General features: G+C 31.4%; 7 protein-coding genes across 9 annotated transcripts; 3 read left to right on the top strand and 4 right to left on the bottom strand.

Annotated features, from left to right (window-relative positions):
• The first annotated feature begins 4,710 nt into the window (after window positions 1-4,710).
• LOC126686644 (receptor-like protein kinase BRI1-like 3) lies at window positions 4,711-9,402 on the top strand. Its single transcript, XM_050380786.1, has 2 exons — window positions 4,711-5,257; window positions 5,397-9,402. Exon 2 carries the CDS (start codon window positions 5,547-5,549, stop codon window positions 9,192-9,194), a length of 3,648 nt encoding a protein of 1,215 aa, XP_050236743.1. The 5' UTR covers window positions 4,711-5,257; window positions 5,397-5,546; the 3' UTR covers window positions 9,195-9,402.
• Window positions 9,403-9,504: 102 nt separating this feature from the next.
• LOC126686646 (uncharacterized) lies at window positions 9,505-11,129 on the top strand. Its single transcript, XM_050380788.2, has 2 exons — window positions 9,505-10,179; window positions 10,359-11,129. Exons 1-2 carry the CDS (start codon window positions 10,119-10,121, stop codon window positions 10,964-10,966), a joined length of 669 nt encoding a protein of 222 aa, XP_050236745.1. The 5' UTR covers window positions 9,505-10,118; the 3' UTR covers window positions 10,967-11,129.
• A 378-nt stretch (window positions 11,130-11,507) lies between these two features.
• Window positions 11,508-12,665, bottom strand: LOC126686645 (E3 ubiquitin-protein ligase SINA-like 10). The gene has a single exon (XM_056106146.1). It carries the CDS (start codon window positions 12,212-12,214, stop codon window positions 11,576-11,578), a length of 639 nt encoding a protein of 212 aa, XP_055962121.1. The 5' UTR covers window positions 12,215-12,665; the 3' UTR covers window positions 11,508-11,575.
• A 33-nt stretch (window positions 12,666-12,698) lies between these two features.
• On the bottom strand, window positions 12,699-14,360 carry LOC126686647 (uncharacterized). Its single transcript, XM_050380789.2, has 2 exons — window positions 13,358-14,360; window positions 12,699-13,253 (listed from the first exon to the last, which is right to left on the bottom strand). Exons 1-2 carry the CDS (start codon window positions 13,469-13,471, stop codon window positions 12,840-12,842), a joined length of 528 nt encoding a protein of 175 aa, XP_050236746.1. The 5' UTR covers window positions 13,472-14,360; the 3' UTR covers window positions 12,699-12,839.
• A 7-nt stretch (window positions 14,361-14,367) lies between these two features.
• LOC126687495 (uncharacterized) lies at window positions 14,368-18,751 on the bottom strand. Its single transcript, XM_050382056.2, has 3 exons — window positions 17,957-18,751; window positions 15,458-17,598; window positions 14,368-15,270 (listed from the first exon to the last, which is right to left on the bottom strand). The coding sequence occupies exons 1-3, from the start codon at window positions 18,096-18,098 to the stop codon at window positions 14,368-14,370; spliced, it is 3,186 nt and encodes a 1,061-aa protein (XP_050238013.1). The 5' UTR covers window positions 18,099-18,751.
• Window positions 18,752-28,102: 9,351 nt separating this feature from the next.
• Window positions 28,103-32,813, top strand: LOC126687304 (probable WRKY transcription factor 2). Of its 3 annotated transcripts, none has more exons than XM_050381822.2 (6): window positions 28,103-28,469; window positions 29,228-29,744; window positions 30,377-30,565; window positions 30,783-31,576; window positions 31,670-31,831; window positions 32,116-32,813. In XM_050381822.2, the coding sequence occupies exons 2-6, from the start codon at window positions 29,292-29,294 to the stop codon at window positions 32,672-32,674; spliced, it is 2,157 nt and encodes a 718-aa protein (XP_050237779.1). In that variant the 5' UTR covers window positions 28,103-28,469; window positions 29,228-29,291; the 3' UTR covers window positions 32,675-32,813. The 3 variants fall into 3 exon arrangements, with proteins under 3 accessions (XP_050237779.1, XP_050237780.1, XP_050237781.1); XM_050381823.2 differs by lacking the exon at window positions 28,103-28,469 and adding an exon at window positions 28,509-28,603; XM_050381824.2 differs by lacking the exon at window positions 28,103-28,469 and adding an exon at window positions 28,704-28,809.
• Window positions 32,814-38,248: 5,435 nt separating this feature from the next.
• LOC126687322 (chloride channel protein CLC-f) lies at window positions 38,249-45,811 on the bottom strand. Its single transcript, XM_050381856.2, has 9 exons — window positions 45,194-45,811; window positions 44,651-45,053; window positions 42,979-43,173; window positions 41,972-42,426; window positions 41,744-41,848; window positions 40,645-40,875; window positions 40,327-40,536; window positions 39,743-39,975; window positions 38,249-38,668 (listed from the first exon to the last, which is right to left on the bottom strand). Exons 1-9 carry the CDS (start codon window positions 45,608-45,610, stop codon window positions 38,602-38,604), a joined length of 2,316 nt encoding a protein of 771 aa, XP_050237813.1. The 5' UTR covers window positions 45,611-45,811; the 3' UTR covers window positions 38,249-38,601.
• Between the last annotated feature and the right edge of the window lie 26,278 nt (window positions 45,812-72,089).

Genomic DNA, 72,089 nt, shown 5'->3' with positions numbered 1-72,089 from the left:
TCTAACAAATTTTCAAATAAAAAATTGTATGAATTGGGAGCCATCACTTCCCCATTATATCCAACGCTAAGATTCCTTCATTGTTGTCATTTTGTTTCAAAATTCAACCTTGAATTGCAATTTTTTTATGGTTTTCTTTCAAAATCATGATGTAAGATTTATAATTTAATTTAAATGCATTGACCTAAATAAAATGCATTGCTCGCAATTAATTGTTTTTGGGTCTATCCTACCTAACTACACAAATTTGTGGTTAGGTCTTCCATTTCTTTCACACAATTAGAAAATCCAAACAATAACCAACAAATCTTGGGTTGTCTTCATTTTAGTCTTTGGTAGTCATATATAGTGTTTATTTATTCGTTTTTGCGTACAAGTCTAATGAAAATTTTAAAAATATATTGGAATTTATTATCATATTCTTTTATTGTAATAAGGTTAGAAATTAATTTTTTTTATATCAAATGACATTATTTCTGTTACATTATTATATTCCAGTTATCTTAAAATTTTAAGTAGTTTAAGACAAATATTAATATTAATATTTAATTTATTAAGACAAAATAGATTATTTTAAAAAACATTATTACATTTTTACTTAATTAAAATAATAATAATTATTTTTTATTATTTTAATGCATTCAAGTCTAATAAAGATATACACAAAATAATTAATTATTTAAATAAAAGTGAATCTCTATAATTTAAAAAAATAGAAATATATAAAAGCTACTAGAGACATAAATTTGATGTATAAATAAAAGTACAAAATAAATTACATGCACTTAAAGCTTGATATTGTTTAGAGCTTTAATTATATAATTTATTTCATGTACATTTTGTTGTTTATAAATTGTAAAATTGGTTAATATTACTGTTTTTTCGGGAATCATATTTAGAAAATAAATATCTTTGATAGGCTAGATATCAAATTGTTTTTCCTAAACAATTGAATTTTATAATAATTAAGTAGGTTACTTTACTGATGTGATTGCATAAAAATACAGAAATCATGAGATGTAAGAGTTTAGATTTTTAATTTTATGAGCTTTATTCTATTTAACAACTATATAATTAGTTTAACTAAAATGAGTATGGATATTAATGTTTAAAGGCATCTCTAATGATATTTTTATAGTAAAAAGATATTTATATAAAATAAATAAACATCTTAAATATAAAGAATATTTTTTTTAGTTTGAATATAATGAACTCTTTAATTTATAATTTTATTTACATTTTATTAAGTATTAATTGATTAGTTTTTTTAAAAAATTATGCTATAAAAGCATTATGTTATAATAAAGTATATATTAATTTTAAAATAATTGTGTTTCTCCAAGATAAAAGGTAGATTATGTTGAATAAAATTGAAGTTTCTCCCAATAAAATAAATGCTACAAAAGAAAGACAAAGTAATCCTGACACTTGATATGCTTTAAGAAAAAAAAAACCAACATAAAATAACAGGGGAAATTATTTCAAGAACAATAATCGAGATGAACTTATTTGTTATTTACACCTGAAAAACTTATATTTTTCGGAAAAAACTTACATACTTTCTTTCATTTCATAGTATATTTCAATTTATTATTTGACTCATGAAGAACTTGAATTTAAAATTCGAACAAACATATTTTTTTAAATAATTTAACATTTAACGCATGAAAACCAAAATAAAATTAAAAAGACATATTTATACAAAATACATTTTATATCGAAGCAGAATTATTAGACTAAAAAACAAGAAATGAATGTTAATAAACATTAATATGGGCAGAGAGAATTTGGTTTTCCGATTAAAACTGACAAACCACATTTTCCCAACCTACAAAATCAAAATAGAAAATAATTTTTTAGAGAGAGAAAAAAATCAAAAAAGTTAAAGAGAAAAAAATTATATTAATATTTTGACTATTATTTTATTAATAAATTATGAAACATTAAGTGAAATTTCATTCATTATAATTTTACTCTGTACTTCAAATTATCTTATAAGGAATTTATTATATTTTTAATTGTATATTTTAACACTTATTTGTTAAATATTAAGTGTGATAGAAATTCCAGAATTTGATAGATATGAATAATAGAATGTAGAACATATAAGTGAAATCAATTATCTAACTTATTATTTTAAAATTTTGGATTTGATATAGCACCCAGCCTACGATTATGTAATTTATTACGGGATTAATGAGTGTATTTTCAAGCACAACCCTCCATTTGTATATGTAGTACGAATTGAAAAGACCAATTAACAATACAAATAAATATTCATAAAAAAAAACAATACAAATAAAAAAAAACTGTCATCATGGGGACAATTTACATTGCATTTGCTATTCCAATGGAGAAAGCAAGTCACTCAAGGAAGCAAAAGTAAAGCTTAAGGAAAATGAGGCTTTTATTTAGTTTCTTTACAAAAACAATATGCATATTATATTATTAAAAGATCAATCCAATTGATGATGAATTTGTCTCCTTTACATAATATATAGTATTATGTACAAGAAAATAATGATAATAAATTTATATAATGACAAAAAAGTGAAAGTCTAAATTGCCTCACCAGCACTCCATGCCTCAACAACTTTCTTTGGGACTATAGATAAGTGCAAGGGTGATACTCTACAACAACTATATTTTTTATGATTCATATTTTTCTAAAAAATAGAGATTATTTTCACAAAAATTGTTTATATAGAACATTTATAAATAAGAATGTACATTCGGTTTGAATCGAAGAAAATTGAAATTTTATTATTTATTTTAGAAATTGAGTAAAAAGTTCAAAACATCAAATATTTCAAATCAAACTAATCGTTTCAATTGATTTCTTTAGTTACAATTATTTTGGTTCACTTTGTTTTAAATTATAACTAAATTTATTTTGTCTAAAATCGAACTGAACAAAAAATAATCAAATTTTTATTTATAATATTAAATTGAATTGAATTAAATTTACCAGTTCAATTCGATTATTTAGTTAGATTTGATTTTTTTCATACCCGTAGAAGATAATAATTAACATTTTAGCTACTTGTTAAGTTTGAGTCTTGTCAAGATGATCTTTTGACATTCACATCGATTATCCAATCTAAATCTTAATTCCTCCGTTCTAAAAAAATTGAAATTGTATTAGTTTGATATAGGAATTCTTAAATAATTCCAAATGCCGACCTTAATATATTTGAAAGAACGTACTAGTATTTGGTGACTAAATAAATTGTACTAGTACTACCAAACAAAATTAAAGATAAAGCAAAATCATAGAAGAATGCATTAAAAGGCTAGTTGTTAGGCAATTAAATGGAATAATTGCCTTAAAGTAATAAAGAAATTAAAATAATGTATTGTGGTTTGTGCTTATGTATCCAAATTCACCAAAATATTTGCATAAATTTTGGCATATATTTTATAAGCTCAGTTTGTGTCTTGTGCAAATGTTGGGTTAAAGAGTTACAGTATTATTTGATGTACGCACAATTTAGTAACTCAAGAACAAGAAATTGTTCTTGTCACCCTTTCGAGTCCAACTCCCACTTTTAATTTCATCTAAGGAGAAATTGGAATTATAGTGACTTTGCTATACATTTAGAATCATTTTGATCTCACTAAATTTTAATTTTTCTTTTATTATATTAAATAATTACTAAATTAAAAAAAAATTTAAATTATTAGATAAACTTTCAATAATAATTAATTCATAATTTTTATATGTGATTTTCTATTAAAATAATTTGGTAATATCTAACTCGTTCTTGTATTTAAATGTCTATTACAATTGAATATGATAGAAATTATTTTCCGTTTTTCTTATAAAAATTATGACATTATATTAAATTAATATTTCATCTAAAATTTAATCTGCTGGAAATTTTTTAAGAACAATTATATAATTTCTAATAAAATTAAAATAGTTTTTCTATTTTTTTTAAACCAGTGATATCAACATAGTTAATCAATATCCATTTTATAGTCTAGATATTAATTTATCCCTTCAACGTGTAAGTAATGAGCAATTAACACATGCATTATTTTTAATAAATAAATCAGTCATGAACTTGTTAATTATGAACAATTATCTCTATTTTGGCAAATTAGCGTACAAATTAAGAGAAAAATTGTTAATTGTGAAAACAATTAATTTACAAGGTGAGAAAATAAATTATTAAAACAAGACTAATTGCTCATACTTAGTAAGTTTATAACTGATTTGTCCATTTATTTATTAATTATCAATTACTGATAAGTTGAGGAGGTAAATTGCTATTGAGTAATGCTATATAACCCTCATTTTTAACTCATCTTCTTTAACTCACCTTACGTGTCATCAAAAGAGTGGATGAATCAAAAGTTGGTATTTAAAATATACACTTTTGGAGATGGATTAGACGAATTAAATGCTGTCACGTAAATAGGGACAATGAAAGTGGTATAATATGGTGGGTTAAATAGCATTTTTCCATTGCTATTTAAGTGCGATTTTTAGCACCCTTACTTTTACTAAGAAGTGCTAATTAATGAATTTTCAAAATTAAGTGTGAAAATAGAAATTTAACAAAAAAAAGGTATGAGAGTAGAGTTCAAACAAGACAAAAGAAGCTACCACCCATAAAAGAGCCAAAAGGCAAGTTTATAGAAGAAAGAGATAGAAATTAGAAAATAAAAAACAGAAATAATAGTAGTAGTATAAAAGAATCAAATCCAAAGTTTGACTGGACCCAAAATTTAAGAAAAAAGAAAATACAGATTTCTGCAAATTTCTTCCTCAATTCCCTCTTAATTCTTTATCATTTTTCTATTTCATCTCACTTTTTCCCTTAGTTTATGCCATTTTTTTCTCCTTCTTCTTCTTCTTCACATTCCTTACCCTTTTACCTAAACCACTTCTTCTCCTCTCAAACTCACTGCCACTGCAAAAAGTAACCAACTTTCAGTCAGACCAAGTCATTTCCTTAACTGGGTCCAACTCCACTCTCAAATTTGTTTTATTACATAAATTCTGTAAGTTTTTTTTTCTTCTTCTGTTCTTTGATGTTCATGAGCCGACAATTCTGCAGCAGTAGCAGCAGAATCATAAGTCATAAGTCATAACTCATAAGTCATAACCCACCACCACCTCGTATATCAGCTTTCTCTCTCTAACTAATTTTCTCTCTCTAGAACTTTATAACGGATTTCTGAGATAAATTCTTGGACTTACACTCCAACTTGTTTACAACTGCCTATTACATCATTTGTATAACACCAGGTATTGTCTTTATTTTCTTTTTCTTTCTTGCCCATGATTTCTTGGATCACTTTTGTTGTTTCTTGGTCTTTTTTTTTGTTCTGCCACTTTTCTTAACTTTGTTGGGTTTTTTCTTATTGTTTTTTTCCATAAATTTCAGATTTTGAAGCAAGAAAAATGGCTAGAATCTTGGAGAAATGATACCCAGATGGAGTTTTGATTGGTAACAGATCTAAAACTGATATGGAGTAGTAGAGCAGAAGAAAAAGACTCTGGCTTTACTCATACTCATAACAATGGATGAACCAAGATGATGATGGTATTATCAGAAAAGTACAGCAAGATCATGGGAACTTTCAGCTTTGGTTATTACTATTACATATTGTTTCTGCTGCTAATTACACCATTACATGCTAGACAATTGAGTAGCAGCAGCAATGATGAAGTTGTGAGGCTATTAGCTTTCAAGAAATCCTCTGTTCAATCTGATCCACATAACTTATTAGCAAACTGGACTTCAAATTCAGCTTCTCCATGTTCTTGGTTTGGTGTCACTTGTTTTGATAATCAAGTAACCTCTCTTAATCTCAGCAACTCTGCCCTAGTTGGTAGTCTCCACCTTCCTGACCTGACTGTTTTGCCATCTTTAAAGCATATTAGTTTAAGAGGCAATTTGTTCTCTGCTGGTGATCTTTCTGTATCTTCTAATATTCCTTGTGTTCTTGAGACTGTTGACCTTTCATCTAACAATATCTCTGTCCCTCTTACAGTAAAGTCTTTTATTTCTTCTTGTAATCATCTGACTTTTGTTAATCTGTCTCATAATTCAATTCCTGGTGGTGTTCTTCAGTTTGGTGGTTCTTTGTTGCAGCTTGATCTTTCTGTTAATCTTATTTCTGATTCTGCTTTGTTAGTTCATTCTCTTTCTAGCTGTCAGAATTTGAATTACTTCAATATTTCTGATAATAAGTTGTCAGGAAAACTTGATGTTACTCCTGTATCTTGTAAGAATCTGTCAGTTTTAGACCTTTCTTATAATTCTCTATCTGGGGATATACCACTGAACTTTGTTGCAGCTTCTCTCAAGCATCTGGATCTCTCCCATAATAACTTGTCTGGTAGTTTCTCTAGTATGGATTTTGGTGACTGTAAGAACCTGAGTTTTCTTGGATTTTCGGCGAATAGGCTTTCTGGAAATGTTTTTCCTAGTAGTATGGGCAACTGTCAGGTTTTGGAGACGCTTGATCTCTCCCGTAATGAGTTGCAATTAAAGATCCCTGGTGCTATGTTGGGAAGTTTCAGGAATTTGAGGCAGCTTTCGTTAGCGGGTAATCAGTTGTTCGGTGAGATTCCACCCGAGTTAGGACAGGCCTGTGGAACTCTTCAAGAATTGGATCTATCAGGAAACAGACTCACTGGTGGCTTCCCGGTGAGTTTTTTGTCATGCTCTTATTCTTTGCAGAGCCTAAACCTTGGGAACAATCTGCTTTCAGGAGATTTTCTTACTACTGTTGTCAGTAAGATGCAGAATCTGAAATTTCTGTATGCACCATTCAACAACATAAGTGGTCCTGTCCCTTTGTCTCTGACAAACTGTACTAAGCTTCAAGTGCTGGACCTTAGTTCTAATCACTTCACAGGGAATGTTCCTTCTGAGTTCTGCTTGACGTCAAACCCGTCTGCTCTGCAGAAGTTGCTTCTAGCTAACAACTACTTGTCAGGGAAGGTTCCCTCAGAGCTTGGAAGCTGCAAAAACCTAAGGAGAATTGATTTTAGCTTCAACAATCTGGATGGCCCGATTCCTACCGAGATTTGGACCTTGCCGGATCTTTCTGATATGGTTATGTGGGCCAACAACCTCACCGGAGAAATTCCAGAAGGCATTTGTACAAAAGGAGGAAATCTTGAGACTTTGATTCTCAACAATAATCTCCTCACTGGTAGTCTTCCACAGTCACTTGGCAGTTGCACCAATATGATTTGGATCTCACTTTCAAGCAACCAGCTTACTGGAGAAATCCCTCATAGTATCGGAAATCTTGATAACCTAGCTATACTTCAAATGGGTAACAATTCACTCTCTGGAAAAATTCCATCCGCGCTTGGTAAGTGCAGAAGCCTCATCTGGCTTGATTTGAACAGCAATGACCTTTCTGGCTCGCTACCACCTGAGCTTGCAGATCAAACTGGTTTAATAGTTCCTGGAATTGTGTCAGGAAAGCAGTTTGCTTTTGTAAGAAATGAGGGCGGGACTTCTTGCAGAGGAGCCGGAGGACTTGTTGAATTTGAGGGGATTCGACCTGAGAGGCTTGAAAATTTCCCAATGGTCCACTCATGTCCAACAACCAGAATATATTCTGGCAAGACTGTTTACACATTTACCAGCAATGGTAGCTTGATATACCTTGATCTCTCTTACAATTCGATATCAGGAACCATCCCAGAAAATTTTGGTTTGATGAACTATGTGCAGGTTCTGAACTTGGGGCACAACAAGTTAACGGGAATTATTCCCGACAGTTTTGGAGGTTTGAAAGCAATTGGAGTTCTTGATCTCTCTCACAATCATCTCGAAGGATTTATCCCGTCGTCATTAGGGAGTCTCTCATTTCTAAGTGATATGGATGTGTCGAATAACAATCTTTCCGGTATCATCCCTTCTGGCGGTCAGCTTACTACTTTTCCAGCATCGAGATATGAAAACAATTCCGGCCTTTGTGGGGTACCATTGTCACCTTGTGGGTCAGGGGGCCGTCCCCCGAGCTCTTATCATCATGGAACAAAGCAGTCTATAGCAGCAGGTATGGTCATCGGCATCACATTTTTCCTCTTGTGCATATCAGGCCTCACATTAGCATTATACCGAGTTAAGAAGTCTCAGCAAAAGGAGGAACAGAGAGAGAAGTATATCGAAAGCCTTCCGACTTCAGGAAGCAGCAGCTGGAAACTTTCGGGTGTTCATCAGCCTCTTAGCATTAACATTGCCACATTTGAGAAACCTCTTCGTAAGCTGACCTTTGCCCATCTGCTCGAGGCAACCAATGGTTTTAGTGCTGACAGCTTGATAGGGTCCGGAGGGTTTGGAGAGGTCTACAAGGCGCAACTAAAAGATGGATGCGTTGTTGCAATTAAGAAACTTATTCATGTTACAGGTCAAGGAGACAGAGAATTTATGGCGGAAATGGAAACTATCGGAAAAATCAAGCACCGGAATCTGGTTCCGTTACTGGGCTACTGTAAAGTTGGAGACGAGAGGCTGCTTGTATACGAGTACATGAAATGGGGAAGTCTAGAGTCTGTACTTCATGGCAGATCCAAAGGACTTGACTGGGTAGCAAGAAAGAAGATTGCCATAGGATCAGCGAGAGGTCTTGCATTCCTTCATCACAGCTGCATACCGCATATTATCCACCGCGACATGAAGTCCAGCAATGTTCTTCTAGATGAAAATTTTGAGGCCCGGGTGTCTGATTTTGGCATGGCGAGATTGGTAAATGCTCTGGACACACATCTCAGTGTAAGTACACTCGCAGGAACTCCAGGTTATGTTCCGCCCGAGTATTATCAGAGCTTCAGGTGCACAACAAAAGGCGACGTTTACAGCTATGGTGTCATACTTCTTGAACTCCTGTCGGGCAAGAAGCCGATAGACCCATCTGTGTTTGGTGATGACAATAACCTTGTTGGATGGGCAAAGCAGCTTCATAGAGAAAAGAGAAACAACGAGATACTGGATCCGGAGTTAACAATGCAGAAATCTTGTGATGCTGAATTGCATCAGTATCTGAGAATCGCTTTTGAATGCCTCGACGATAGGCCTTACAAGAGACCGACCATGGTACAGGTAATGGCCATGTTCAAAGAGCTTCAGATGGACTCCGAAAACGATATCCTAGACGGTTTGTCACTTAAAGATGCATTTATTGATGAATTCAGAGAGAAAGAATCTAGTTCATGATAATCAAATTTTGATTGGAGTAGCTAGAAGATTTTGTTTTTCCGGGGGCAACTTGCATTTGCCTCTGCCACGGATAGTATACCGGATTTTTTCCTTCACAATGTAAATATTATAGAACACTCAACTAGACAGAACCTTGCAGGAAATGTGAAGAGAACAAAGCAATGCACTCTTGCTCAACAATTGGTAACTTACATTTTCGCTTTCATTTCACTATCATGTCTGTTACTTGAGGCTTAAAACTTTGTTTCGATTCCATTACCTACTTTCATAGCCTGTCACAGTTTTGCTAACCCATGTTTCGATATTTATTCGACAAAAAGAAATTCAATTACTGCCGTTGATAGGAGTTTGGCTAATAATCACCCACGGACCCTGACTTTAGGGGTACCTTACGCTAAACCCCCTGATAAAAAAAAACGATCAGTAAACCCCCTATTCTTTGTGACGGCTGCACGTAAACCCCCTGAGCCCATTTCTCGCCGATATTTTGGCAAAATGATGACGTGGCACGATATATTCACTGACGGCTCTGCAAGTCACTCTGCATGCATGTCAGACATGTGTAAGAATGTGTAAGGCTGTGTAAGGTTGTGTCGGTTGACTTTTTTCAAAAAAAAAAAAAAAAAAAAAAAATCATTTTTACCGCTCGGTTAAAAATCACTTTCTCTCTCTAACATTTTTAACTTTTCCCTCTGTTCCCCCTCATTCTCTTTAATTGTCATATTTTCAAATATTTCATCCTGTCTTCGTCTTGTTCCTTTTTTTTTCGTTCCTTACCCTAGGTCTACTACTCCTGCACTCTTATCGCCGTCCATCGTCTTCATCTTCTTCTCTTCCATCTTGTGTGTTATTTCGCCCCTATTCAGTTCTTCGTTTTTCTTCGTTTAAATATTTTTCGAGGTCTCTGTTCTTTAACAGAAAATGGGATCCACAGAAATGAAAAAAATGGGAAAAGAAGACAGAAAAGGGAAGAAACGAAAAGGTATGTGTGTTTTTTTTCGCCGGAAGAAATTTTTTTTGAGTTGTGTTTGGTTCGTTGGTGATTGTTTTTGAATTTTATTGGTATTTTATTTCTTGTTCGTCATTGCCTGTTGTTTTGGTTTGGTTTTCACTGGTTCATTAATTAAAAATTGGTCTTTGTTTATTTGTTGGTTTGAGCAGCTTGTACTGAAGATTGTCTTTTTGAGGTCTTTGAAATTATTCTGAACTACAATGGACAGTTTGAAGACTTTGGTTATTTTAATGAGGATTTGGCTGTTAGAAAATTTCATATTGAGGATATAGGATTAAATAGTCTAGATAAGTGGTTACTTGAATTGAAGGTTGAGGGATTGTTAATGTATTATTGGAGGCGGGCTGGCATGTATACTGAAGAATTAATTCCCATGGAAAATGATGACCATGTCATGGACATGGCACTGGCTGGGACACAAGATGGTAGTGTTGATGTGTATGTTAGGAAGTTAAGCTGTGTTGACGTGTGCAACCTAAGGCCTGTATTTGGACACACATTATTTGAGTTGAAAGAACTTGAAGATGGGGATGATGCATTGGAGCAACAGGGTGTTGGTGAGGCTGAACCGGTGGGGGTGCTGCAGATTGAAGGTCCTGTGGAAGCAGTGGAGGTGCCGCAGATTGAAGGTCCCGGTGAACCAGTGGAGGTCCTGCATATTGAAGGTCAAGAAAAAGGTGAACCACTGGATTTGCTGCAAATTGAAGCAGTTGAAGAACCCTCGGAGGAGCAGCAGCAGATTGGTGGGTCAGACTGAAGGCCGAGACACTAGATTGACCTATTTTTGGGCCATATGAAACAACATTTGTAACCTTTTAGGTTAATATGTATGTTGCATTTTATATTATTAGTGACAATTTGGATTTTAGATCAAAATGAATGTTGATTACAAACTTGGAATGTATTGTTTGCTTATGTTATTGCTGTTTTGTTTTTAATATTGGTTGTTATTGTTATTGAAATTGAGTAAAGTTTGTAGTTATCGTCGTTCGGTTCGTTTGAAACGACCTACATGTTCCATGAAACTGATAATTACATATGGACCCTATACTTTTATTTTATAATCCGCCATGGACCCTCATGTATTCTTACTGATCATCTGTGGACCCTTCAATAAATACGCACTTTTGAAATTTATTAAAACAACATTAACCCCTATCAATAATGAAAATTAGTCAACCATAAAGATACAACATATATCAATCAACCATTATATAAACAAATTTCCAAAATAAAACAACTACGAATTACAACTATAATATTCGTCAACGATACTACAATATTCATCAAGCAAAAAAATAAAACCTATACTAGAATATTCCAAATTACAACAGAAAACCAGAAAACATGTTGACTAAGGGCAGCGTTAAACATCATCTGCAGAACCAAGCTCCAACGATCGATATACCGAAATTTCCATCTTGATCAACCCGTCAGCAAAAAACTCTTGGTCGCTACTATCAAGAAGGAATCCTGTCAATGAACGGTAATACTTGTTGGTGTCTTGAAAATTCTTGGTAGAAGAATGAAACCTGTGCACTGACGATTCATCAAACTTCACTTCGATGTCATAAGGGCAGCTTCCGTTTGACAATGGGCCGAGACAAAACACTGTTATAATATTCCCATAAGAGCACTTCGTGTTGTTCAGAACAAACACAACGTCTGATTGTTCTTCTTGGAGAAGCAAACCCCTATCATGCATGTCCACAGAAACTGCAAATTTACGTCCAAAGTTAAATAGTGTGAGAATATCTTGATGCAACTCTTTGCAGTGAGCATAAATGGTTTCGGACGAGCCCTTCACATTGCACTCTGGAATCGGGCATGAACACTCTATAAAAGAGCAGTATTTCTCGTGATCTGTCTTCTCGTCGTAATTGAAGCTTTCTTGGCAACCATATACTCTGTTCTGGCAGTAAACCGTTAAAGACTCCACGACTGCTTCCATTATCCGACAGCGCATCGGTCCGATTGGCAAAGTGCAAGCATGACATTTACCCATCTTTACAGAGCAGGAGTTGCATGTTGCATGTCCATTCTGACACTGAAGAAAAGGAAAAGTTAGAAAATTAAGAATAACCTAAAGTGAATAAATATATAAATGATGTGGGGTCAAACCTGAATAATGGGAGGGCGTAGAGGTTCACAGCATACGGCACAGTCCATGAGTTCAAGATCAAACGAACGGACTCTATTTTCAGGCATTGCTGCGTTGTTTTGAAGATGAAGGCGAAAGTGGATCACTTTAAGTATGAATGATAAGTGTCTTTGTGTGTGTTAGTAAGTAAGCATGATTACATATTTAAAGAAGTTGGATAGATGTCTTTTCATATTCTTCACTTAAGCGGTGTGTTGTTTCCCAAGTGAGTGGATGTCATTAATGACGATTTTGGTTAATGAAAGGGTTCTTCTGAAGCCCCTTAAACAACATTAATGCTGATAAGACAAGTCAGTATGTATAATTAGCGATATTGGGCTGTAAAACATCATTAATAATTACTCTAGCATATTTAATTAATTGCTCTATCATAATTAAAAAAACACTGTCTGAAATTAAAAATTATTTAATTAAAATATGTAGCATTACAACCCATAATAATAATGAAGCAACATCATTTAATAATTATTCAATTTTTCCTCATGCAATGCAAGCCTACACTGCATCCTGCAACTGCACAAGCAGCACAAAAACCAAACTTCATGTTCCTGGTTGACCTCTCCAAGTCTGCACACTTGACCTCCATGTCCTTGATCTGGCCCTTCAGTATGTCTATCTCCATAAAAAGTAGACCGCTTTCCTCAAACAAGATTCCATTTTCATCGCGATACATCTCAATGGACTCCTTCAATCCCTGATTTTCGTCTATGTACATTTCATGGGACTCCTTCAATCCCTGGAACTCGTCCTTTTTAGCAGCAAGCAAACTTTTGGCCTCCTCCAGTTCAACAGTCATGACATGGAGGTCAAGTTTCAAGTTTCGGACCACCGACATTTGGTAAGGCATGTCATTCTCTAGCCAGGCAAAAAAATTACACTGATTCTGGACAAATTTAGTTCGAAAAAATAAAAGGCGAAGTAAGGTCAAAAAATTAATGTAAATTACTTACAGTTTGAATTTTTTTGTAAAGCACATGAATTACTTACAGTTCGCTTTGAACAAGCGTAAAATCTTCGAGTGGGGTTCCTATCCGTTGAAGAAATGTCTAGGCGACATGGGATTCCGCAATCGCAAACCACTTGTGCAGCTACTCCTTCCATTTTTGGTTGTAATTTTTGAGTTGAGTTGTAAGCGTTAAACACTGGATGAGTGGGGCTGGATGAGTTGTAGGCGGATATTTATGGGCCACACTGTGGGCCAAGGATGATTGGGTTGTTTTTCATAGGGGCTAGGTCTGTTATAATAATGAAATATTAGGGTCCATGATTGATCATATAAGAAAACAAAAGGGTCCATGATTGATTATTGCTAATACATGGAGGGCCGTAGGAGATATTATACTTTCACTCAAGCGTATGACAATAAAAGACAACCATAATCTGGCACAATTAAAGACAATCATAAACGAACTTCATTTACACAAATAAAAACCATTCAGAATAACATTTCCAACCATTTACATTTGCACATACACCACCGTACGCTTCTAAACACAACAAAGTTGGGGCATCTAGTAAAATATATCCATGTGTTGCCCAAAACAAAAAACGTTCCTTAACAAAAAGCACATGGTACAAAATATACATCCATCTGTTTTGTTGCACTACTTGTTCGTTGTTCGTTTCCTCAAACAGTCCCTGTATCGCGAAGGGACTTCTCGACCAGCAGGCCTCTTTCCTTTTCTCTTAGCAGCTCGAGCAGCTTGTGTAGAAGTGTCATGACTGGGTTCCCCTGCACCTTGCTGTTCAACCGAGGCTTGTTCTGTTGCAGAATAGGCTCCACTTAGGTGTACGCCAGACTCTCCTGTTGGGGCCTGCTCTCCAGTTCCAAACTCCCCACCTGGAACCTCCCCTGCATCTGGTGCTTCTCCCCCTGTTTCATCCCCTGCAGCTCTTGCTTCTGGCTGAGTGTCACCCCCACATGCAGCTTGGTCATTGTCCTTTTTGCACGTCCGTTTGTTGTGGCCAAATCGGTTACATTCACTGCATTTAACCTTCTAAAGCCCCTTACGTCCTAACTTTGCCCTCTTTGCATGGGCCTCCTGTACAGTCTGTTCATGTTGCTGCTCTAGCTCTTCCGCTTCCTTTCGTCTTACCGTCGATTTTCTACCCCGCTTCTTTGTTTGCACAGGCGAGGGAGGAACTATGATATGGAATGGATTTGGATCGGTTTCCCACATATCAGCCCCATTCAAAGGGTTGATAACATAGCTGTACACTTTTTGGTAGGTGGCTTTTGTGTAGCAGTCGTCCACATAGTTCTCTGGGACCTCATTGTTCTCATAAATACAGGGGCATGCGTGAACGCATGGAATCCCAGTGAGGTCCCAACGCCTACATGTGCAAGTCCTTTCATCCAAATTTACCACGAACTGACCTCCGGGACCTATAACTTGCACTTGAGGACTGCCGGCAGGGTGTGCGGTGTAATTCCAACCCTCTTCAATTATCTTGTCCAGTTTTTTCCTAATTTTAGGGCACAACCGCGAATTAATCTTGCTCCCAAAAATCTGTTTGTCATGGATCCGCCTCATCAGCTGAGTCCTAATCATTTCAAACATCGTCAAGATAGGTCTCGTCCTCGAAGTCAGTACATATTTATTGAAGGCCTCCGCTAAATTGTTCAGCAATATGTCACACTTGACTTGCGGCCTGAAATGTGCCCTGGACCAATGCTCCCTAGATCTCTCCTCAATCCAGTTGTAGCCCGCCGTATGAGTATTCTCCAAAACTTTCATGGCAGCATTCAATTTGGATGTGTAGGTTGCAATCCCAATGTTCCATATAAGCGGCTTTAAATGTTGCAAGTGGAAGGTGGTTCTGAAATTTGCCCACAGATGCCTCCAGCAATACCTGTGCTCTGAATGTGGAAAAAGCGCGTCCAGTGCATGTATGAGGCCCTGTAGAAGCACAAGTTAAAGACATTAACAAATGATCAACTGTGGACCCTAACGTTTAACAGATGATCAACTGTGGACCCTAACGTTTACTAAATGATCAACTATGGACCTTACTCATAAAAATGCACAACTATGGAAAGCAATTACCAGCTTATATAATGAATGTTCTGTTATGGAAAGCAATTACCTTCTGTTTGTCTGACATGAAGGTTGTCCTGTTGCCCAGATGCAAATCAGCCTTCAATAGCTCCAAAAACCACGTCCAGTTTTCAGTATTCTCAACCTTCACCCATGCCATAGCCAGAGGATACATGCAATCATTGGGGTCAATCCCAGTTGCAGATAGCAACTGACCCCCATACTTCCCCTTCAACCAGCAACCGTCCAGACAAACGATCTGCCTCAGCCCATTCCGGAAGGCATTCTTCATTCCAGCCAAGCACATGTACATACCCGCAAACTTTCCTCGAGGCTCTTTAAAATCCACTGTGCTCCCCGGATTGGTTCGAAGGACCTCCCTTCGGTAGTCATACAACTTAGCATACTGCCCATCCTCATCCCCCTCCAATTTTCTTACAGCCCTGAGTCGTGCTCTTCGTGCCGTCTGCACACTGATCTTCTGCTTCAGCTCCCGTGCAATCTTAGCAACAAACTGCTCAGGGTTGTAATCTGGATTGGCCCTAAACTCCTCCAAGAAACTCTCAGCCAGATAGGCACTGGTCATGTGGAAATTCGATCTTCTCTTCGGGCAAGTGTGTACCAAGTTCAGGGTCTTCACTAGGAATGTTTCATCATCCGGATCTGACATGTTTTGCTTGGATGCAAATATTTCAAACCGACACTTAGGTACATTGTCACTCTTGTCAAAGCACTTAGCCCTGACACGGGTCTTCTCGTTGACAGGAAAATGCAGTTGATACCTGTGTTTGATGCCCCACTGCCTACATGCTTTCTTGAATTGCTCTCTGTTCACAAATTGCAATCCATTCTTGAAGGTTGGATTTTCCATCTCTTTCTCCTCGTTGAACATCCTGAACTTCACCCGACCGTCACCGTCAGACTCGGAAGCCGTGTTGTTATCATCTGAAGCAATGTAGTCCGAGTCTACCTCCTCCTCCTGCTCGTCAGCTTCTGGATGTATAGTTCTATCAACGCCCCCCGGGCGAAATTCTGCCTGACTCTCTCCCCTTGGTCTCCCACCAGATCTCTGTGAAGATCCAACATCTACATCATCCTCATGTTGGGCATCTGGTCCCTCTTCAAAATATTGGCCCGTCGATCTAAGCTCCGTTATCAAATCGTCATCGTCGTCCCATATGTCGTAGTCTGGGTCGACGATGTAATCTTCGACATTTAGCTCGACGTCGTCAAGAGTTGGCTTCTCACCCTCATTCTTCCCCCTTTGACCGGAGTGTTCCTCTGCTTGAACCTCATTTTGGTCATCGTCATCAAACAGCCCCTCCATGCCCTCTAGCTCCTCAGCCATATGATCAAATAGACCCTGTGCCATCCTCTCTAGAGTTGAAGGGGGACAATCTGGCCCCCCTTCTGGCACCTCCCCCTCTTCAGTAACCTCTTCCAATCTGGCCTCAGACTCTTTCTCTGTCCCAACCACTTCTTCATGTTCATTTAAATTTAAACCCTCTGCCAGCCCCTCCTGCGCCTCATCCAGCCCCTCCTGAACCTCATCCAGCCCCTCCTGAACCTCATCCAGCCCCTCTTGCACCACATCTACAACTGCAGCCTGCACACCCTCTTCCAGCCCCGCTACTGCATCCTCCGGCTCTAATGCATCTATAACTGGTGCCTGCACATTGTTGCCGTGCCACTCAATCAACAAAACCCCCTCAATTTCTGGTAAAATCACAGGTGGCCCCTGATCTTGAACTGGTATATTCACCTCTACCCCTGGCCCAGCCTCCGGGTCCACAAGCTCCTCAATAACAACAGTACTAGGGGGGAGAGGAGGAGGCTCCAAGTCAAGCTTAATCTTTTCATGTAACTCTTTAATGTCCTTGACAGAATACTCCCTTACGTATACCTCAACAGACCCTGCCTTTAATCCTGTCACAGCCATTTCCCTGAAATCTTGTTCATGGTTTATCGCCTTTATCCCATCCCGGTATTCGATTCCCTTCGGACACCAATGGTAATCAACAATGGCTTTTCCGCCGTATAGCCTCCTACACCATGTGTCAAGGTTGGACATTTCAATCTCACCAATATGGTATATCCTTCTTTGAACTTCCCCACCATAATAGGCCAAGTCACCAAGATCCCCATGGTGATGTAAATTAATCTGGAATAATTTGCCCCCTCCTGGTGAAACTGCAAAAAGAGAAAATAACCAATGCATTCATTTCTAAAGCAAACCAACAAACCGCACAATTGGATACGCCCACCAACATAACAACGACAATAAATTCTCTATATCCTAAACAACCAACACAGCAACAATATTTAATTTTAAACAGGAACAGACCAACAATAAACTATTCATAAAACCAACACACCACAATAAAGTATTCACAAAGCCAACACAAAATCCAAATTTTCACCAAAAGCAAGCATATAAAGAAATATTATCACAAATGGACCCACAAAAATCATACTTCATTTTCAGCACACCAGTTCAACATAAGTGGTCCTAGAGGTTATGAGGTCAACATTTACACAAGTTTCGTACCTTCGACTACTTCTTGACTGCTTTCACTATCAGTATCATGGAGTTGTAAAGGGTTATCTCGACTATTTGACCCTTTTTCCCATCTCTTGTCTCTTTCACTTTGCCTTTCCCGCTCCCTTCGCTCTCGTTTTCTTTTCCCCATTTTTTCCCTTTACACCTGCCAACCACAAGCCTGTTAAAGTTATACATTACACGAACCAAATAACATAAACACAAACCCATTTTCAAAAATTCAAAAAAATTTCCATTTTCAAGAAATTATAAAATGTTACATACCCAGTTGCTAAGAAACGAAGAAAACCCAAGAAGACGATCAAGAAACCAAACCCTAACAGGAAACTAAGAAGGCGACGAAGAAACGATCAAGGCGAAGAAGAAACGAAGTAGGTACACGAAAAGAACAGAAAGGACGTTTTTTTTTGGGACAGAAATAAAATCAAATAAACTAAGGGAGAAGAAGAGGGAAAAGTTAAAAATGTTAGAGAGAGAAAGTGATTTTTAACCGAGCGGTAAAAATGATTTTTTTTTTTTTTTTTTTTTGAAAAAAGTCAACCGACACAACCTTACACAGCCTTACACATTCTTACACATGTCTGACATGCATGCAGAGTGGCTTGCAGAGCCGTCAGTGAATATATCGTGCCACGTCATCATTTTGCCAAAATATCGGCGAGAAATGGGCTCAGGGGGTTTACGTGCAGCCGTCACAAAGAATAGGGGGTTTACTGATCGTTTTTTTTTATCAGGGGGTTTAGCGTAAGGTACCCCTAAAGTCAGGGTCCGTGGGTGATTATTAGCCTAGGAGTTTAGAAGCAAGATACATGTAGAACAGTATCCTGCAAAGTTGTAGTGATAGCAATGACAATTTCATAACTTGCATTTAGTGAAACTTGCCAATGCAAACTGTATCCTGTTTTATTGAATTCCACGTTTTAGGGTTTCTGAAAATGTTTATGAAACTCCGAAAAATTTATATTCATAATATATTCTCGTAAAAAATTTTATTTACCGTATTTTTCATTTCCGTACAAAATAGCTAGTTTAGCTTTTATTCAATGCATATTCTTGTAGTTGATGCTAGTAATTAAATTTAGATGTTCTTTGAACAGAAATTATAAATGGAATATGATTTTTTTTATTCTTAATTGGATACTTTGCTATAATGCAATTTTAGTGAGCAGAGAATTGATTCAAGTCAACTGGAGAAAGCATGAAGTTGAAGCAAGTTGGATCAATATTCATAGTGAATATCACATCATTTACTGAATTTTCATTTGATTCCAAAAGTGAAAGATTGATGGGAATAAAATGTGACCTACTTGTTTATTATTCTTGTGTTATTTTTCAAGCTAGATTTAACTTTTGGTTGATATATAGAAAATGTTCAATGGAGACATGTTTTCAGCAATTATTCATTGACATCGTGTCCTTGCTATATTTATAATATGCATCGGATTCCGCGAGCTACATAATAGACAATATTTTATTTTTTAATATATACAATAAAAATGATGAATTTTATTTCAAAAGATAAATATGATACTCTATTGTGTTAAAAATATTTCATTTGAATTCGTAGTTAAAAATTCGAAGCTCTCTCCCTTATACATGTCAATAAAAAAAATTAATCAAAAAAGGTTCATACAAATTTTCTAACTCGAAAAAAATAAATAAAAAAAAACACTATGTCTGTAGTTTTAGAAAATAATTCATCAACTTGTCAATTTTGAGTCAGTTATACTCTAATCTGACGCAAGTTTTATAAATCAAAAAGAGAAAACTGATATAAAATGACAAGTTTAGAGTGGGGTTTTTCCTCCAAAGTTGAAAACTAAGTTTTTTTTTAAGGGTAGATGTGAACTTTCTTTAAAAAATTTAAACATTTATGGTTTATTTTTTCATAAATTTAGCACAAATGAACTTGAGACTTGATGCATTATCACTATATTCTTGTGTCAAAAGAGAAAGTGAAGAATCTTGTGCCCAATTCCTAGACAAAATCTAGCATCTACCATTAAATTGAAAAATATAAACACACTCCAAATCCGAATATGGTTTGATTGATACTCTACTTTATTTTGGAATTTTAACTTTCATCAATTATTATTATCTTAAAAAATTATGAGAAAAATAGTAATTAACCTAATTATTACTCTAATTTATTTGAACATAATTTTATAGTGTAATAGCAATTAACCCTAATTATTACAATTATTATATATTCAAATAATATGAGTATAGGAAATTTAAATTTGAGATTTTTATATTTAAATAATATGAATATAGTGCACAAAATATTATCATTAGTGTTATTAGTGATACCCATTTAGTAAAGAATCATTTTCTTTATGCTAGTGCCATCATCTACATGTTTGTTGCATAAATAATGTCATTTTCTTTGATATGATAATTAGTTTGATTATGATTTGCTTGATTAGGAATATATAATATGGTTATAGTACCAACAACAATCTGTCTTTACTCATCAAACATGCTCCCATTATGTTATTTTCTTGACACAATTCATGTACTTGATTATCCGTTCATTACATACACTAAATTTTTCTTACTAGTTTTAGCCTCTCCCAATCAATTCCCTTTCTTTCTTTATCAAATTAAAAGGAAAATAAAAACTTTACATGTTAGTGTGGGACATGGTTTACATTCTTCACATAATTGAGTCTTTATGTATGACATGGTAATTTTACTTTAATTATATGAAAAAAGAAAAGAAGATATTCTAAAAATTAAGATAGAGAGAGTAAATATAAAAAGATAAATTTTTTTTTGTGCAATCTCCTTTAAATTTAGCTAAATCTATTGCTTGGCAATAGTAAAAAAGGCAATGATAAAAACAAAAGGGCTAACATCAAGTAGGCTTAGAATATGGGCCATTGAAAATCCAAAGAGCATGTCCAAGAAGTAGGGCCCACAATGGCCCACAATTAAAGAAAAAGCTAAGAAAAAAATCATACTCCCTCCGTCCCAATAGAGTTGTCCACTTTGAGAAAAAAATTTGTCCCAAAATACTTGTCCACTTTCAAAAAGTAATTAATTTTTACATTCAATTTTTCTATATTACCCCTATTTAAAATACACTAATGAGTAAATTGAAAGTGGACCCTATATTAAATAGGGGTATGAAAAGAAAAGTAAGGAAAATTTTATAAAACCCATGAACCATAATTGCTTTTCTTAAACTGTGTGATAAAGGCAAAATGGACAATTCTATTGGGACGGAGGGAGTATTATACATGAAATTCAGTCCAAGGAGAGGTCCCATTGACAAGGAAGGAAAATTGGTTTTTCTTTGTGACTAAAAAGGTTTATATTTTTTTCTTTTATAACTTGAAAGAGCTATGCTTTTTTTTTCTTGCATTCATTCAATTCCCAAATTTTCGGTTGATGGTCCCACTAATACTAGCCTTTTCCCCCTTTATTTTTCAAACAAAAACAAAGAAGCAATGTTTAAAGTGTTAGGATCAAAAACAATTAGGACATAGCTAGAGGCATATGCAGGATAGCCGAATAAAAATCGAATCAAACCATTAATCGGAACATTAACTAGAGGTATATATGTAGGGCGACACGCTACTCCCTTATGCACATCATGTCACTTCTGTTGTAAATGAGCATAAATTTATTTTTTCAACTCCGGTTTTGATATATTTCGGTTTTAGAATCTGCATACCTTATTGTATGTGATGTTTAGATATGTTTCATGACTTTATAATCTTGTTATATGCTAGTTCATAAGGATTAATCAATCAGTTTGAAAATGTTTCTTACCTTGTATGTTTAAAAGGTTGGTTGGTCATGTTGATTTGTTTAAAGTGCTTTGTATGATATTCCTGTTTCTAAAACCGGTACTACGAATATAAATTCAAATTTGTAGTCCATAAAATCAATAAATGTTAATAATAATTTGATCCAGTTTAGTTAATTCAATACTAAATATAAAAAAATAAGTAAAGGTATTACTTATTGAAGACGTTAGGGTTAATTTCATAAAAAATCATAAAATGTACACGGAATTTTATTTTAATCACGACTTTTAAAAGTTGCCATATAAAACCATGGCCTTTCATATTTTTCAAATCTATCATCGATTGTTTTCTAGTGTATTTTTACCGTTCATTTTTTTTTCAAATCAGCCGGATTCCAGTTGCCACGTCAGCAAAAATACACTGAAAATTAATTTGATGATAGATTTGAAAAAAAATGAAAGTCCATGGTTTTATATGGCAACTTTTAAAAGTTGTGATTAAAATGAAATTTCGTCTAAAGTTCATGATTTTTTTATGGAAGTAACCCAAAACATTAATGATTAAAAATAATTTTTATATTTGTATCAGATTTTAGATTTTATGCATATAATTTTTAAAAAATGGAGTTTAATTGACTAAATGATAAAAATGAAGACTAAAATATGCATGATTATGAATGTATGTTTTTTGATTTTACCGGTTATCCCACTGCTTCCGTTTTTTTTATGCCAGTTTATTGTTATTTCCAGTTAGTATTTCATTCTACTTTTAATATATTTTCTTTTTTTAAGTTGTAAAAACATAAATTAATAATTTAGTAACAGTGACATTGGTTGTAAATAAAAATATTTTTACAAATCGAGAAATTTAACAATAGCAATGTACACTCTTGAGCGAATCAGTTTTAAATTTTAAAATTTTATGATTTTGTCAATGTCTAATGTATTCGTGAAAGATTTTTAATACTGAAATTTGATCGTAATTAAATTTAAACAGCTCTAACTCGTACTCAATTTAGATAATTTTATTTTTTTTAGTCAGGACAATACGGGTAGCTCATCTAGGTCTAATATGTCTCTTAAATAAAAAACAACCGCCACTAGAAGTATAAACAAGTTGGGCTATTCGTGAGTTACTCGACATCAATTCAAAAATAAGCTCAGAAAATTGAAGCCGAGATCGAGTATCAATTACAGAGACTTTCGAGTTTAAACAGGTCTAAACGAGCTTATTATTAAAAAAATAATAGTAATCTATTATAAATATATTAGATTTTTATACTTTTCAATTTAGATGTGTATTATATAAATGGATTAAATTACATATTATATAGTGAAAAATAATTAAAATTTATCAAATATGATTAATTTTTAATTTTATTAAATTCAAATCGAGCTCGAACAGTTCAGATATTATTTAAACTCGAGCTTAAAAATTTAAGCCCGTTCGAGCTCGAGCCTATAAAACACACTCAAGTTCGAGCTTACCTAGGGTTCGTCCTGGCCTGGCTCGTTTACACCCGTAACTGCTGAACATTCCAACTTCCACGGCATCTCCTGAATACCCACCACCGAACCACCGTGAAAATTATATTCTACGACGGCGTGTCATGTAAACCAAAAACAAGAATGAGGTCTAATCTTATTTAATATTTAATTTCATTTAAATAACAACAACAAGAACGACAGCATCTTTGTTTTGTATTTCATAAGACTCGACAACAGCCTTGTAATCATCAATTTTCAGTATCAGAACCAGACCAAAAAACAGTTTACGAGTCAACCTTACGCACATCGTCAATCCAAAATCAGTATAGCAGTCAACCTTTTATACATATCATCCATCTTTTATCCATTAATTGTTCACTGGGTTCTTACGTACATTTTGGGAAATTATTTACATTCAAGAAATTTAAACTATAAACTATTGGTTTTAGCATAACGGTCACTAGCAACCATCATTGCATTGCACTGGTTGAAATTAAGAGTCGGTCAAAATGAAATGGGTGGCGCGTAAAATGGCGGCGGCGGCAGCAGCGGTGGTCGATAGTGCGAGAGCCGAGAGGAGATATGCCAAGGAGAAGTCAGTTTTATGGCAGAATAAAATCTCTCTCGTTTAGCTCTCTAAAAATTCTCGACCGAATTCTCTCAAATCTAATACTGCCTGCTTGTGTTTTGGTGTATTTTGTGAATGATCTTAATTGTTTAAATTTGTCCAAAATTATTTAGTGTTTGTTCAAATTTAGATAGTAAATCTCTTCATGAAAGGTTATATTATCAAAATATATTTAAAATAGAACTACTGGTATTATAATGCGAAGATTTCTCTAACACTTAAATTTTATGTATATTACAACTATAAAATTTAATTATTTTTATTTTGTTTTAATTGAAGTTAGATTAGTTCGTTATTATTTTTAGGTTTCATATATAGTGATGGTTGTTTAATGATACATTTTGATAATTAAATTTTAATTTAATATATATTGATATAAAATTTAAACAGTAAATTATTAGATCGTGAATTTAAATTTTTCTATAGATGTTTTTTTAAAAAAAATAATTAAAAAGGAAATGAAAATTGACGTGGCAGAAAATGCCACACAATCTTATGTGTAATGTCCTAGACATAGGGTCGGGTCTAAAATAAATTAATCATATAATTAAAATAATTATTTATACAAATATTAGTACTTATCTGTCTCTTTTAAATAAGGACTATATTAATAATTTATTTGGCATTTCTTTCTTTTTATTTAAGATTATGGTTTTGGTCCTTTTGGATTGTCAGTGACCTCTGTCTTTTAGAGTCGTCCGCTTGCTGGCATGAAAGTGTGTTGAGGGGTACGTATTTGGTTTAAACCAAATCGAATTAAAATGATGTTTTCTAAATCAAATTAAATTAAATAATAGACTTTTTAAAATTAAATTTAATATAATTAATTAGTTTGATTAATTTTTGTTATTCGGTTAGAATACTTTAGCTTGATTTATACTAAAATCTAGCCGATGTTTTTATGTTTAAAGCCAAAATAAACTGTAAATTCAAATTACAATAACAAACCGAACTACATAGAATTACCTTTGTTTTTTTGAGTCAGTTTCATTTGCACTAAAAATTAACTGATATATTATACTATATTTTACTGATGAGTCGTAGTTCAAATATTATAAATATTAGGCAGCAAATTGTCAAGGTCGTGAGTTCAATTTCTTTTATAAATGTTTCCCCTTTTCAATTATTAAAAAAAATATCAAAAATCAAATTCCACTAAAAAAATTAAAAAAAGATTATAAACATTAAACCAAATTTTTTTTTGATGAATAACATTAAACCAAATTAAAATAAAAACATATCGAATTTAATTTGGTTATACAGTACTTTGATTTGGTTTTTGTATACCTCTATTTGTGTTACAAGTGGAATGGTGAATCAGTTACTGCATATGGTTCCACATGTTATTTCTTTTTGTTTTATGGGTTTTAGGAAAAAAATAAAGAAATTTGCAGTATTATTTTTCAATTATAAAAAAGACAAAGAATTGGTCAAATAATATCTTTTTGACTGGGTTGTGAAAAAGGATTGCCCCATCTCCTATTTAATTTGGGTTTGCAGCACAGTATTTAATTTTGTATAAAAATATAAATATGTTTGCCAAGATGAAGCAATTACTTTTGTTTTTGGATAAACTTCAGACTGGCATTATTTTAATTTAGGCTTTTGAATATTTATATAATACATCTAACTTGTCTAATTTTAATAAATGTGAACATTAAAGCCAGTCAGCAAAAATATTAAATAATTGTTAGTATTTTATAGCCTTGCATTTATCCATCCAATTGGCACATTCTTATCAAATCCAAATTAGATTTGCTTAACATGCTTGCTGGATTTCCTTTTCTATTATATTAGGGTTTTCTTTTTCTTGGAGAGTAAGAAGATAAGAATTGAAAATAAAGGAGTTAATATGAAAAGGGAATTGTTGAAGTAACAAAAAAATATTTTTAAGAAATCTTTAATAAGTTTATTTGAAACAAAAGAAAATGAATGTGTTTAGAAACCAGATTTTTAAAGACATAATTATATGTGTTTTCAAAATAAAATATATATAAAGAAAGCTCTACAATATTTTTAAAAATTATATTAGAGAAAAGAGGACGGTATATGCATCCGGCTTGTCCAAGTCCGGTGTGTTTAGACCGGACTTAAACACTAATTTTTTACATTAAATTTGGTCAGGGTCGGAGTCTGCACAAAGTCTTTATACAATTAATTAATATTCAATATAGATATCTTTGAATAAACAAGTTATCACGAAATGATATATCTTTAAATTTCATTAAATATTTTTTGAATAAAAATTAGAGAGTATATCAATATTTTATCCGTTTCCTTGTCAGCTAGCTGTATTTTTATCTTATAAAAATTTGGGTTTTATTATTATTATTGCTACCACTCATGCAAGAACAATTCCAACTATACAAAAGAAATAAAAAATAATTAAGCTTTGTCTTAGTCTTAATCTGTTTCATTTTGACGTAAGTTAGACGGTAGTCCATAAAATTTCTTGTTTCTTGGGATAAAAGAAATAATAAAAGAATACTATAAGATTGGTGCAAAATTCTTCATTCTCATTCTCTTTGGAATCTCCGTTAGTTAACAATGTAATTTATAAACGTAATTTGATTGATCGGTTAAAGATAATATGCATCAATAATAATAATAATTCACTTCCGTTACATTACACTATAATACTATTAGAAGAATGATATCAGTATTTTACACTAAAAATTGAATATTGTATTGGTAAAAGCTAGTAAGATGAGTAAGATTGAGCGGATGTGATAACATTTCGCTAGATTTAAATGAATTATAATTTAAAAGAGTAGAACATAAATTAGTAAAATTTACCTAAAAAACTAATATATTAATTTTAATTGACCATTATTTTTTTTTGTGAGAGCGTTTATGGGAGAATTTAAATCCACGAATAACAATTTGTTACCCGATGCTTATAATATTTGAGTTATGATGATCAGTGGTTAGCCGACCATTGCTACTCATTCTCTTTTAAACCAATAATTACTACTTTAGAGATATTTCGATTTCTAAGTACTTACATTTTCTAGATTTAAAAATAAACCTTTCTTCTTAATTTAATGATAATTATATTAAACAATAATATCGTATAACAAGATCCGTTCATGAATCAGATTTGAACACAATCAAATTGAAAGTCTAAATATAAAATCAACCAATAAGTTATAGCTAAAATGATATATATGCTGAAAAGCAGTCTACTAAGTTCATAAAATTAAATTATCCCATAAACATTAAATTTTTTTAATCTCCAAATGATAAAAAAAATTATATAAAAAACTAAATTCTTTTTCATCAGCCGACATATTCAGTAATCGAAGTTATACAAGACTAAGCACATTTATGGAGTCTTATCTTTATTTTAAAATAAAAATTCAAACCGGTCTATATAATTTTAAATTTTCTATGGATTCAGATGGGCCAAACTTGAACCTTAAAATAAGTACCCATCCCGATTCAGAATGGCTGTATTTGAACAGAAAATGGATAGTCATATTTATGAACAGGTCTTCGACACACATTTTAATAAAATAATATTATAAACACGATATTTAAATGATCTTTTTATTTAGTGACAATTGTTTTTTTTTTTTGGAAAGAAAGTATTATCTTGAAATGAATGGAGTAAACAAGTTTGTGTGAGCATAAGATATAATATGAGAAGTACACAAACAAAGTCATCAAAAAAAGAAAACCCTAAAATTAGAAAAGGTAATTAATAGAAGATTAATTAATTAGGAGTATAACAAACAAAACTGAAGAGAAGGTGAACTTAAAAAATGGGTCTCAAGTAAGAATGGCAAAAAACAACAACAAAAAGAGTTGGTTATAACATCTTTCACATTCAAACAACAGGTGTTAGGCACCCATCTAACTTGCCACCCAAAGGCTACACATATTTACCATAATAATTTAAACTAATTAATCATTCATTATTCCTAATTTAATATTTAATAACTTCATTTTCTTAATCAAAAAAAGCAACACTATTACAAACTGCACTACCCACTTAATACCAAGTGGCAAAATTTGATTGGATGATGAATGAAAACCAATGATGCAATACCCAAATGGAGTTTTTACTGTTTTTTTGTTTGTTATAGATTTGGTTCAAAATTAAAAAAAAGATACCATTCTAGTCCAAAACAATATTAGATTTATTAGTTAAATAGGAGTGTAGAATCAAGAAATGTGTAAGCTTTTGTTGTGTTTTTTTAGAAAGAAATAAAGAACTTTTCTTTGTTTCTTTTATATATATATCAAAATTTTATTTCATTCTTCAAAGATTCTATACATTTTTCTTTTGCTTTTAACCTTGTTTTGTTTTATTATTGAGGAATTGGTAATGTTAATGATAGTAATAGTAATAGAATAATTGAAATTATTCTACTTTTTGTAATTTTCTCAAATCCAAATTAAAACATCATCATTTCATTTTTTTGTTGGGCTAAAACAAAGGAAAAAGAAGTGGGTCATTTCCAAATTTGGTTGAATTGAAGGGAAATTTATTAAAGATTTGATCTTTTTTAAATTTGTTTTTGGGTTCAGTTTGATGGTGATGGTGGTGGTGGTGGTGGTGGAGGAGGTGGTGGTGGGTCTTTGTTAATATTTGCCATCATATTAGCCTTGACTCTATAATCAATCAGGTAATCATTTTTAATCATTCTTTTTTCTCTTTCTATCTCTAGTTTCTTTTTTCTTTTTGTTTTGTTTTGGGCTAAATTTTGAATCTTTTTTTTAATGAATGTTCTGACATTCATATCTTTTCTGCCAATTTAAGGTAGTTGTATTTGTTTTTCATGGCTATAATTCATTTATCATATGAAATCTTGTTCTTTTTGTTTTGCAATTATTGAGTTTCTTGTAATTGGATCTTGATTGGAAAAAGTTATGAGCTTGAACATTAGTTATAAAGTTTGTACAGTTTTATCCTTGATTAGCTTTCTTGATTAAAATCATCATCAAACTGTAATGTTGTTTGTACAGGTAAATTTTGATTTTGTAAAGCTATGCATTTTATTAGCTCTTCTTTGTAACATCTTTATTCATATCCTTTTCAAGCTTTCTTTTTTCTGAATATATTCTGTTGAACTAGTGCATAGTTGGATGATACCTATTTAGTTGGGAACAAGTTTGAGTTGGATTGTGTTTTTTTGTTCTTGTACATTATAAGGGGAAATTTTCACTTTATTCCTAAATCTATTTCTGGTAACTTGAAGCATACAATTTGAATTTTGTGGTTCTGATTTGGGTTTAAAGCTAAGCTTAGCTAAGATCAATAATTTTTGTTAGTCAGTTGAGTGGAAGTTATTGGTTTGGTTTTGTTGCTTGAAAAAGCAAGAATATAGTTCTAAAGTGCATCAAGTTGTTGTATCTAATTGAATCGTTGTTGTATACATTTCAGGAATTCAACGATAGCCAACAACTCGACTGCAAGCTGTCCAGACCTGCAGCCGAAGTTCTTAAGTATGTCTGGGATTGATGATAATGTTGCTATAATTGGAGATTGGGTGCCTCCTCGCTCAAACCAACGAACGTTTTTCTCAGCTATTGGAGGTGATGATAATAGCTCCAAAACTACTCCAGAATCTTCTCGAGAGAATAAAACTGAAGAGCTATTTCTGGGATCGAGAGAACAGGCAACAACAGGAAACAATGGCAAAAAGGATGGGGCACAAAATTATGGTGCTCAGTTTACAGAACTAACTACATATTCCGAGCAGAAATCTAGTTCACGCGGTGGTCTTGTAGAAAGAATGGCGGCAAGAGCGGGATTTAATGCTCCAAGGTTAAATACAGAAAGCATAAAATCTGCTGACCTTTCACTTAATCCTGAGATTCGATCTCCTTATCTGACAATCCCTCCCGGTCTCAGCCCAACAACCTTGTTAGATTCTCCAGTATTCCTTTCAAATTATTTGGTAAGTTTACAATCTTGAAAGTCCTTTAGCATCATTTGGCCTTTTCCATTAGCTTTTGAAGTACTTATTTGATAACTGTGCTACATTATCAATAACCAATGGAATGTGTGAGATTGTTAATGATGGCTGTGATGGCTTGGAAATACTTTTAGGTCATCTAGGTAGCAAGGATGCGGACACAGGGAAACATGAATTGGACTAAAGAGTGTTCTTTTAAGATTTCATATGTTATAAATGAAGTTCCGTGTCCAAAATCCCAAGTTTCCAACACATGTCTGAAACGGGAAACGTTTATTGAATGAAGTGTCTAGTTAATGATCTTTTACTGCATTTTATATAGTTCTGGTTTTCAGTTTTTATCTATTTTCTTCGAACTGAGATCTGTTAATCAACTACATGCCTAAACCTCAAAAAGTCTTATGCGGAAAAGCTTCACGAATATTGAAATGAAAGTTGTTATTTTTGGATAAGCATCTCTAAGCTTATAACATGTCTTGAATCTCTAAGCTCCTTTTCGTTATATTTAAGGTGATTACCATAGTGTAGAAATAAAACCCTGAAAACAGAAATTGATCTTTGTTTAGTTGTTCTTCAATGTTCTAAATTCTGCTTCTGAACCTGTCACTCCTTAGGCACAGCCATCTCCAACAACTGGAAAATTCTCGTTTGTCCTAAATGGTAATAGTAAGGGCTCTATGTTGATGTCTGAACCTTCTGATAAAAATAAAGAAAATTTCTTTGAGGACATCAATGATTCTTCTTTTGCATTCAAGCCAATTCCAGATTCTGCATCTGGTTTTTTCCTCGCTCCAACAAGCAAAGTAAGTATTTGCTCAAGTCTTGCTTTAGCAACTATGCTTAATTTTCTTTTTCTTCATGACTCGGTATATTTCAAATGCTGATGATCTGTCATGCCTCGTAAATGTCGAGCAGAGGTGAATGTTGCTTTTAAAATGGAAGGAATCGGTGATTGATTAATTTGTTAAGCATTTGTTGTTTTCCATCTGCATGTAGATAATTTTAATTGTTCTTATGTAGCAATCATTTCCGAGCATTGAAGTCTCAGTTCAGTCAGAGAATTCTCTTCATGGTGCAGAACCAGCCAAAGTCCAATCTCAGCATCGGAACAACAGTCTCCAGACTATGAGGAGTGATAGGAGGGTCTTCGATAATGTTGGTGGCAGTGCCGAACATTCTCCACCTCTTGATGAGCACCAGGATGAAGTAGGAGACCAGAGAGCCAGTGGAGATTCCGTGGCGGGTGGCGGTGGTGGTACACCATCTGAAGATGGATATAACTGGAGAAAATACGGACAGAAACAAGTAAAGGGAAGTGAGTACCCGCGGAGTTATTACAAATGCACGCATCCAAATTGCTTGGTTAAGAAGAAAGTAGAGCGCTCTCACGAGGGCCATATAACAGAGATCATCTACAAGGGGGCCCACAACCATCCTAAACCTACGCTTAATCGACGTTCAGCCATCGGATCGTCAAATCCCCTCGTGGATATGCAACTAGATGTCCCTGAGCAAGCTGGATTACAGCGCGGAACAGAAAATGATCCTATTTGGGCAAGTGCGCTGAGTAAAAATGCTGCTGGGACACCCGATTGGAGGCACGACAACATTGAGGTGACTTCTTCAGCATCTGTAGCGCCTGAATTTGGCAATCCATCTTCCGCAGTGCAGGCTCAGAATGCTGCTAACGGTGAAGCAGGTGATGCTGTTGATGCCTCATCTACCTTTTCTAATGATGAAGATGAAGATGATCGCGCCACACATGGAAGCGTAGGTTATGATGGCGAAGGAGATGAATCCGAGTCAAAGAGAAGGTTGCTACATTTTATTGATGGTTTTTACGACTATTTCCTCGTATCTTAATTATTATATGTGAAATAACTTGAACACGTTTTTTGACAACTCAGGAAGATTGAAACAACATACCCCACAGAGATTGCAGGAGCTACAAGAGCTATTCGGGAGCCTAGAGTTGTGGTCCAGACTACCAGCGAGGTGGATATCCTGGACGATGGATATCGCTGGCGCAAATATGGGCAAAAAGTTGTGAAAGGAAATCCAAATCCCAGGTGATTTAAATTATGAATTGATTGGGAATCTCGTCATTTTTCATCAACCCTGTCGGTTACATACTTTGTTACACGAAAACTTATCAACTCCTATGTTTCGGTATTTCATCTTTTGTTTTTAGAGAAATTTCTGATACTCCATATTTATAACCTATGATTCTAAAAAGAACATAATTTTCCGCATCTTTCCATTGCATTGTTTCCGTGCTATATAGATTACATTAGAAATCAACATTCTCTTCATATCTGTAAATTAAAACTCTTTATGGCATGGTCTACTGCAGGAGTTACTACAAATGCACTAATGCAGGCTGCACGGTGAGGAAGCATGTTGAGAGGGCATCACATGACCTTAAGTCAGTGATCACTACATACGAGGGAAAACACAATCATGACGTTCCGGCTGCACGCAACAGCAGCCATGCTAACTCTGCATCTAATGCCATTCACTCACAAGCCGGTGCAGCTGTTCTTCATAGACCAGAGCCATCTCAAGTTCATAACGGTATGTCAAGGTTCGATAGGTCTGCAGCGTACGGAAACTTCAGCCATCATGGAAGACAACAAATGGGTCATATCCCTAACTTCTCATTTGGAATGCATCCACCAGGGCTAGCTAATCTGGCAATGGCTGGACTGGGTCCGGGCCAACCGAAGATGCCGGTTATGTCGGTTCACCCCTACTTAGCACACCACCAACGTCCCATGAATGAAATGGGGTATATGTTGCCCAAAGGAGAACCTAAGGTGGAGCCTATGTCTGAACCAAGTCTCAATCTATCCAATAATCCATCAGTTTATCAGCAAATCATGAATAGGCTGCCGCTTGGACCGCACATGTAAATTATTATTATTTTTTCTTCATTAGCATCTAAATATTTATTTATCATTGGTAATACTTATTTACTTCTGTTAATTGTGTTGAAAATAGATACAGTACATTTTTATACTTCTTTATATATAGATTGGCATATTTCTTTTATTACGAAGTTTTCTGAGTTGAGAGGGCATAGTTTCAAATGCAATCATTAAGATATTTTCCTATACAGAGAATTTCTAGCCATCCACCCAATCAGCTAATCTCTTCATATAATCAACACTGAGGAGAAAAAAAATGTTGCTGAAAAATGATGCATAACATATAAATGTCAAAGTAGTGCTATTTAATTAATTATTTTTTATAATCTGCTCTGGCCTTTATGTGTGAGGCATCAATTTTTTTTTTAAAAGGAAGTAAAAAAATAGTAATTGGTATTTCTTCAATTTTTTTAAAATATGCATACAAATCAAGCTTAAATCCAGTTCACCATAATTTATTAATGTATATATATAATAAATATTACGTTTCATTACAAAAATAAAAAATAAAGAAAAACACAAAAAAGAGATCTAACATGCATTCTTAACAAATTATTTTATCAACCGGAAAGGTACAATACCTTAATTGTATTTGATTCATGAAGTGAAATACTTACATAGAGAAGAAAATAATTAGTCTTAAAGAATGAAATACTCATTTTTACTTTCCTAAATATTCTAAAAAACAGAATAAAAATATTGCTATTGTCAGTGTTCCATTTTAAAAAAAAAAGCTTTAGTATTAAAAAAAAGATAAAACTATTATAATACTATTATAAGTCTTATCATATGAAAATTAAATTTATATTTGTATTTAAAATTCATTAAATATGAATGTTTGTTAGATAAAGTGTTTATCAATGTACACAAAATGAAATTTTAAATCAAATGAATTGCAAATACATATAATATTTAATACAATGGCTTTATTATTTATAAATTATTAATTAATAACAGTTTGTATCAAATTAAAAGGATGTTTTAAGAATATTATAAATGAATAAAATTTCAGCCTCTCAGGCTGCCACATCACAATGGTATAATTGTTTAATGAAGTGGTTAATTAACTAGTTCAAGACTGATTAATTAACCACTTCAGTCCCTACACTTTAACACAAACCACTATTCAAAATGAATAACCAATGGTAATAAATATTTTACTAAATTCAACTTGGATGGCCAAAAACCAGGTATTGTACTATTAAAGCTGTGGAGCTCATGGTTTTGACGGTAATGACCAGAGCAAAGTCGTAAATTTATATATATAAAAAAAAAGACAGAAGGTATAAAAAAATTCCCGACTTTTTTTTAAAAGTACAAATCAGTCCTTTGATTTTTTTTGGAACACAATTAAGCCTTCATGTTTTTAAAATTGAATAATTAAACCTCATTTTTTTAAAATCGAACAAATAAACCATTTTAGTTTACTTTTGGGATACTTACCTCTCAAATTTTCGGTAAATATTTTAAACATTAAAATTATTTTTGAATTTTTTTCTATATGATTATAGGAGACATTTCAACCATTAACGAGTGTTTCTAATGGCGTTGGACGAAAGGTTTCATTTGTTCTATTTAAAAATAAAGAGAGCTTAATTATACCAAAAAAATAAAAAGACTGATTTGTACTTTTGTGAAAACTACGAGGTTTTTTTTTATACTTTTTGCCTAAAAAACTGTTTATTGAACTATGGAAGTATGAGAATGAAAATGATAATATGAGATTTGGATATTAATAAAAGTCATTCATTCCATTTTTTATATAAAAATTAGTATTTGTTTAGTTTTTAATTCTTTCCTCAAATACCTTTTATGTAGAATTAATAGTTAATATTCCTAATGATCAAAATAATAATTATCAATATTTCTATAATCTCTCATTTTCAATTAGATATGAATTAAAACAAACAGATTATAAATTAAAATGAAAGTGTAGCAACTTTCATAATGATGGATACCATCATTTGCAGCAATAATTAACAGGGATAATTACTATTACCCCATGAAATTCCGTATGAAATACTACTGTTTTAGTATAAACGACTGTAAACCCACCCACCCCTCTGCATAAGAAGTTTTAGTTAGCTGAAACATAATATTGAAAGGAAAAATAATTATTTTTTTAAACTCATGGGAAAAATAATATTTCAGACGAAACCTCATGGGATAATAGTAATCAGCCCTAATTAATATCTACATATAATTATCAAAAAAAAATATCAACATATATAACAGCTTAATTATGATCAAACACACATGAGATCGCTTGCATTTAGCATGTAAATTTACCATTAATTTTACCTTTAGTAATTCAATTCACATAATAGCTTGCGTTAAAATCTAAAGACTGAAATGGTTAATAAATCAATATTGAACTGGTGAATTAACCACTTCAAAAAAAAATCACTACTCTGTGTTGTGGCAGCCTCAACACACAGGTAGGCTTATTCTATCATAATAAACTAACAATAATTAAATAACTTTTTTTTCTCTAAAAGTGTAAGCTTTTTAATTTTTAAAATATGACAGAAAGAGTATTAAAGTAATTTAACATTTATACAAATATAAATCAAAATTTAACAAAATAATAAAATAAGACGAGAGATGCAGATAATAATGTCGAAGAACCAAGTCTTGCATAAGCAGCATACTGCGTGACGAAACTGAATGCAACTGATTAATTTTTAGACTCCATTTGAAATTATAAAAAATTAAATTTTTAATTTAATTGAATGTGAAAAGTAAAATATTGCAGTTCACTTTTATTACAAACTAATAAATTATCAAACCAAATTAAAAGAATTTAAAATATAATTTGATTAATTAAAAGTTAAAATTTAGTTAGATTTGATTTGAATAAATCGCACACCTCTAACCTTGGTGGTTAAATTAGCTTTATTCGAACATCATCTATTCTAAAACAGTTCACTCAATTTATTGACAAATTATTTTTTTATGTAATTTTTATTATAATTAATGAATTTGTTTAGCTTTTTATAAAACTAAAAAGGACATCGCACAATCAATATGGGAATGAGATAATACACCAATAGTCAAATCCCGTGTTTAATTGTTTTTGTTTATTGAGAAGCCAATAGTCAAATCCTTAACTAAGGACAATTTTCTATAAGCTTAACTCATTATTTAACCTCTAAACTAACGACTTTGGATACTCTAATTTTAGAGTGTTTATCCCATATAACGGATGTGCCACGTCATTTTTACAACAAGCCAATAATCATTTGCGATAGAGAATCTTTATTTATTGTTTATTTTTTTATCATTAAACATTTGCGCATGGCTAACGTCTTATTGGTTTGTTGCACGAATGACGTGACGCAACCGTTGCGTTGGATAATTATTCATAATTTCAAATATGTTATAGTAGAACAGTACAAGATAACCCCAAATCTATATAAAACATATAAAAGAGAAGTGAAAAACACTGTACATTGTACAGTAATTTCACTTCCCTTTTAAGTCCTTTTAATTTCTCTTCTTACTTTATATTTATGTTGGCCTTTTAGTAATTTCCAGCTATTTATCATACAAATGCCCAGCTCCTTGATACTTAATTTCTAAAAAACCAATATAAATTTACGATTTTTTACAAGTTTGTCTTTATATAATCATTGTCTTTGCTTTTCTATTTACCAAACAGCCACTAAGATCTATAGTACCCCTTTAGTCCTTCACTATTTTATTGCTGTGAATAGGAAGATATTAGATTTTAAAGTTAATTTGCAAGTCATTTAGTCCTTAAAGGACTTTTACTTCATTACTATTTTACAAACTGCCACCATGCAATAATTTAACGCTGTGGTAAAGCAATGTCACTCAAAACGTCATGGACTATCAGTTAGGTGAGAAACTCATCTTATAACATAAAAGAAAATAAAAAAAATGATAAATAACATCATACTACATAATACTCATCAATATAGATGCAGGAACAATATATTATCAAATTTTATATTAAATAGAACTAATAAATTACTAGATAAAATTTAAAATTAAATATATTTAAAAATAAATGTTTTAAGTTATGTTTGAGTGTGTCTTTTGAATATTAAACAGTGTATGGTTATTATAGAAAATATTTTTTGAGCGTAATATTTATAAAATAATATTGATTATTAGGTTTGGATTTGTATAAAATTGGCCCCAATTCTCTTTTTTTTCAAAATCTTTCTAATTTGGTTTTAAATATAGTTATTAAATTTGAGTTTTTTCATAATTGCCTTTCCATATAAATGTTAGAAAAAGACTGTTATTTTTTTGCTAAAAATGTTCTCTTGCTAGGTTTAATTTACATTGTTGGTTAAATATTTTTATTCAAATTAAAATATTTAATTATGTTTAATAATCAAAGCTCTTATAACGATTTATATAAAATATTTTGCTCCTGTATTATTTTCATCACTAGATATTAGGTGGAAGTAAATTTTACACTAAAATAATACACTAAAAATTATCTTGGCAGATGACATTATTTTAAAAAATAATTTTTGTATTTTTCACATAATAAATTACTGATTATTTCACTTATTAATTTAAGTCATTTTTTAATAATTTTTTTATTAGAATAAAATAAATAATATTTATATTTTGATTTTCTACAATTAACTTCACTGTTTTTTTATCTAACAAACTGACAAAATTCAAAATAATAAACGGCTATATAACGATCATAAAACGGCTATATGTTTTATTATTTGTTTCCATTGCACAATTTTTTTTCATTTTTTTTATAAAAAAATTATAGTCTTTAAAAAAATTCAAAATGAAATCAATTTTAGTTTTAATTATTATAATTATAATTTTATTATTCATTAGTATGTTTAATCTGTCATTAAAAGAATTTTATTTCTTTTTAGGTTATTTTATATTTTTGGTTCTATCTTTATTAGCTCTTGCAATATTTACTAATTACAGATTATAAATATGAGAATTAATAACGCATTTTTATTTTTTTACTACATAATTAGGAGATTTATTAATTTCTTTTTTTATTACAAATTTCATTTCATTTGCCTAAACCATTTTCTGAGTTACAAGTGATTAGAATAAAAGCATTATTTCCTTAAAATTTAGAGACAGAAAGAAACGAGAATCGAGTTTGGCTTTTATAATGGCGCAATTTTATCTATTTAAAAGTTCAAGAATTAGTAAGAAATACGCTACGAGTCCAATTTCTTTGTAACTTTGACAGTTTTTCAATTGTAGTCGACTTCTTTTTGCAATATTTTATGAAATCTGTCAATCTTTTTAATTTACTGATGATGAATTTCCTTTGAAAGTAGCATTTAGTTTGAAGTACTTTTTAATATTGTAATGAAAACAATGCGAGTTAAACATTTGCATCAGCATAATGTTACAAATTTTAATTGCAATTCTAATAGTTTTATTAAAAATATTTGTGTTTTTGTTATTCGAAAACTGCATAACTAATTATTATAATGTTCAAGTTGTCTATAAATAAAAAAAAATATTTCACCCGAAGCAACGCGAGGGTTCCGTACTAGTTATATATAAAAAAAAAAGATAACCCCAAAAAAGGAAAAGGAAAAGGACTCTGGCTTGAATTCATTCAACTATCAACATGTATTTTCTCTTCTTTTCTTTCTTTTTCCACTAACATCGAAATGTAACTACAAAATTTACATGTACAAAATGCAAATTTCTAGGCCGATCTTTGCACAGTTTGCAAAACCCATCAGAAGGGTATTTTCATATCTAAACCCTCAAAAGAAGAGATGTATAATAATAATATAACTGGCCATCAAAAAATATGCAGATCTACTTGTGTGATGAAGTCGGCATTTAAATTCATGATCTCTCACCTTTAACCTGCCTTTCCCGAGAGCAGGTCCAAACAAACTTGGAATCCGACGAGTACTTTCATTACTATATTAGTGGCTACTTTCTACCATCTTGCTCTCCTTTCTATAGATAGACTTCCTGCGAGATATCTCCTCTCTGCAGAAACAGAAAACATAACATAACCATAAAGTCGAAAATGCGAATGCAATATGACCTCAAAAATTGTTCAAACTCTGCCAGTCGACAACATTTAAACGCAATTTCATGCAGCATGCGTGTTGAACCAAATGCTATCCAATTGATAAAAAAATATAATAAATAATAAAAAGCAGAGATCTATTTTCCTGTCTTTGAGAGAGAGAGATCAACAATACGAAAAATTCCTACAAAATATTGGAGAAGTGTGAACTTTTTGATTTTAAATGTGACATGTATACTTGATGTGTATTGGGGTACAACTGTTTCTGGGTAGGCACATTTGTATGCAGCCTTTCCCTTTCATTTTGAACCATATGAGCAACTTTCTCACTGTTCCAGGGCATGCCCTCTTGTTCTCTCCAAAAAGAGGAAAACAACAATAATATTATTAAGGCCTAATCATTCAAACTGCCTCATATTTTCAATTTTTTTCGTTTATTTCCCAAACTTTTACAATTGTCAATTTTACAGATTTTTTCACTCTGAAAAAGTTTCAAATATGTCCTTCATATTTATCATGTAGTCCAAATCAGCCCTTAATATTTTAAAAAGTACTAAAAAAATTGAGACTACAAGTATTTAAACATTTTTCAAGTAAAAAACTCCAATTTAATAAATGGGTGCAACAGAAATTGAAAATTGGAAAATGGGGTAAAATTGATAATTTTGAAAGTTTGTGGTATAAAAGAAAAAAGTAGAGAGGGTATGTTTGGATGATTAAGCCTACTAATAATAACAAACAGCACTATGCAACCGATAGTGCTGAAATATGTCAACCTTGCTGGCTTCACTTGATATATATGAAGTTATGAACTAATCAGAATTAGAAAAGAGACAACTTCCAACTTCCTTAAGAGAGTCGTGACATCAAGAGAAAATAAAGAAAAGAGAACAAAAATCAAAAATGCAACTCTAAAGAAAAATAAGACGAAGTCAGAGTAATTGTGTTATCAGAAATTTGGAATCAAGTGGCATGCATCAATTATGGAAAGAAAAAAAGATGTTTACTTGAGAAAATAAGAAAGTAAGCACCTGAGACAACTATGAATTGAATCATAATGAAGAATAGCTACAAGTCGTCGCTTTCTTTCTTTCCAAGAGCCTCTACTGTGCTTAACTACAGGCAACTGTTTGATCCCTTTGGCCTCCATAAGTTCTTTGGAAGTTGCTAAATCAGTATCTGGATAGCAGGTTAAAAGTCCACGACTTTGCCCTCGGTAGCTTATCCCTCGGGTACATACAGCAGAAACAAGACAAGTGTTTACCTGTATTCAACAATGACGAACTTGCACATCAGGAAAAATAAAACCACCTGTAGCATTAATAATATGGTAAAAATATAACCTTAGGCAGAAAAAGATATACAATGATACAATATAAATTCAAAGCAAGATATCAGTCTCAAAAGTATCACATTGATTAAAAATTACACAATGCAGGTCCATATTGGATTGGTAGGACTGTATAAGTTTCACGTGAAGGAGGTACAAATGCAGAAAAAAAGAAAGGAAGCTGATCATGGAGAGTTGGATATAACAATAGAACAACACTGTCATATTTAGTAACACAGCAAGGATGTAAGTTAACAACCATAAAAATTTAGCCTCCATCCTTACATCTTTAATTGCTGAATCACCTATATTGGTCTCATCAGACTTCTTAGAAATCCGTCTAATGTCACCATATGTTAGAATTCCCTCCAATAAATCTTCATCATCCACCACAAGCACGCAATTCTGCTTGCTGTTATGCATACAATCAACAGCTTCTTTTACTGTTGAAGCTCCTACGACCTTCACATAGTTTTTAGACATGGCCCTAGAAACCTGGATTTGGCAAGAAAAGACATTTAAGTACAAATTAGGCCTCAAAGACAATAACATTAACTCTAGAAAAAGGAAATACAAATAGTGATAAGGAGGAAATATTCAAACCTTTAAATCTTCCAAAACCAAATCTTCATTGATTGCTTCATGCTCAGAAGCATTTCCGATGACAGAGAGTTCTAGATCATCTCCATCGTCAATTCTTCTCCAGCTTTCATTCTTGTCTTCAGAATTTGAAAGAGAAGAATATCCCCTCGTCAAAGTACGTGAATCAGATACTTCAGTCTCCTTTGGCTGGTTGGTCACAGAAGGAACCCATATTGCTAATCCAACAGCACCCTAAAGGAAAAATTTAACAGGAAAAAGAGATTTAATTTTCAGATGTCATATGTATTAACATATAGTTAACGAAACTTACCCAACAGAAACTAGAGAACAGTAACAACAATGGGAGCAAACTCTCGTCAAAGAATAAAAAGAACAGATTTTTTTTTTATTGTCAAAAGAACAGATTTTTTTTTATCGTCAAAAGAACAGATTTTTATGTAATGCTTTAGATGTATGATGCAAAAAGAAAAGGAGTAATGTCTAAAAATTCACCAACTTTACACGTTTTCTCAATTTAATCACCCCTTTTAGATATTGACATAAAAAAAACATCAACTTTCATTTTTCCCAAATTCATACATGGTGTTGACATGGCACTCATTCATTGGTTGAAAATGACCTTCACCTCAGCAAATTACACCAATAAATGAGTGCCACCTCAGCACCGTGTATGGATTTGAGAAAAAGTGAAAGTTGGTGTATTTTTATGACTTTAACCCAAAAGAAAATAACTACAATATCCTTTCTAATCAAGTCATCATAGGTGCAAGTAAGGTCATCTCCAGAAAGGTCCATTGCGTATGACCCTTCTCTAACTGTTTATTTTTTAAATCCCAAAATACAGTTACTGACATAAGATACATTTTAATAAACATTAACAAAAATTCCAATCTTGTTTGGAATTGCTAATTAATGTATGGGAATATCCAGCAGCAGTATTGCTAAATGCTAAGCAAGTTGGAATGGCGGATTGTAATTGTACAATGAAATTCAACGAGCATAAGAATTTGCAGACTTCCTCGATCTATTTTGTTATAATAAGTTACAGCCTGCGCATATCATATATTAGCAAAAAAAACTCCAAATCTGGAAAAATTACCATGAGGGGAAGGATTATCCTGTAATCTTTTGTCAACTCAAAGAGAAGCAGAACTGATGTCAATGGCACTGAACAAACTGAGGCTAAGGTGGCAGCCATTCCTACCTACACAATCAATGTAAAAATATATTTTTTTATCAACTTAACAAGAACCAAAAAAAGGGTAGGTAAACCAAGCGAGAGATGACTAAACTCAAAATAGATTAGGAAGATTACAATAATGCTTACCAGGGCATATGCTTGTGGCTGAGCAACAGCAGCATTTCCAGGAATGGCTGAATTGATAATTTCTGCTGCTGAACCCCCAAAAACAGCACCAATAGCAGCACCAATCATCAAACTTGGTGCATAAAGCCCACCTACGAGTCCTGAACCTTTGCATAGAGCTGTAGCCACAACTTTGGCTACAGCTAGTTGAGCTAATAACCAGATTCCTGGAGCTGAAGCACTTTTCCCAGTACGTAAAATCTCTTCAACATTAGTAAAACCCCAGTATAGTATCCCAGGATACCTGAGAGCAATTATCCCAGCTCCTAAACCACCTAAAGCAGGACACACAACAGGAGGAAGACCAAATCTTTCCTTAATAAATTCAAATAACTTGGTGAACCAAGTCACCAAGCGACTGAAGGCCACACTTACAACGCCACATAGCATGCCCAAGATAAGGTACAAAGGTAATTCTGCACAGCAATCATAGAAAAATCTTTTTAGAAAATTTAAAACAAATAAACAGCAAATGCATTAACATCAAATGTTAAACTTCCAAATTTCTAGCTATATAGGTTTCATAAACAAGGAACTCAGTTCTTAATTCTTATTTTTATTTTTCTTGGACCAAATGAAGACGAGGAAAGCGAGCAGAATGAAAGTAGTAAAATATTAGAGGAAAGCGAGCAGAATGAAAGAAGTAAAATATTAGCATCTACCGATGTCTTCCATGATTCAGAAAGTAAATCAAGATCCCTACTGTTATCACTGATGCAAATACAACTTCCCGCACTTCTAAGTCCATAACAAATAGCAGATAGTCTATGTCCTCAAAGTAACATAATAACGTAGTTGTAGAGAAATGCCAACTAAATGTTGAAAAGCAACCTAATCCTTGAATAAATTAATCAAAAATATGCAAGACACTAGGAAGTCTAAAAATCACATATGCACATGTGACTGAAACCAGGAATATTAAAAAAATGTGAGATGCAGAACCTAAGGAAAAAAAGAGAGAATCATACCAGCAGCAGACTTCAAATCATATGGTGGCACCGTAAAAGCAGATTGTGTACCAAGTAAAACATTTGAAACAGTTGATGATATGACAGAAGCCAATATTATCATTGCAGTTGTAAATGGAGGCGAATTTTCAGCACGACGAGGCCTTAACACAGTTTCAATAGCAAAAAAACAACCAGCAACAGCTGCATTGAAACCTGAAGGGGAAGAAGAGGTACAGATCAACAAAATGAGTGAATCATACCAAGCACTTAAGTGGTAAAGAGGATTACTGACAAGAGAAACAAGAACCATCTCTTTTTGATACAGCTTAACATATATAACCTAAGACCTTTGAGATCCTTTAAGAGAAGAGGGCAATGCCTACTAATCCAAATAAAACCATAAGAAAGACAAAAATGCACCTGCCCCAAGCTTAGATGCAACTCTAGCTGCATATAGAACCTTCTAGTAAGCTTTTCTTTTAAGGTTAGACAAAAAAATGGCAAAGACAGAAGTTAGTAAAAAGGTAACTTACACTGTGTAATATACACTTTCTAAGAATAAACGATTCAAAACTTGTCAGCTTGCTATAATTATAAGATTATTGATATTTTTACTGAAGCTTATCCTTAAAACTGTCTTGCAATTTGGCGCCTAACATTTAATAATAAAACTGCAATTTAAATCAAAATTTGTTGTAGTATGACCTACTTCAGTCCCCCCAAAATCTAATAACGTTTTTTTTTATTGTAAAATCTTATAATGTTCACTAACATGGTATAAGGACTAAAATAATGCTCAGCTTGAAACAAGAGATACTAAAATGTACAATATAGAGAATCTAAGAAAGCTTAAGACTTTGAACAATTAGCCCTCAGAAAAGTCGTTTGGTGCTACATCCACTTTTAAACAAAGCTTATAAACACTTGACTCTATACTGCTGAGTACAAGAAGAAAATGATCCTTGTAGCAACTCTAACTAGTCTAAGACTAAAACTTGGTGAAATTGTGTCTTTCCCTCCCGCTTGACATACTGATAATTAGTCCAAACAATCTGTATGTTCTTTTGTCAATTCATTGCCATTGGATGATGTCCACAGAATGCTTGAACACTTCCACCTGCTATCTCAGGTCTTTCAAAGATATGATTAATTATTTCAAGGGACATTCTTTACATCAATACTCTCATTTAATAAGAGAAGTGAACTTCTATCTTCCTTTTTAAGTGATAAATACATGTATTAAAAATGGGTCCTCAAGACTTTCGTATGCATAAATTTCATTATTTTATGGCCATGCAGGATTTCATCTATAATAATCTATATCGATGAAAAAGCCCATGCCCTCATATTTACAAGATCCACTGTGAACAAATACAGAGCTCCTGCAATCACTACTCAATCTAAACATGAGGGACTCTAATGTTGTTTTTTTTTGGAAACAAGAAGGGCTTCAGTGTAAGGTATATGAGGGACTCCTATGTAAGGTATATAAGGGACTCTAATGTTAGATTGTTAGGTGCTTTAGGATGCAATTGAAATCTAAATAAGCATATAATGGCACATTAAAAAAAGAAAGAGGAACAAATAGGAAGAGCATGTAATCTTGCACAAAAGCAAAAACCACAATATTCTTAGTAAACAGAAAGCCAATAACTGAATAAGAAATCAAAAACAAGAAAAGCATAGGTACCAGAAGCAATGCCAGCAGCCGCACCAGCCGCAACAAGAGTTATCTCTCTTTCCCTGTTGTTTTCCATCATTAATAACAATCCATTTGCACAGGATTTTCCGATATCTACACTAGGCCCTTCAGGACCCAAAGAACAACCCGTACCAAGAGTAATAGCAGCCTGAATAGCCTTAATCGCAGGAAACACTCCCGCCACCAAATCAACACCCTGTCGCGGTGAAGAGCTACTCTGCCTTATTTGATCTAAAATCTCAACTAAACCATGCATCATTCCAACAATAACTCCTCCAGTAACCGGAATCAAAAGAATCCGATGCCAAGTGTCCCCAAGTTTCTGTAGTCGCAGCCACGCAGCACCTTCATTCGGAGTACCTGCCCACGCCCAATCATGTATAACATGAACCTACAGATTATAATCAGTATCAAAATGTCAATTTAATTTACATTCGAATAACATTTCCTAAACATAAAATTAAATGAAATTTGAATTAAAATTGTAAGTAACATACAGATCCAAAATCAAAGAAAAAAAGAAATACAAACCCCTTTATTAAAGACCGCCACACAGAGACCGGAGGCAAGGCCAAGAAGACAACCGAGAAGAAGCAACACCCATTCCGGCGGCGCACTATCACCGAGAACATCTTCATCCTCGTCATCCCTCCGATTACTATGATTATTATGATAAGTTCTAGGGCTACTCCGCTTATTATTATAACTAGGGGAATTGAGACGGCGGCCGGAGAACCCCCGATCTAAATGTTTAAGAAACACGTCTTTAATAATATTTCTTCTATGACCTCCTGGACTGGCGACGGTTACTAGTTGACCGTCTAAAACGTCGTCGTGGGGGCGGTCGTCGTTGATATCGTCGTCTATTACAATGTTGTGGTGATTCTCATTGACGTCGTCTGTTGATCTTAATAACTGACTGTCGTCGCTGAATTCACCGCCTTTCATTTGTTGAATTCGTGTCGTTTTGAATGGAATTTAGGTTTTTGTTAAGAGATTTGTTGTGAACATTTTTGTGCAGTGGTTGTTGCGGAGATCAGTGTGAGAGAGACGGAGTAATTTGCTTCATTGTTCCGCTTCTTTTTTTCTCTTTTTGTTTTCAACATTAATATTAATAATTAAGATCAGAGACATATGTGGTAGCTCTATAGGTTAATCTGATTCTCTCATTAACATGACAGTTATAATTTCTCCTTAAATGTAAGTATACTCTCTCCGTCCAATTTAAAAATCCTATTTCACTATACACACAAATTAAAAAAAATACTAAAAATATTAATATTTTTAATTGGTACAATTTTTATAAAAAAAAATAAAATATTTAATATAAGAGTTTTCTAAAAATATAAATAAAACTTTTACATCTTAATATAAAATACGAGACTTTTAAAATGAAACGGAAAAAATAGTATAAATTTAATTAATATTTATTATTTATATATTTTGCATTATTTAATTATTGAATAATTAATGCTCGTTATAAGAAATTGGACAAATAAAAAGTATAGTAATAATATATACTATTTTTACTATACTTATTATTACTAATGTTATTACTATGTATTAAATAAAGGACGAATATATACATTTATACTAATGTCTTTAAAAAGTTACATTATTAAGATAAATTATTTAAAATACTAATTAAATTGCTTCTTTAATCAATGTTTAATGTTGTAAAATATTAATTAGAGTAAATTGTTTCTAATAAACTAATGATTTAGTTATTATTTGGTAATTTCTATTTATAATATTATTTATAATTATAAAACTTTTCTATTAATTAAGCTTATCAAATTGTTAAAATAATTATTTAAAATATTAAATAAGATGAATTTTAATTTCAATTTAATATTTAACTTATAATATAGTTTATAATTAAAAAATAATTATTAGTAAAAAAATGATTGGAAATTAAATGATGATCACCATTTTAGGGAATTCCTAGACAACTGAATGTTGATAATCTATTTGTCATTTTGTCTCTACTCCATTAATTTTAAAATTGGCAAATATCATTCCCAGTAGTTTTCTAAAAGTGGATGACAAACGATGGGACGTCAATGAGGTAATTAGTCAAGTGTTGTGTGAAAGAAGTGTGCAAAAAAAAATTAAAATTTCCTCTTACTACCAGCTACATTTGAAATTTCCTCTTACTACCAGCTACATGCCAGTGTAGACTTAGTTTACATGATTAAAACGTCTTTGAGTGCATTAAAAGGTCATTGATTCGAATCCTGCTTTCATAAATTACAACTAACAAATTAAGACTCTAAGAGTCATACTCCATTTTGGCAAAAAAAAAAAAACCAACGACATCGATGAGAAATGGTTCTTGAGATTTGATCGGAGAGGCCTATATACTATTCGCAACTTAATAGTAACAACTCCCCTTATATGCTATCATGTTGTAAACATTTTGGAAGCTCAATAGTCTCCAAAAGTGAGAAGCTTCTTATGGCATTGTTGCTCGAATATCGTCTCCCAACTAGATGTTGTCTTCATCGACGAGGTGCGAGTATCGGTATTGAATGCACCGTGTGGCTTTCGTCGGAAGAAACTATTTATCACTTGTTAATCTCTTGTAATTTTGTAAAACAGTGTAGGGATTTGAGAGATACATTATTTCATGTCCATCTTTGTCATGGCTTCAAAGCTTGGTTTGATGTTCTTTTTATACAATTCTTCCTCTGAAATTTAGCAGTAGGTCGTTACGCTATAATGACAATTCGAAAAAATCACAACAATTACGTGTGGTCGGGTCGTTGTGCTGTGCCAAAACAGTTTGTGATGAAGGTTTATGTGTACTCTTTTTCTTTAGAAGTCTTCACAAGGTGCACCTTCTTCACATAAAGAGCTAACTCGAAAAGCAAGATCATATGGGTTTCGCATGAGTTCTTTTGGGCACATTCTCGTATGTTTCTTACAGAGGCTATATTAGCTTCAGAAATATACTGTTTTATAATTAGCTTGGTACTCAACATGTTCAACTTCTTGTCGAGACTTTCACAAGAACGACATAAATCAATAAACATTACAAAATATTCTATAAAATTGTATAGTGTTTTTTTTATCATTTTTTTGATAATTTGGTGTCTTTTATCAAGACAACAACAAATATGATTGCTCCCATACTACTTCGAGATTCATATTCATATTCTTTATTTAGTGTCACTCTTTAGGAGCCAAACATTCCGATTTCTTTGTTAAGCACTTTGTATTCAGTTTTTTTTTCATAAAAAAAATACCAAAGTTTTTATTTTTTACAAGAAATTTAGGGACTTTTTCTTTTTGAAAATGCATATATGTATTTTTTTACTATTACTTTATTACAAGAAATTTATGGATTTATTTGTTGTTGTTTTTATTATAGTTGAGTTACTATTCATTTTTTTCTTGAAATAGAATTACTACAAATTTTATTTTGTTGAAATTAGCTATTATGTACTATTAAAAAATATTCACACGATTAATTCAGGCTTAGGTTCTAATTGTTTTATTTTTAGATAATTTTATTTTGTTTAACTTTTTAGATTATATATTACTAAAAAATGAAATAACTTAACTAAAACTTATTAAATTTTAAATATTATACTTATTATTTTATTGTCTAATATATAATTAATTTTCTAATAACTTTTTCAATAAAATTCGATGTAAATAAGTTTGTGTAGGTTTTCTTCCATGAAAAACAGCTTTGTAGTTTGGATGTGCATTAATCGATTTGGTAGTAAAGCTATCGTAATTATTCGGTATTTGAAAAAAATTAAAACTAGACCAAATTAAAGAATAAAGTTCGATTTTTGATTTAAGCGAACTACAAGTATAATTTTTCTTTTGAAAATTTTTAAAGATAAAAAAATCTTAATATATTAAAATATCAAATTTAAAGATAATATTATAATATCTAGTTTTTTTTTTGCGCCAGAAAATATATATATTACCAAACCATAAAATCAGAGTCATACATAAGACAGCAACAGCAAGACAAAAGAAATGAAAATTTTAAAGGAAAAAGTTCATAGTAGCCTTTACAGTTTGAGCATTCTGATGTGCCTCTTTGTTAAATCGACGAGGAATATATTGTACTTTAAAATCTTGAAGAGTAGATAGTATGTGTCAAATATTCTGATAGATACCGCAAGTCGAGCTAAATAATACAATATGAGTAGTAATCGACTGAGCTACCTGGAGAGTATCCCTTTAAAAAATCAAATTTGTCCAACTTTTAAAAACGGCTCAATTTAAAGCCTCGCGTAATGTCAGAAATTCTAATATTCCTGGATCCCAAATATGAGAAAGAAAGGCATCAAACTGCCCAAGAAAAAAACCTGTATGATCAACAACTACAACAGCAACCACTCTAAAATATTTTTTTGCGGATGTAGCTGCATCAAATAGGGGTGTGCATCGGTCGGTTCGGTTTTCGAACCGACCATTTTCACCAAACCGATCGGTTTTTTTCATTTACGAACCGAAACCGAACCGAAATAATGAGTAAATTTCGGTTCGGTTTTTCGGTAACCGATATATAATGTACTCCCTCCGTCCCAATAGAGTTGTCCACTTTGAGAAATTTTTTTGTCCCAAAATACTTGTCCACTTTCAAAAATTAACTAATTTTTACACTCAATTTTCCTATATTATCCCTATTTAAAATCCACTAATGAGTAAATTGAAAGTAAAATGCAAGTGGACCCCTATATTAAATAGGGATATGAAAAGAAAAGTAAGGAAAATTTTACAAAACTCATAAGTAATAATTGCTTTTCTTAAACTGTGTGATAAAGGCAAAGTGGACAACTCTATTGGGACGGAGGGAGTATAATGCAGCATAGAACAAAATTCGTTCGTAGCATAGTGGTGCAGAGATGCTTTCTGTCTTATCTTGGTCACGGGTTCGAAACCCATTGACTGCATTTTTCTTTCTTTCTTGATTAAAAATAAAATAAGATATTTTGGCAAAAGATGGATTCGAACTCAGGTAAATTAAAAGTGTAATGCGCGCTCAACTAACAGACTACACGCAATACTTGTTATATAATCTGTACAATATATAGTATATAATAATTTCGGATGGTTCGGTTATTTCGGTTTTTCCATTTTAGAAACCGAATCCGAACCGAATATTTTAAAAACCGAACCGAACCGATTTCGGTTCGGTTCGGTCGGTTTTTGCACACCCCTAGCATCAAAGTTTACTTTATATGATTCTAAGGAAAAATAAATTATATAGATGTAGTTCGATTTTTTAATTTTGATTTTTTCAAAATCAAAACTCAAACAAAAAAAGTTTACAATAAATAATCTAAATTATTTATCTTTTGTCTAATTTGAGATTTTGGTTTGGTTTTTACTCATTTCTGATAAAATCTGGTACTTTTATTTTATAAATAGAAAATATCTCATGACATTTTTGAAATTGTTTTTTGGTATTTAAAAATAAACAAAGGATCACTTTACCGTCTCAACTTGGCACAAAATATCAAAAACGTTAAAGTTAGAAAAATGGGATCACTTTTATCCTGAAATTGGCAAATTTGGTACAAAACCTCCCTACCCAATCTCGGTTTTAATAGTGGTTTCGGTTTTTGAAGGTGGTTTTTGATAGAAAAATGTTTAAAATGGTCCAAAATTTTTTTCATTTTAAATTAATACCTAATAATTTAAAAAAATAATTTAATCTCTTTAATTTAAAACTTTATATACCAAAGTAACCCCAAATTTTATATATATAACAAATTAACTCCTAAATTAAATTTTTTAACTAAAAATTTAAATTGTTTAAATTTTTAACAAAAAATATTATTCTTTTTTAAATCGAAACAGACTTATCGATCTTAATGAACAGACCTATCGTGGGTATCAAAAGATGAATAATTTGTTCATCAAAAGATGAACAGACCCAGATGGGTCTATTCATCGTGCTCCTCGTTTTGGCAAGGAGTATATCTGCTCCTCGCCTGAGGAGTAAATCGTTCCTTAGGCTCCTCCTCCTCGCCGAAGCTGTAAAAAAAATTTAAAAAATTTTAAAAAAAAATCTAAAAAAGCTCCTAGGTTAATTAGAGTTTAATTGTGAATAATCAGTAATTAAGTATGATTAATTAAAATAAATAATGATTAATTAGAAACTCACTCTCCATTTAAGGTGACACGCCAACATAGGGGTGTTTTCGTACCGATTTTGCCAAAATTAGGGTAAAAGTGATCCAGTTTTCTTACTTTAAACGTTTTTGATATTTTGTACCAAGTTAGAGAGGTAAAATGATCCTTTGCTCATTTAAAAAGAATTTTACTATTCGCCGCCCAAAATTACTAACCACCGCTCAATCGCCATCTCATGGTAATGACAATGGTCTTATAGGCCATTGCCATCTGGGCTATCGCCATTTTTTGGCGATAGCCCAAAGGGCAATTGTCCCTTAGGGACAATTGTCCATCTGGACCATCGTCCTGAATTGGCGATTGCCCGTATGGGCCATCGCCATTCAGGACGATGGCTTTTTGGGCCATCGCCCGGCCATTAAAAAAAATTAAAAAAAATTAAAAAATTAAAAAACGAAAAAATTAAAAATCGATTAATCATTAGAAGTTTTTGTTCTCTAACTTTATTCGATTTCAACATTTTTATTATAAATCCGCTCGGATATTCGTTGGGTTTTTAGTTTTGAAAGGATTGAGTTTTTTTTTTTAAACTGAAAATGGCTTAGGGGTATCTTGATAAAAAGTTGGACGGTGGGTAGTAATTTTGGGCGAGGGAATAGTAGTACACTTTAAAATCACAAAAACGAATTGATAGAGAAAAGACATAGTGGATGGGCCTATCCTTTGGACAGAGAGATTCCTCCTCTCTTAAGATTACAATTGTTTCTCGAATTGGCCCATTACTGTTAAAGCCTGTTTCAAGGCCTTGTTTAAATTATTATTTTACTTATCTATTTATCATGCATTTTTATTGGGAAAAAAAAATTCAATCTCAGCATCTTACTGTTAATTTTAAAAAATTACACTACAATTTTAAATAGTATAAGTGGATGAACAATAAAAATTATTAGCAGGAATAACATTTTAATCAATAATGCCCCTAAAGCTCTTGATTTTTTTGTAACCAAAAAACATCATATTTTGAAAATGTTCGAAAATGTCCGGAATTCAAACAATAAATTCATACTATTAGAACAACTTTCTCGGCGCATTTCCAACCTAACAGTAACAGATAATGGAGTATAACTTTTACCGTTCAGAGAAAATCAATTTTAATCAAATTTAAAAGCTTAATTATATATATACAATTTTACAATTCACCTATATGATAGAATTTTTTTATATCTTTTAATTTTATAAATTATTTATTTATCTCATTAACATTAATTTATACAATTACATTCTATAATTAAATATATATTTGAATATTATAATTATATAATTTTATATTTCAGTTAGTATTATATTTTTATATACGGATTATAATTAAATTTAAAAATAAAAATATATAAAAATCCACATATTTTATACATTAATGATATCAAATATTATACAACTATAATATATTAATAAATTTGGCAGTCACATTTTAAAATAAATTAAAATTTGATCTTTTATTTTTAAATATTATTTATGTCTGAGTTTCTAAAAAACACAATCATGCCACATACCCAAGGAGCATTTAGTTGACTCACTTTATTATTAATTATCGTTTGTTTTGTTTTAATCAAAATTTAATTCACCAATAAAATCACATGTCAGATGTCGCCTTTTATTTTCATGATAAAATTAATTTACAATACCAAATCATATATCATATGAAGTCACACTGAAATGAATAACAAAAACTTAATCTTTATTGATAATGAAAAGATTGAGTTTACAAGAACCATTCACTTTATATTTATAGTGAAGGTTTATAGCTAGCTAAAGAAACTAACTAATCTAATCAATTACTCCTATCAAAATAACTGTCATACACACACAATGAGTGTGACTGAACCCACGTGACAGAAATGCTGAAGGAATCCACACGAGGAGTGCATGAGATGAGTGAGCTAATCACCTTCAAGAAGCTGTGATGATTACTGCCTTCTGTTGCAAGGAATTCTGTTATAACAGAATCCAGTCTGTTATACCAGAAAGCAATATGCTGTGAGAGCCCCCCTCAAGCTGGAGCATACATGTTATGGAGGCCAAGCTTGGACACATTAAATGAAAACAAAGCTGGAGGTAAGGGCTTTGTAAGACAATCTGCAAGCTGATTCTCTGAGCTAACTGGAAGTAAATGCAACAAACCAGAAGCCAGTTTCTCTCTAATGATATGACAATCAATGTCAATATGTTTTGAACGCTCATGATAGACTGGATTTTTAGCCAATTGTATAGCAGACTGATTATCACAGAAAACTTGAGCTGGCAATGGCAAGGAACTGTGAAAATCATGTAGAAGAAAAGAGATCCATTGCAGTTCACAAGTCAAAGATGCTAGAGCTCTATATTCAGCCTCTGAACTGGACTTAGAGACTGTAGTTTGCTTCTTGGATTTCCAAGAGATCAGAGATGTGCCAAGAAATACACAAAAACCAGAAATTGATCTTCTAGTATCAACACAGGATGCCCAATCTGAGTCTGAAAAAGCCTTGATTTGCAGAGAAGAGGTGCAAGAGAAAAATAGACCTTTGCCAGGAGAGGATTTCAGATATCTCAGAACCCTATGTGCAGCAATAAGGTGAGAAGTAGTTGGACAATCAAGAAACTGTGAGAGCTGTTGAACAGCAAAAGAGATGTCTGGCCTAGTGACACAGAGATACACAAGCTTGCCAACCAATTGTCTGTAAGCTGAATTATCAGGAAGAGGAGTCCCATCAGACTTATGCAATTTCTTGGATGTAATCATTGGTGTGGCAACTGGTTTAGATAACAGAAACCCCATGTCTGAGAGCAAATCAGTAGCATATTTCCTCTGGCAAAGAGAAATACCTTTAGATGACCTGGCAACCTCCAGGCCAAGAAAATACTTTAAAGGACCAAGGTCTTTGATACTGAATGCAGTGTGTAGTGAAGCTTTGACAGCAGCAATTTCTTCAATTGTATTACTGGCAATTATAACATCATCAACATAGACAAGTAGTGCAACAAAAGAGGTGCCAGAATTCTTGATAAACAGAGATGGATCAGCAGTAGAAGAGTGAAAACCCTGAGCAAGTAAAGCAGCAGTAAGTTTGGCATTCCATTGCCTGCTTGCTTGCTTTAAACCATATAATGATTTCTGTAGTTTGCAGACTTGACTAGGAGAATCTGCAGTAAAACCAGGGGGAAGAGACATATACACTTCTTCATGCAAATCTCCATGGAGAAAAGCATTATTGATGTCAAGCTGATGTAAGTGCCAATTATGAATTGCTGATAATGCCAACAATGTTCTTACTGTTGTCATTTTAACAACAGGAGAGAAAGTATCTAAATAGTCTAAACCCTCTTGTTGTGTATACCCCTTAGCAACTAGTCTTGCTTTGCATCTTTCAAGACTTCCATCTGAGTGAAACTTTGTCTTGTAGACCCATTTACACCCAATAGGTTTCTTACCATGTGGTAATTCTGTCAGAATCCATGTTCTGTTAGCCTCTAATGCCTGTAATTCTGTCTGCATAGCAGATTTCCAGCAGTCATGCTGTATGGCTTCTCTATAATTCTTTGGTTCAACCAAAGTGTCAATGTTATTAACAAAAGACTGATAATGGGGAGAGAGTTTAGAATAGGATAGCACATTTGCAAGCACATGAGGACTGGTTGTGGATTTGCATAAAGAAGGTGGGAGAGAGACTGAAAAATCTTTAAGATGGGAAGGCATGATAGAAGTTCTGGTTGATTTCCTTAGTGCAGGAAAATCAGTTGGTTGAAAAAGAGAAGAAGAAGGTGAGGGTGAAACAGGATTAGCTATCCATGGAGAACCAAAGCCAGGAGGTGATGATGAGTTTGAAGAAGAAGAAGAAGAAGCAGGAGGAATAAGTGATGGTGTGTAGTGGTCCCAAATAGGATCAGAAGCATGAGAGGTAGGTGTAGCAGAAGGTAGTTGAGAATAGGGGTAGATAGTTTCATAGAAAATCACATTTCTAGAAACTAATAGCTTTTGAGTTTCAATGCAATAAAGAATGTATCCTTTTGTAGAATTAGGAAATCCTAAAAAAATACATTTTAATGCTCTTGAATCAAATTTACCTCTTGTAGACTCCACAGTGCTAGCATAGCATAAGCAACCAAAATTCTTCAAATTCTGAAATAGAGGCAGTTTTCCATAGAGAATTTCATAAGGAGTCTGATTATGGAGTACTGGTGAAGGAGTTCTGTTTATTAAGTAGGTAGCATGTTGAATGCAGTGTGCCCAGAAATCCATAGACAGTGTGAAAAAGAATAATTATTTTTCAAATTTTGTTTGATTCAATAAATATGTAGGAATAAAAATAAATAGGCGTGTGAAAAAATCAAATTGAATTCAGTTTGGTTTGATATTATAACAAATTAGTTTGCAACTCGATTCATTTGTGGAAATAATTTTTAATCAAATTTAATATAAACCGAACTCAAATAACCAAACTGATGAGTTCGCTTTGATTTAAGAAAAGTTTAAATCTTTTAAATTTTAGTTTGATTAGGTTTTGAAAAAAGATAATTTTTATTCGACTCGATTTGCTATTTGAAAAAAATCAATTTTTGTGGTTTGGTTTTACACGTATTTTTTTCCAGTTAAGTTCTAATATTAACCAAAATAATTGAACCAAACAAAAAAAAATCAAACCAAATTTAGTTAAGTTTGATATTAAAAAAATGAGTTTTCATTTTAGTTTGGTTTTAGATATAATTTTTTTGATTAAGTTATAAAATAAATCAAATGAAAATAACCAGAATGAAAATCCAACCATAATAACATGTTTGATTCAATTTGGAAAATTTAAAACCTTATATTTTGATTTGTTTTGGTTTGGTTTGAACTTTTTTTTAAATAAACTATTTCGATTTAGTTTAATTTTTAATATTTTTTTGAAGTAAATTTAAGTTTGGTTCAGTTTGGACCTCAAATTTTTTAGTTAATGCAAACTGAACAAAAATAATCAAACCGACTTAAATAAAGGATCCGGTTTCTAAAATATCCTCAAATTTATGTTCGTTTTTTAAAAAATAATTTTTTTTGTTCAGTTCTGTTTGAACTGAGTGTACACTTCTAGTAATGAGAATTAATTTTAATATTTATTAGAATATAGTATTAAATAAATTATATAAGAAATTAAATTGTTTGAATTATTTTTAAATAAAATATATATTGCATTAATTTTTTTAAGTATTTTATATGATTATATATATTTTTTATTAACCATATTTAGTTAAATCTTAACTTAATTTTCATATAAATAAAAAGTCATATGATTGAGAATCATTCGTTTTCGCATCACTTTTTTTATTTATTATTTTTTAGCCAACTACACACCTCCTAGGTATGTTAATTATCTAACAAATTTTTAAAATTTGAGTCGTCATCTTATTTTACATTTTCAGAGCTCCCCACTGCGAACCCTATTAATAACTTCGAATAATTCATTTTTGTTTCTTAATGTAAATACTAAAAAGATAACTTTTTGAAATCAAACTAAGGACATTGAATAAGATATCCGACATATTATCCATTTAATCAATCATTTTAATTGTTTAATTTATATAAAATTTAGTATATATTATTAAAAATAGAAAAAAAATAGTTTTTCATTTCGGTTTGGTGTTAACTTTTCTAATTTTGAATTGTACATTTTGGCGGATTCAGGAAACGAAACCGAGGGATGCATACCTCTATTTTCTACTTGAATTTGTAATAAATAGATAGAGTAGGTATGTGTCAATAAAAAATTGCCAATTTGTCTCTGTTTAAAGCCTTTACGTTACACTTCTTTTGGTAAAGTTAGACAATCGGAATTTGATTACTAGGAACACATATGGGATAAAATAGATTTTTAATTCTACAACCGCAAATACAAAGGACAATGCAATTATAATTGGAGTAATAGATTCGAAATATAACTCCAAATCATATGGTTAATCCAATTTAACTTCTTTTTTCTTTATAATAAAATTTTCATTAACTCAAAACAAAGTTATTTGACCGGACATTATATAGACATAAGCATCCGAGAATATATGCCCCCTCCATTTCAATCTAAACTCAAGACCAAGAATAGCTTTTCTAGCAAGATAATCGGCTAAATAGTTTGAATTCCAGCTGATATGATTACATCCAATACACAGATCAGAACTTAAGTATAACTCCAAAATTACGAAGGATAGTACAATTATAATAAGAGTATAAATTCGAAGTTTCACTCTAAATCATGGTTAATCAGTTTAATTTTCTTCACATAGTGTTTAAAATTATGGAATATTTTAAGGGAATACAGACCTTGAACATTCCAACTCAACAATATTATTGCAACCGGCGAGCCTGCTTAGTAGACTTCGCCGATGTATCATTAACATTCTTCTTTTCAATAATATAGTCTCTTTAGTTTGATAATGTTTTTGGTACCTCAGTCGTGCTTTTCTCCTTGCAAACTCATTTATTGTCTCTATTCATTTCAATCAAATTCGAAATATCAAATAATAGTAATATTTTACTAAGACTTTTCTTCTGGATTTTCATATAGAGCCAGCCTTACCTACGGGCTATCTTGCCGACATGACCGTACCCACCAGGAATGGGCTATCTTCGTAGCACCCACGTTCCTCGCCTTCTCTTTAAGGTTACACTCTACTAAATCATCATCTGATAAAAATGTAGCTTCACAAAGAATAGTAATATCCATTTTCTGTAAAGAAGTTTTTCAAAAGAAGAAAAAAATCTATTCTCTCTTAGTAGAAGATTTAAACTCTCCAATTTAACTTCTTTGATTTAAAAATTAATATTTGAGCTGAGCCATAAAATTTAAGATTATACAAAATTCAATCGAATTGAAGACTGTATAAAATTTATTTCGGACTATTTTTTTATTTTCAGTTTAATTTGAATTACTTTTAAATTTTGTTTTTTAGTTTGAATTTTTTATTTCATTTATTAATAAAATATTTTTTTTATTTAATTCTATTTCAAATCATGCATTATTATGAAAAGATCTCATACCATCCTTTTCTCCTTTTTGAATTACAATGAGTGGGAGTTGAAATCTAAAATGAAAACGTAAACAAATACTACTATTTATTTTAATCTTGATTATTAATGTAGATTGAACTCTCTCAAAATTCTAGCCGCAATCCAGCAAGGGAGGTAATTTTGGCCATTTTGGGTCTAAAATCATCTCCTTAACTCTTAAATCTCGGGTTAATGACCATTAAATTGGATTTTTGTTAATTATTTCCAAAATTATCACCCAAAATCATAAAATTCCCATTTTATGGCTTCCAGACCGCGGAACTGTTCAGCGGTTTGTGTAAACCGCGGAACAGTTCCGCGGTCTGTCCTACGTGGCTCCTCGCTGGAGGAGCCACATAGGCAAAAGCAAACCGCGTAACACTTACGCGGTTTGCATTGCCAATTCAAACTCTTTGCCTGCTTCCCATATTGCATTTTCTTTAGGCCACAGATTCATATTGACACACATGTCGTCAACATTCTGATGCGTGTACTCATGAGGAAGGCGCGACTCAAAATGATCTGTATTTTGTTCCGACCCACCACCGACATTCTCACCATGGGTGCCATCTCCATTCTCACCACCGATGTCATCATCATCATCATCATCCTCGTTGTCATCAGCAACGGCCCGTAGAAGTGTTCTTCTTCCTCATCTTCATCACTAAAATCATCACCATCGTCTACATCCGCACAGTCGTCTACATCCGCACGTACTTGAGATAACGGATTGTACACAATATAAAACTCAACTACCCTCATTTGTGGCGTCCGCGAAACATTACGCCACATTGCTTCCATGTGAACATCTGTCTCCATAGGAAAACCATCATATTTTTGAAATCTTCCATGTTCATCGAACCGAGGTACTCTTAGATAAATCTTCACTATCTCGTCAGCATCGTTCAGCCCAATTACCCTTCTAATTGCGACTTGTAGTTGTGCAAAATTCACTACTCTCGTCAGCTCAACCAGTTCTGATTTACCGGAAACATAATCCACTCCACCCGGAGTCGATAATATTGTACCATCCCAATAAATTTTTAGGGCTGGCAGCGCATTTGTCGTCATTACTACATTAAAAAAATATAATTTTAACTACATTTTAATATTTTCACTAATTCCTACATTAAATGTAAATTCAAATGGATTACATTAAATGTAAATTCCGAATCTATTTATATAATATAAAACATAAATTTTAATATTTTCACTAATTTCAACCTAATTTAAAAATATTTTAAAAATTTCATATATTCGATTTTCTAATTTTAATATACTCTATTCATTCCAATAAATTTTATACACATTATTCTAATTTCATTTACACATAAATCTAATTCATTTTATAATACATTTTTTTTAAAATTTTGAACTAAATCTAACTTTAATATTAACTAACTACACTTCAAACATTATTTTAATCTAATTACATTTACACATTAATCTAATTAAATTTACACATTAATCTAATTTATTTTATAATACATATTTTTTAAAATTTTGAATTAAATCTAACTACAATATTAACTAACTACATTTGAAATATTATTTTAATCTAAGTAAACATCATTTAAATCTAACTATATTCAATAATTTAAAATTAATATATTTATAAATTTTAAGAACTCACCCGATAATTACGCGCCAAAAAATAAGCGCCACGCAAAATAATATCCGCCACGCAAAATAATATCCGCCACCGAAAATAATATCCGCCACGCAAAATAATATCCGCCACCGAAATTAGGCTCCGTAAAATTTTCTCCAAAATAGTATCCCCTCTAACTCTCTCTCTAACTACTCTCTCTCTAACTTTTTTTTTCTTAATTTTGTTTGTGTGGAGTGGAGAAGGGGGAATGATTTCCCCCTTATATAGTGGTGTAGACCGCAGAAATTTTCCGCGGTCTACAACCACTCTGGTCAAGGGAATTTATTCCCTGTCAGAGGGAATAAATTCCCTCTGTAAACCGCGGAAAGCTTCCGCGGTTTACGTCCATGTGGTTCCACCTGCGTCCAGGTGGAGCCACGTGCTCAGACCGCGGAACACTTCCGCGGTTTATAACAAACCGCGGAAGTGTTCCGCGGTCTGTATGCCACAAATAAAGAAAAATGCATAATCAGGTGCTAATTTAAGAAATTCTCTTAATTTTAATTGCAAAAACGTCATTAACCCTTAAATCTCATCTATTTAAAGTAAACAAATACTATTTTATTTTAATCTTGATTGTTAATGTAGATTGAACTCTCTCTACTTCACAAACCATAACCGCAGTCCATCAAGGAGGTAGGTATTTTGGCCATTTTTTTTGTCTAAAATCACCTCCCTTAACTCTTAAATCTCTTCTGTTTTATTTTTTATTTTTTTTTAACTTTCAATAGTTTGAGATTTTGAGTTTGTTTTTTCTCTTTCTTTATGGAGTTTTTATTTCCCTTTGTGTATTTGATTTTACTCTTTATGGATTTATTATTTCCTTCATGAAATTTTTTTTGAAGTGTAGATCTAAAGTATTATCAATACAAAATTTATTTCTAATATTCTATCAATCGGACTCGTATAAAGACCAAAAAATTGTTTTGTGGTTTAAAATAACTACCGAACGGAGCGGGTGGATCGCCGAGTTGCCCATTCAAAAAGCTCCGTCAACTCGTTTGAAGAATTTGGAAATAAATTTTTATTATTCTACCGATGTTCTTCTCTTTATATAATTGTTTAATGTATTGTTTAACTTAAATTTAGATTAAGTTGTATTTTTAACTTTTTATTAATGGAATACTATTATTATTATTATTATATATATATATATATATATATATATATATATATATATATATATATATATATATATATATATATATATATATATAATTAATGCAGATTGTAGTAGAGAAAGAAGGAACTCGTATTATGTGAAGTTACCGTTAAATGTCATTTTCAATGGTACGCAAATTCTTAGTAGGCATACCCCATAAAGTGTGAATTTTCTTGTAAGTAACTACTTGGCGTGGTCTAGTGGTACGAGTCTTTATTATTGAGAGATTTGGTTTTTAAAAATAAATAAGATATATTACTAGTGTTTGAATTTGTATGAATATTTTATTTTCAAAAAAAAAGTATTTGTATTTTATTTTCTTAAAATTAGTGTTTAAACTATTTTTTTGATAATAATTATAATTCTCAAAAATGTATTATATATTCTCCGATTACAAGCATATTAATGAGGTCTAAATTAAATTAAAATTTGTTGATTTGGTTTGATATTCTGATTCCACATGTAAATATATTATTTACATACAATATTATTATTACTTTTACTAATTTGATAATAATATTTTATTTTTGTTATTTTAGCTAACTGATGATAAAATGATTAATAACACTTATCTAATATATTTAAAAAAATTAAAAATACTAATATCAACAAACAAAGCCAGACACTTATATAGTAAATTTAAAAACATTCAAATAACACTGATCTAAATTTTTTCATTTTTTTACTACATCAAGAGAGAAACAATTTACCTAAAATTAAGTCAAGCTATAAATATTTAGTCTTTGTATATATGGTCATCAGTAGAGAAAATCAATAAAATTAAAACACATTATTAAATAATATTAAAAATATAACCATTTAATCGTGTGTTCTAATGTTATTGATGTTGGGTTTTTTAAGTTCATAATGTAGCGAAATTTCAAAAATTTAACAAAAATTTATCAAAAATTCATGTAATTTGAATAGAAAGACATGTTTTATAATTAAAACTTACTTAAATGTCAATCCAATCATCAATGTAGGAAGGAAAAGAGGTGGTTGACTTTAATGATACTTTGCCTCAGATTAGAAATGCCTCCAAAAGTACGCATTCTCTACGAGCATCCACACGAACAGACCAAAACGAGTGCTTGTGTGCTAGCACTATTGCTTCACCAAGCAATTACGAATTTAGTAATTTAAGCATTTCGTAATCTTTCAGCCCTATTTCTAAGTGTGTATTTATAGACATACAATAATATTAGCTTGAGTCAAATATGCGTATTTTAATCTTATTATAACACTATGTATTGTAAGTTGAAATTTATCAAAAAATTTAATGATAAATATACTTAATTAATTATATTCAAAAGATAATACCTTAAAGATAATCATTATCTCTAATTTCAAAATTCACTTAATTAATAGTTATTTATATTTAAAAATAACATTTATATTTAAACAATAACTAATAATTAAATCTAATTATTATATAGTTATAATTAAGAATTTTTTTTATCTTAAAACGAATTAACTATTAATTCAACTCTATAATTATATATTCAAAATATATCTTATATATTTATTTATCACATTATTTTCTTGGACTTATAAAATCCATACATGTTTTGAGCATGTTCTTAGTGTGCGACCCTATAGGTACATACAACGTTGGCAATAGGCCCAAAATTCCTATTTCGACCCACAAATCATATGCGGCCTCGAGCAAGCCATTATGATTATCCAAGTCATATGAATATCGATTATCGGATTTAACCATTTACAATAATATTTTAATCCATTCGTCTCACGATATCCTGATGGAATATAAGGCATAGTATTGTCATCTTTATAATATTCAATCATTAGTTTCAGTTTCCTGATTTCAAGTAGACTGAAAATGATAACTCTTTATCAATTCGTTTAGCATGACCATACATTTCTTTCAGTCTATCTTTTCAAGGGGCTTATAAATATTTTACTCAAATAAATGAGGGACAAATTCCTTCTCAGTCACTCACATTTTTCACATAGTTACTCTCATATCCAATGACAATCTATTCCGTTATCCTGTTAAAGATAATGTAAGACTGTATTAAAATGTGAAATAGCTATATAGAAATCCATGGTGATTTCAAGGTCAAAGAATTATACTAATAGAACTATAATGAGAATTACTTATGACAAAAATCTATGTAATATTCTCAAGGTGGGTTATCCAGTAGGGGTGTGCATTAGGTCGGTTCGGTCACCGAACCGACCGAAACCGAATTAACCGAACCCGAAATATTAGAAATTTCCAAAACTGAAACCGAACCAAACTATATTAAAACCGAATCGAAACCGAACCGAAATAATATTTTGGTTCGGTCGGTTATTTCGGTTAACCGAAATAACCAAATTTTATTAAAATTAATTAATAAAAAATAAAAAGTAAAATAAAAAACAATAATTTTAATACTAATTCATAATTTAAGTACAATTTTAGGGATTTTAGTAACTAAATTCTAAAAAAATTACAAAATTACCTTAACTTTTTTTTAAAAATTACAAAAATAACACAATTAATATATATAATTCGGTTATTTCGGTCGGTTCGGTTAATTCGGAAATTCCATAGCCAAAACCGAACCGAACCGAATTAACCAAACTTTTTGAAAATGAAAACCGAAATCGAACCGAATTAACCAAAAACCGAACCAAATTAAAATTTCGGTTTGGTTCGGTCGATTAATTCGGTTTTAACCGAATACTGCACATCCCTATTATCCAGTGCCTTACTTCTCAAATAGCACCTATGATTTGACTTAATATTTCATATACATGATTAGTAAAACATAATCATCAGTTAACATCATACTAGTCTCAATGTTCTAGTAAGACTAGGGATAGATGGAATATAATTTTTTATTAAATCTAAGGGTTCTACTATCAAGTCACATATTAACCATTCAAGTATTTTAATCATAATATAAAATGATAATAAAAGTGCCAATTAATTAATAACAAAAAAATAAAATCAATACGTGGTCAAATATGATTGACCTAGTTCATATCATTAACAATTAGCTCTATATATAAACAACGTGATTGAAAAAAAAATTGTATAAGTATTTTTCTACTCAAGTTTTTGACATTCGTATTATTAAAATATTTATGCAGAAACTAATATATTTTAATTTTCATATTTAAATTAAAATATATTAATTATTTTAAAATATATACACGAACCCTTAGTTTTATTAGTTATCTCCATCAAAAGATTATGGCTGTCTATTCTTTTTCTTTGTGAGTAATATATATATGGGAATTAAACTCTATATATCACTAATTTTTTCTTCAATTACAGGAAGATCACTAAATAAATTTTTCTTACAAAATGGTAACTAAACTATATATTTTTCTACAAAAATATTTCTATTATTATGAAAAGATCACTGAACTTTTCGTGAATTACATAAAAGTCATTGAGATATACCTTTTATTACAAAAAGGTCACTGAACTATGCTCCTTTTTGTGTGAAAACAGTCCGTTTTTTTATGGGTGGACCCGTTTGTAATAAAAAGGTATAGTTCAGTGACCATTTTATAAGAAAATTTTGTTTGGTGACCTTTCTGTAATTTGAGAAAAGTTTGGTGACCTACAAACTCAAGTGAGTTAGAAAACCCTAAGGCGTAAGTGAATTGGTAAGGCGCTCTCCTGGATTAAATGAGGTCGAGGGTTCGAACCGCACTCATGTATGTAGCCGTTTAAAACTTGAGGTTAGAGTTTTGTCTCCCGTAAGGGACCTGTCCAGCTCGACTGAGAATTAATCTGAATGTGGAAGGCTTAAAAGTGTCATTTCATAGTTGGAACCCGTCCAAGACACCTTATGGTCATAAAAAAATACTAAGTTAGTATTTCATGTATATAATTTTTTTAATGAACACAATACTACAAACTCTATTTATAAGTCTAAATTTAGTAACATAGACACTGATTCAAAAGTTGAAATTTGGATATAGATTTATTTTCAACTAATTAAAGAATACATTTTTTGATATTTTTACTGACAAAATTCGTCAAATTTTATTAAGTAAAAAAATTCTTAGTGCTACATTTGACGAATGTCTAAATTGTTTTGTATTTTTAATACCATTTTGTATTAACAGATGCAAAGAAGATGAAGATTTGTCATGGAGAGATAAAGTTGGTTGACAACACATGGAGTGATAAGGAAGCATAACAAATCCTCACCAAGATCAGCATTATCATTATCTGGTATAACAACATAGATAATAAGGAAGATTATAGTTCAGCTCTCTCACAAATAAAGATGTAGTTCAAGTCAATAAGGATTGTAGTGATAGAGTCAGCATACATCTCAAACTTTGTACAACAACTACCTCTATGTATTTGTATTAATTATATTCAATAAACATTTGCTTTGGCTCACGTTCAATACCATAGTAAATGGTATATCATACGCTCTAAATTTATTCTTGTTGCAAGGAGGATCAGTGGGAATGAAAATTGTCAAATGTATTGCTTGCTACAATCGATTAAGAGATCCAGTTTTTTCCAGCCCATATGTGCAAACTTTAGCGCGCCATATACGGATTAAAACAAGCACCACGTGCCTGTTTTGATCAATTCAGCACCTTTTTTTTACAACATGGATTCTTTTATAGTTTAGCTGATCCATCATTATTTATCTCACATTCCTCTCATGGCACTTTTATCCTTCTCTTATATGTTGATGATATGCTCCTAACTAGTTCAAATTTGCATGTGTTGGACAAATTTATCAAATTATTGCACACTGAGTTTGCTATGAAAGATCTATGACACATTTACCATTTTCTTAGCATTGATATCGCGCACACAACTCATGGAATGCATCTTTCTCAATCTCACTATGCGCTCACCATTCTTGAAAAATCTCAAATGGTAGAATGTAAACCGATGAGCACCCCCCTTGAAGCAAAGACCAAGGATCTTGATAGCAATATTATATTGGATGACGTTAGTTTTTATCGCAGTATTGTTGAAGCTTTACAATATCTCACTCTTACTAGGTCCGATCTATGATATAGTATTAATTTTATTTTGCAATTTATGCATGCTCCTACAATATCTCATCTTAAAATTGTTCGTCGAATTTTGCGTTATGTTAAGGGTTCGATTCATCTTGGTCTTGATTTTACTTCCAACACTACACTTGATCTATCTCTTTTTTCTAGTTCAAATTGGACAGGTTGTTCGTCAACTCGTCGTTCCACAACTGGATATTGCACCTTCCTCAGTAGTAATCATATCTCTTGGTGTGCTAAGAAACAACAAACTGTCTCGCACAAGCAGAATATCGTGCTATGGCACACACTGTAACTTAAGTAACATGTTTGACCTTTATTCTCAAGGTCTTGGTGTATCTCTCTCAAACACCAGTGCTTTATTATGAAAATCTCAGTGCACTTCATATGACTATCAATCCTGTTTCCATGCTCGTAGCAAACATATTGAGCTTGACTATCATTTTGTTTGTGAGAAAGTTGCACTTGGTCTTTTTATTACAAAACAAGTTCTCACTACATATCAAATAGCTGATGCGCTTACAAAACCACTACTTAAAACTGCCGTTCCTTATTGCTCTTTCAAACTTCGCCTCTGGCCCCGACCAAGTTTGCGGGAGGGTATTAACAACTGCAAAGAAGACGAGGATTTGTCATGGAAAGATAAGGTTGGTTAACATCACATGGAGTGATAAGAAAGCATAACAAATCCTCACCAAGATCAGCGCTATCATTATCTAGTATAACAACATAGGTAATAAGGAAGATTATAGTTCAGCTCTCTCACAAATAAATATATAATTCAACTCAATAAAAATTATAGTGATAGAGTTAGCATACATCTCAAACTCTGTACAACTACTATCTCTATATATTTGTACTGATTATATTCAATAAACAGTATCTTTAGCTCACGTTTAATACCATAGTAAATGGTATTTTATCATACACTCTAAATTTCTTCTTTTTGTGTCACATTGGCTTAATTTTGGGTAAAATAAAATATAGATTAGTTATTTATCACCACTTAAAAAATTGAATTTAGAAGTTAGGATGCTTAAAAAAAAGTTAAAATTAAAGGATAAAAGATTAGATGAATAAAACGGTTAAATTAGGAGTTAAATGAAGCATTAAGCTAAATGATCATTATTAAAGTTGAGGTGTGAAAATGATTAAATTAGTAAAGTTCATGGGCATAAAATGTAGTGCTGCCCTACCATAATTACAGTACACTTCAATTTTGAAAGAGAGCCACCGGTGCTTAAGGATCTTCTAGCAGCGTCAACGTGGCGACATTAGAAATACGAGAGATTTTTAAGTAGACTCAGTCTACCACATCATCCGTAGACTAACCTATCATATTATAACACGTTATTAAAATAATGGCACTATCTTAATATTATTTATTTACACTTTTGAATTGTAATATTACGATAGTGCCATTATTTTAATGACGTGTCATAATATGATAAGTTTAGTCTACAGATGACGTGGTGGACTGAGTCTATCTAAGAATTTAATGAGATGTTATGATATGATTGGTTTAATTTATAGATGACGTGATAGACTTAGTCTATCTAAAAATTTATCTAGAAAAAATCAGTAAATACATTAATTTCAATACACGTGGCTCTATTTATTTACGTCGCCGATGCTATTTTCTTTAATAATATTAGGCAAAACTTATCTACAGATACTTGTATAATATCACTTTTATTTGTAAAGTTCCTATCATTTACTTTTTTTTCTTTCCGATCCCTGTATAACTAGTTTTTCGATTTTAATGTCCTTAATTGAACGAAAAACAGATATATTTGATTTAATTGTTTTGGATAGTTCGATTTTGGGCGTTGTTGATGACGGAGGAGGGTAATATTTTGACAGTATATATGAAGAGATGAATGAGTACAAATCCATATAGCCAAAGTGAATAAAGATATTCTGCTAAGAAAAAAAGATCCAATTTGGTGGGAATTAAACATTTTTTAGTTCGAGCTAAATTTTATTCTATTATCCAGTTTATTTTTATCCCTTAAGCAGCCCGTACTTAACATTATTCTAACTCTAACTTTACCATAAATTTTAATACTTCCTTTTCAAAAAAATGAAAAGATTTTGAAAACAATCCGCACTAATTAAGGGGGTATTTGATAACTCTATTTATTATTTAAATTAAGACATAAGTGCCTTCAATTTGTAAGTAAGACAATTAATATATAAATTAATTTTATGGGCAAATTAGTCACGAATTTATTGATTATGGACAATTAATCTCATTTTGGCAATTTACCCCCTCAACTTGTAAGCTAATTGTTCCTTAAATTGACTATTTGCCCCCTCAACTTGTAAAGTAATTTGTCCAAATGGAGTTAATTGTCCATAATCAACATGACTAAGACTAATTTGCCTAAAAAATTAATTTATATGTTAATTGCCAATTGCTTATAAGTTGGGGGACAAATTGCCACTTAAAATTTTAAATTAATATATTAAGCATTTAATTGTATTAAGTTGGTTTGATCACTAAAAAATGTTCAACTTAATTTATTCAGTTTTGTCAAAAAAAAAAAAATCTTAAAATAACAAGTCAAAAATTTGACTTATTTTTTTAGCTGAACACATTAAATTATAAAAAATAAATTTTAAATATTGAATAAATTTTATATTTTTATTATTTTCAATTATTATCCACCAATAAAAATATTTTATCTTGCATATATTAATTTTTTTATTTTTTTAAATATTATAATGAGTGTATATACTTAGATCAATACTTAAAATTATAAATTATTTTATTTTTAAATATTTTATTCTCTATCTTCATCTAAAAAAAATAACATTTATTCAATATTTCTACTCTTAAATATTATTTGGACTTCCATTTGTAACACCCAACATTTATTATAAGATTTAAACGACTTTTAAAGTTTTAAAATTTAATATTTTATTTTAAAAACTCATTGTCAAAGTAAAAGAGAATATTATTATCATAATCTTTAAGAGCTAATTATCAAATATATACAAATAAAGTCAATGATATTTATTCACGAATATATTTAAATATTATTTATTTTAATTATTTAAATAAGATATAATTTATACTTAATAGTTTATTTTTAAAATAATCAATGTTCAGACATTTAATATGTCAATGTACTAATTTTCAGTAACTACAATTATCAAACAGACTTATTTAATTTAACACTTAAAAAAACAGCAATTATTATTTTCAGCACTTATAATTCAGTATTTAATTTTCAGCACTTAATTTTCAATTTTATCAAATGCAACCGAAGTCTATCTAAAACTTCTTATGCTTCCGCTACTTGTTACCTATAATTTAAGAAAAAAATATCATCATATAATTAAAGACTGCAAAATTTAAAATTTTATGAATCTTAAAACCTAAAATCACTAATTAATAAACAAATATTTCAACTTAAATTGAAAATGGTTTGTTTTTATAAGTCGATCTATAAATCATGTTGTGCATGTTTTAGCGCAATATACTCGTTTTGTGTCAGAAAATCACAATTGATTTGCTAACTATTTTGAAAATTTTACCAATATAATTGCTTTCGATATTCTTCAATGACGTTGAGCTGATTACCAATATAATTTCTTTTGATATTTTTTTGTTGCCTCTCGACCAACCACCACCTACGAGTAAAAAAAAATGATAACGTGTCCTTTGTTTTCTAACCGTTTCAAAAATTGATAACTCTTATAAAATATTTAGACTATTTCTATAATAATAAATACAGTCGGCCCTCTGATAATTAATACACATGGTGGATCAAAAATTTATTAATTATTAAAATTATTAATTTATTGAATTTGTATAAAAAAATTATAAAAGATATTTTAAAGCATCTACATTGACAGACCTAATATTAATATTATATTATAAAAAAACTATTTAAATACACTTTATAATCACTCAATTTAAAAGAAACAATTTTATATTCAATTTAAAAAATATCAATTGATATCAAACCAAAAAATAATTATTAAGAAGATGTATTCATAAAGTAAAATAATTTTTAATATTTTTTATACTAAAGATACTTTACTTACTTTAATTTATTTATCTAATAACTTCTTTTAAAATTTCTCAAAAGAATAAGAAAGTCATAATTTGATGATATTTTAACTTCCACTTTATGAATTAAGTTTAGTATTGCCTCAAGTAAATCATTAATTGTTATATATATATCTTTCAAAAACTCTCTCTAATAATTAATATTCATGTAGAATATATTTTAAATTTTATTAATTATTAAATAATAGAATTATTAATTATCCGACGTAGAACGAAGTTGGTTCTCTCAATTTTCTATTAATTATTAGAATTATTAATTTATAGAATATTAACTATTAGAGGGTCGACTGTATTACATACTCAATCATGTAGTATAAAAAAATATAAAAAATGCAATAACGCAAACATGCCTTTTATTCCAGAGTGTTCGTTTCATGTCGTTTCTATTTTTCGTTTTCGTGCTACTTTACACTACCACTGCCAATAACTTCATATTCCATCATCAACAACAATATCAGCACAGGAACAATGTTGCCCTTCTCATTTCCTTGAACTTTAACCGTCCAACGCCACTGCCAAAGCCATCAAAGTTCAATCATTGAAGCTTTGCATGCATGTTTTGGTTTACCATTTACATCTAATTGTTGACGATGCAGTGTAATTAAACTTGGAAAAATAAATATCTGAATTCCTATATTTTTGTACATTTTTGATTTAGATTCCTTTATTTTATTTATCAATATCAAGTCCTTACACTCTTAATTTTAAAGATGTTTAAGTCATTTTTCCATAAAAATAAAGTATGTGTGCTACACGCACCGCTAGTATTACTGGAATAAATTTATATATTTGATTCAAAATTTATATATTATTTTTTATTCGTTTATTTGCATTAACTTTTTTCAATTGGGTCCAATTTATTTTTATGAAATAAGTTTTTTAATCGTTTTTTGTTGTCTAAGTTAGCACCTTTTATAATAAGAGATTTAATGTTTATAAACTTAAAAATTTAACATATCAATGTATATAAATTATAGTATAAACTTCCAGCTAAAAAGTATGATAATACAGGAACCTAAATATATATTTTGCTTGTAAACTTAGGAAAGTGAAAATAATTACACAGTTATCGTTAGTGAATCAAATTGAATATTTTAAAAAAATTAAGTACTATAAGTTTTAATATATAGTATATATTTAAGTAATAATTTTCTTCTTTAATGTTATTTGTAGTTTGTTTTTTTATATATATTTGATTCAGAACTTATATAGATTAATTTTTTTTTTGTTAAAATATTAATAATTTTTATTTGCTCTTAAATGTGATGTTGATATTTACATTATGATAACTGAGTTTTATATTTGTCGTTATCCTATAAATCATCTTTTAAAAAGAAGCTAGTATTTGAATTTTTTGTTTATAAATTAATAAAATGTCTAAGATTGATATTTTAGTTTTACACTATCTTAATTCTCATTTTTATGGTAAGCCAACTATTTTTGTACTTTCTTTTTTAAATAAATTATCACAAAATATATAGTTATACTAAATCTCAATTAATTTTAAGTATTTTAATCTTTTTCCTTAAGTAAATTTTTAAGATAAAATTATTAAAGAATGGAAAAGGAAGAAAAACTAATTACATTAGAAACAAATAGTATGATAAAAATTAATTTTGTAAGTTTATATTACAAAGAATATATCTTGTATATTAACTTTTTGAGAAAATTTAAATAATTTAGATTGAATTTATTGAGTAGTAAAAATTTAGTTTTTATATGAAATTTACCGTTGAGAAGAGGTTTGAGGAGCAAAATAGCCTTTAAGCTGAAGTTTGAATTATATATTATACACCACCTCCGATCCATGCACTATATTCGAAAATTTTGCTCATCGACTCCAAGTTTAAAGAGTAAATTGACATCAAGGTCCTAGTGCATCAATAGTTAGGTCATCTCCAATCCACTCTAAATTTGAAACTCTACTTTTTAAACATAAAGTAAATTTCTCTCAAATCAAACTGTATCTCTAATTCTAAATAACTTTTTTCTAATTATAAACTTTATCTCTAACTCTAAAATAATATTTTGAAACCATACTGTTTATTATTTAATAACTTAACTCAAATTGAAATTCTTTTATATATCCATCCTAAAAATAGAAACATATAATTTTTATCAATAGTGAAATATATATTATTATTAGCAGCAGTAGTATTAGTAGTAGTAGCAGCCTCTGTTACCCGGACTCGCTAGTAGGAGCAGCAGCAGTAGTGGAGTAGCAATAGTAATAGTAGTCGTAGTAATAGTACAGTAACAGTAGCAATAGCAGTAGTAGTAGTGGCAGTTAGACATATTCATGGACCGGGCTTGGACGGGCTCGGGCCGGACTTAGGCGGACTTGATTTTTTTAAAGGCAAGCCC

This window comes from Mercurialis annua, linkage group LG6, assembly GCF_937616625.2.
Source record: "Mercurialis annua linkage group LG6, ddMerAnnu1.2, whole genome shotgun sequence".
In the NCBI taxonomy this organism is placed as follows: Eukaryota; Viridiplantae; Streptophyta; class Magnoliopsida; order Malpighiales; family Euphorbiaceae; genus Mercurialis; species Mercurialis annua.
The sequence above is the reverse complement of the archived record's forward strand: the minus strand, read 5'-3'. Positions and strand labels throughout refer to the sequence as shown.

What these genes read in the sequence shown, in the direction of transcription:
- LOC126686644 (XM_050380786.1), top strand. Translation starts at nt 5,547, where the DNA reads ATGATGATGGTATTATCAGAAAAGTACAGCAAGATCATGGGAACTTTC.
- LOC126686646 (XM_050380788.2), top strand. Translation starts at nt 10,119, where the DNA reads ATGGGATCCACAGAAATGAAAAAAATGGGAAAAGAAGACAGAAAAGGG. An exon ending in AAAAGGGAAGAAACGAAAAG is followed by an intron (nt 10,180 to 10,358) that starts GTATGTGTGTTT and finishes TGGTTTGAGCAG; the next exon opens with CTTGTACTGAAGATTGTCTT.
- LOC126686645 (XM_056106146.1), bottom strand. Translation starts at nt 12,214, where the DNA reads ATGGGTAAATGTCATGCTTGCACTTTGCCAATCGGACCGATGCGCTGT.
- LOC126686647 (XM_050380789.2), bottom strand. Translation starts at nt 13,471, where the DNA reads ATGGAAGGAGTAGCTGCACAAGTGGTTTGCGATTGCGGAATCCCATGT. An exon ending in ACGCTTGTTCAAAGCGAACT is followed by an intron (nt 13,254 to 13,357) that starts GTAAGTAATTCA and finishes AAATTTGTCCAG; the next exon opens with AATCAGTGTAATTTTTTTGC.
- LOC126687495 (XM_050382056.2), bottom strand. Translation starts at nt 18,098, where the DNA reads ATGGGGAAAAGAAAACGAGAGCGAAGGGAGCGGGAAAGGCAAAGTGAA. An exon ending in CAGTCAAGAAGTAGTCGAAG is followed by an intron (nt 17,599 to 17,956) that starts GTACGAAACTTG and finishes CTCTTTTTGCAG; the next exon opens with TTTCACCAGGAGGGGGCAAA. An exon ending in TCATGTCAGACAAACAGAAG is followed by an intron (nt 15,271 to 15,457) that starts GTAATTGCTTTC and finishes GTGCTTCTACAG; the next exon opens with GGCCTCATACATGCACTGGA.
- LOC126687304 (XM_050381822.2), top strand. Translation starts at nt 29,292, where the DNA reads ATGTCTGGGATTGATGATAATGTTGCTATAATTGGAGATTGGGTGCCT. An exon ending in TATTCCTTTCAAATTATTTG is followed by an intron (nt 29,745 to 30,376) that starts GTAAGTTTACAA and finishes GTCACTCCTTAG; the next exon opens with GCACAGCCATCTCCAACAAC. An exon ending in TCCTCGCTCCAACAAGCAAA is followed by an intron (nt 30,566 to 30,782) that starts GTAAGTATTTGC and finishes GTTCTTATGTAG; the next exon opens with CAATCATTTCCGAGCATTGA.
- LOC126687322 (XM_050381856.2), bottom strand. Translation starts at nt 45,610, where the DNA reads ATGAAAGGCGGTGAATTCAGCGACGACAGTCAGTTATTAAGATCAACA. An exon ending in GGATAATCCTTCCCCTCATG is followed by an intron (nt 40,876 to 41,743) that starts GTAATTTTTCCA and finishes TTTTTCCTTTAG; the next exon opens with GGTGCTGTTGGATTAGCAAT. An exon ending in GTGATTCAGCAATTAAAGAT is followed by an intron (nt 39,976 to 40,326) that starts GTAAGGATGGAG and finishes TGTTGAATACAG; the next exon opens with GTAAACACTTGTCTTGTTTC.